The 72,089-nt window shown below is 41.8% G+C and overlaps 1 protein-coding gene across 1 annotated transcript; it reads left to right on the top strand.

The window, feature by feature from the left end:
• The first annotated feature begins 16,184 nt into the window (after nt 1-16,184).
• LOC147424165 (actin-101-like) lies at nt 16,185-20,875 on the top strand. Its single transcript, XM_086502159.1, has 6 exons — nt 16,185-16,394; nt 17,027-17,420; nt 17,584-17,638; nt 17,768-18,031; nt 19,423-19,717; nt 20,552-20,875. The coding sequence occupies exons 1-6, from the start codon at nt 16,332-16,334 to the stop codon at nt 20,615-20,617; spliced, it is 1,137 nt and encodes a 378-aa protein (XP_086358285.1). The 5' UTR covers nt 16,185-16,331; the 3' UTR covers nt 20,618-20,875.
• Nucleotides 20,876-72,089: the final 51,214 nt, after the last annotated feature.

Below are 72,089 nucleotides of genomic sequence, written 5' to 3'. Positions count from 1 at the left end.
GTACTCCACTCACATGTATCGCCTATGGTACTAGAGTCCTAGAGGTTCCCAGTGTGGGCACTTTTCCTTGAAAAGCAAAAAACCCAAGGCATACAAAATAAGCACACACATCAAAATTGAATCACTGTGAAAAGACTTTCGGGGGTCAAAGAAAAGGTAATTAGTCAGGCGATGATTTCATGAGTAATTCCTTTTATCATAGCTAAACTACAAGGTCTTCTAGGTATAGCCTCTAGTCAACCCTCGGACATGAAGTACTTGGCTCTCGCAATTAAACAACTTAATTGACCGGAGAAAATTAAGAAGCTTACCCATGGTATTAACAGTCGATCTTTAGTGCCTTTCGACCGCTGAATTAGCGACCCCGAACTTGTTTAGTTTTTTTACCTTCCCAACTGTTTATGCGTTTGATTATATTGCAATTTACTGTTTATTGCTGACAAATGGTTTAGAATTATGCTACCAATCAACTTGTCTGCCTAAAACTGCATATGCTTTTTAATTGTATATGAGAATGCAATTACTGTGCCAATGTTGTTTGATTTTGCAGTGACTGAAGAAGGCTAAGGACATTCATCTCAAATGCTCTTCCACCTCGACGAACGAGCTTCAACTCAGTAGCTTCCGAGGACGGAATCTACATCAGAAAGGGGGGCATGTTAACCGTCATGGCTCATGGACACCCTATCACCTGCAAGGGACGTTGTATTATTTACTTGGTAGAGTCAGGTACCGGGCTTGTCGGTCCAATAGGAAAAGGGTAAGAGTGATCTCCAATGAGAGGCGCACTCTAACTGGAACATTCAAGGGATTAGTTGGCTAAGCATGGGCGCCCAAGTGTGAATAGGGCGAGCTCATATAAAAGTCAACTAAACCTAAAATTCACTCATTCTCTCATTTGTGCAATTGAAAAGTGCTCTTGCTCCATCTCCTTCTTCTTCTTCTTCATCTCCTTGTGTGTGTGTATGCGTAGAGAGAGGGAGAGTGCGATCGAGCATTGCGGCGGCACGACGGCGGTGAGGCGGTTGAGCGCGGCGTAGCAACATCTCCCTCTTCTTTGCGGTGAGGAATTCTCCACGACAGCAAGCGTAGAGCAATGAGTGACACACCATCGCCATCTTTGAGCTTACTAGTTTAGTCTTGTTGTGTGCTTGGAGCCAATTGTGGCTCGCACACAGTGTCACCCTATCACCTACGACGGACGTTGTATTAATTACTTGGTAGAGTCAGGTACCGGGCTTGTCGGTCCAATAGGAAAAGGGTAAGAGTGATCGCCGATGAGAGGCGCACTCTAACTGGAACATTCAAGGGATTAGTTGGCTAAGCATGGGTGCCCAAGTGTGAATGGGGCGAGCTCATATAAAAATCAACTAAACCTAAAATTCACTTATTCTCTCATTTGTGCAATTGAAGAGTGCTCTTGCTCCATCTCCATCTTCTTCTTCTTCATCTCCTTGTGTGTGTGTGTATGCGTGAGAGAGAGAGAGAGAGAGAGAGAGAGAGAGAGAGAGAGAGAGAGAGAGAGAGAGAGAGAGAGAGAGAGAGAGAGAGAGAGTGTGATCGAGCATTGCGGAGGCACAACGGCGGCGAGGCGGTTGAGCGCGGCGTAGCGGCATCTCCCTCTTCTTCGCGGTGAGGAATCCTCCACGACAGCAAGCATAGAGCGGTGAGTGACACACCGTCACCATCTTTGAGCTTACTAGTTTTGGCTTGTTGTGTGCTTGGAGCCAATTGTGGCTCGCACACAGTGTATCTGCAAGTTCCTTGCATTTACACGTGCAACAGACGCACACATACATCAGCAAACAAGTGAAGAAGGAAATGCTTAAGACAATATGTCCATGTGAACATGTAGAGATCAACAAAGGTCGGTGGAAAGTTTCAAAGTATCAGCACCAAGAAATCAGAGAAAACATGAAGAGAATCTACTTGGAAGTTTTGGACATCCATTACACAATGCAGATTGTGCAATGTATTTTTTGAAAATGTTATACATAACATTTATTCAGCAATTGCCAATAGAGTTCTCCTCAAAGGAGACACCTATGGCCACACATGACATAAGGGAGAATTGTGTGAAATTCACACGAGAGGAGTTGGCACTAATAGGTGAAGGTGCATATCTAAATTTGAAAAAGAAAAAAAGATATTTTGCCAAGAGGTTCAAAACATGATGCAACGAGTGAATCTCCCACCTATTCAATGGACGCATATAAGTCACATGGTTTTACATTCAGAGTTAGTCCCTGCATCACAATTAGATGCATCTTCATCAAATCAATGTCTAGTATGCTACAAGACTTTGATGAATGGAGTGGATACTACACATTGGTCAATTGCAAATTTGCAACTCCAGATCAGTCCACGGCCTCTCTTCTTCTATACTTTATAATGATAGGACATATTGCTCAAGGAAGTTGGCATTGCAATTGGTCATGTCTAAGGGCTTCTTAAGACCATTGATGAGGTGTCAAGTCCGAAGCATTGCAGATAAGAAGTGGCAGTGGGAGCTAGGAAGTTCCTTTTCCAAAGGGAATACATTGATAAAGTGTTCATAATTAGTGTAGGGAGATCGTTTTTGAGTCAAGAAGGCTTTCATGTTTCAACAACAATTTTTGCAAAAGTTATACTCTATGCTACAAGTATGTGCTCGATCTCTCCACTAGTTCCGAGGTTCTGGTTTCACACCTACACTTGAGAAAAGTGCAGCAGTACGCCAATGCACTAAGTTTCCACTAACTAATTTTGTTTCACCAAGAACGAGAAGCATGTGTACATCCAATTAATTTCACTAGGCCTAGGTTTGGAAGTGGCTATCAAATCCAACAACGCTAAATCGTAGCGTAATTGCATCTAGATTGTACTTAGAGGTGTAGCTACAGCGGAGGTGCAGCCCGGGTGCACTATACCTCTATGCATCACACAAAATGCAAGCACAAGGGGTTGAGATATATGATGATATATGGCTAGATGATTGGAGCATCTTAGGTTGGGACCAAATGAGCTGGCAAAAGAGTGATGCCTCATTGCCTTAAGACCCACACAAAAATGGGCAAGTGATGTTGAAAGAGATGTTTCAGATCACCTCTAAAGTCAAGACTTGAGAGCTAAGTTGTTTCAATTTTCACCAGCTAATGCATTAGGAAGCTTATTGGTATATTGCACAATGGAAATTCACATTGATGAAATCAAGAGGCTTGACACTTGAAAGTAGTAGTGAGTTGAATGTGTTGCAAGTACGTAAGTATATAAGATAAAATGTTTGAGGACAATCATTTGTTTGACCAGACACAGTCTTTTCAATTCTTTTATAAAGAGAAAATTTGAAAACTAGCATGTGACGCCCCATTTTGCAACATGAGCCTAGGACGATGTGGTGCACTAGAGTGAGGGTGTCAAGCTGGTTAGTGGAGTGAGGGTTGTTATTCTTGTGCATGAATCATCAAACTAAAGAAGAACCAAGCATGCCGATAAAGGCACACTTCTAGCTTCCCAAACGTGTTAATAATTTCCTCCACTTATTGCTTGCAAAGAGCGTGCACATATGTAGTAGTGTGTGTCGATGTGATTGCCCCCCAATTCTCTCAAATGAGAGATGATAAATCGATACTTGAATAATCAAGAGGGTAAATCACTTTCCTATTTTCACATGTGGTTGCCATACTAGTCAACACGGTTGTAGGCTATTAGAGTTGTATCCATTTAGTTGGGTACAAATTTGGAAGAAGGTATAGCCATGCATTCATCAAGTTCAAGAAGCATTCCATGTGATGATCTGGTTTGGGATTTTGGGTAGTGGGCATGCTTTGGCCTCTGCAAACGCTACCCAAGCTTGGTGGAGTTAGCACATGGTGTGCTAAATTGGATTTATACACCTGCATAATAAAACATATATGTATAATATGTCATTATACCTTGTATACCCGCATTATATGTGTATATCCGTATAAACTACATTTTGATAGAACTATATTTTGATTGAAATGTATTTCGTTCGAAATACATTTTGATCGACGATTGAAATATTATGCTACTAAGAATAGTGCGGAGGCAAAAGTTGCAAAGAATTGTTAGATACACTGTTCACTTTTTTCCTTGCTACCTTTTACCTACTACCTCTCCCCCTAGCACTTTCTCCTCGTACATTGGAAACTCTAGTTAATATGTAGTTTTTTAATCTATCAATATTAAATATATTCTTTATCTAACAGTTTTACTTGCCTGTTGCATTTTTCACTTTATAGGTTTGATTCCCATCCCTAATAGTGTTGACTTCACGTCACACTGCAGGGAGGGTTAGGGCTTAGACAACTAACCTTGGCTATGTCGACCTTTGGGTTACACTGCAAGGTGGTTAGGGCTTAGATCACTGCCCTTGGATATGTCAACCTTCGGGTCACACTGCAAGGGGGTTAGAATTTAAATTCATCGATCCGGCATGTTGTTGAACTTTGTGTCGTACTGTAGGGAGGGTATTAAGAAATACAATTAGATTGCTCATCTCTGGTGAAATGTGATTGTTGCGTCACACTGTAGAGAGAGATTAGGTTTAATATATTCCCCTTCGCTGGTAGTCGCTGACCATTGTGTTGCATTGCAGAGAGGGGTTAGATGTAATAGATTCCTCGCCTTGGCTGTTGATGACCTTGTGTTGTAGTGCAGTGGGTGGCTTAGGAAACATAACTAAATTGCTCACCCTTGGCTTCTGATGACTACCACGACATCACACTACAACGGGGTTAAGCTTAATAGATTCCCCGTCTCTAGTACTTGTTGACAATCATGTCACACTACTGCAAAGATGGGCTAGGTGTAATAGATTCCTTGTTACCCTAGCTATTGTGTTGACCTCGTGTCGTACTTCAAGGAGCGGGAATATAACTAAATTACTCTCCCTTGGCTTATATTGACTACCACATTGCATTGCAAGGGGATTAAGCTTAATAGATTTTGCAGCTCTCATATTTGTTGACCATCATGTCACACTACAAAGAGGGGTTAATGTAATAGATTCCTCACCTTGGATGTTGTTGACCTTGTTTCACTACAGGGAGTGGTTTAGAAAATATAACTAAATTGTTGCCCCTTGGCTATTGATGACCACCACGTCGCATTACCGGGGGTTAGGCTTAATAGATTCCCCATGTCTGGCAGTTGTTGACAATTGTGCCGCACTATAGAGAGGGGTTAGATGTAACAAATTCCTCCCATGGTTGTTGCTGATCTTGTGTGTCACTCTAGGGAGTGGCTTAGGGAATATAACTAAATTTCTCACCCGTGGTTGCTACTAACCACCGCATCGTAGTACAAGGACGGTTAGGCTTAATAAATTCCCCATCTAACCACCGTGTCATATAGGGGTTATAGGTCAAATAATTACTCATCCCGGACAGTCATTGACCCATCCTCAAAACTTCAAAGAGATTTATTGTTGTTTTAGAATTATGAATGAGCATGTTCCATTATTGGATGTTCTTTTCTTTATGTGCTTGTAGACATATTATCACATCTATATATTGTTTACAATGGATTTATCTAGTTCTTGTTTTGTACCTTTTCATCCATGGTAGAGATGAAGATATTAGGATAGCATTGTAAGATCATTTATGATGCTCTTATTCTCTATTTATATCTTGCTTCGGGGGATCATATATGTTATGCCTTTGATCCACTTCAGTCAAGGTTCAATGACTTTGTGATTGAGCTTGTGGAGCATTGTTTTGCAAGATTGTGTGATGCATTTTCCTCAACATTTGACCTAGCTATTCACACAAACTTTGTTATGCACAACATGGTGAAGAAACTCTTAGTACAAGTCCTAAGAAGTCTTGAGAGTATGGTTGACACAGAAATCAAGTCCAAGCCAAGAATAAAGGAGGGGATGCATCTTATTTCACAACTACATTTAGAGTTGAAGGGTAAAGACAAAGAAGAAGGATCTTCTAAATGCCCTAGGAATGAAGAGGATGTAGCTACTACATCAACCATTGAGACCTCAAAACAACCCTCAAACATTGTGAATTTGGATGAGACTACTGCTGTCTGGTCTTACATTTTCTTGGTGTGCTCTCTATATTTCACCTGTAGGCACCCCAAATTGATGAAGGGCGCTATGAAAATGTAAAACAAGACTCAATGACCCATCCTGATTTCAAAGATCCACTCTATGCAGCAAAGATCTTCAAGGACCAGCCAAGAAACAAACCAACCTTGTAGATAGTGCTAGAAGAAGCAACGGTCATTACATTGCAGCACCATGGCATGATTCTAGCCCGTGCTCTTGTACGACATAGTAGAAATCTGATGCTTTATTTTCAAAATTGAAAATGGAGGACATCTTGAGTAGTGGATCCAAGCCTTCTATCATGATGGAAGCAAACCTGCCATCAAAGAGTTTTAGCGCGTCTTGGATTGTACAACAATTCGTAGACAACATTCTACCAATCTGCAGTGCTCATCTTCAAACCATGAAGTTTGTGCACATCCACAAATTTATTCACAATGGCTTGCACACCAAGAATATTCTATTGCATTTTGGCAAGTAAGGAGTGCATGTCGAAATTGCAGATTGGGGACAAAGTATGGTCTCAAACACTCTGCAAACTTTTCCAAAGCTGCCAAACCTAAATCTTGAAACCACAGCTCAGTTCAAGCGAGATTATCCATGGATGTTTCCAAAAACATCAGCACAAACCCACCTCCTTTTACCAAAGCTTCTCGTGTATATAGACTATCTTATATCCTTAAACGCTTGATTGCGTGTATGCCTGAACCTTTTGAGGCCCCCAAGCGGGAGTTTTTGTGAAATGTAAACAAGCACATTATCCATGGAAAAATGAAAAATCTCTTAGATAGACCTAAAATATGGGATTTGAGCCTTTGTTTGAATGGAACCCATAATGTTGGCTATGATATTGTACCTATGTCTGGCTTGCGACCTGCTGATGATTAAGCAAAGAAGTAGTATTTTGTGTTTTTGGTTTGTGTAATGTTATATCAACTTTGCATTTTAAACTATTTCAAGTCGACTTTTAAACTGTTTCAAAATGGGTCTTCAAACTATTTCAAACTAGACCTTTAAACTATTTCAGGTTAGATCTTTAAGTTATTTCAAGTTAAATCTTTAAACTATTTCAAGTTACATCATTCACTCTTGTTGTGTTGCAATGCAGATATGGAGGATGTTGTCCCAAATGACAATAACCAACCTTAGAATGAAGAGAACATACCTGCCCCTAACCAAAATCCACCTCTCGATTCATTACTCAACCATGAATTAACACAACAGATTTACAAAGAGGAGGAAATCCGGGTTGCAAGTGTCAACCTTAGAGCTTTGGCTTCATCACAAGAGGCCGAATCAAAGCTTTTTGGAGAGCCATTGACCTACAAGCAATGTTGAAAATTGTGTCCCAACTATTTTGTTCGTAATATGTTTTTCAAGGTCAACAATAGTGCTAAGGGATCCCCACCCTTGAAAGTTTCTAACTTGTAGATTCATACAAGTATACATGTCACCTTCGAACAGTCAAGTGGCAATTTAGTTTGTGCAACAATGATATTGTTACTATGCGTTGCGGCTCAAAATAGATTGGAATGATTGTCCTACTACAGAAGGAATTAATAAAGGATGCCTTGTAGAGAATATTAACACTTGGGAGGAAAAGCAAGAGCCTCCTCGCAAAAAAGGATTTACCTATCTCATTGAGGAGACAACAATCCTTGAGCAACTCGCGACTCAAGGAGTGGACATTGCAAGTCCAGGAGAGACCCCGGCTATGTTACACGCTTGAATAAGGGAGCTAGAGAGGATATTGGCATGGTATGAGGCAAAGTATGGACCTACAAACGAATGAGAGATTCCGCCAATGAGTCATGACCTAGATTATATAGACAACCATTGGGCTTTTTTGTAACTTGAGCCTCTTTTTTAACAAACAAATTAATATGACATTTGTTTTTGCAATTCACACCGTCTCTCTCTCTCTCTCTACCTAAAACCCTCTCTCTCTCTCAAGCTCTCTCTCTATACAAAGCAAGAGATTACTAGTTAACCTACTTCAATTGGCTCTAGTGTGACTATTACTCTACACATGGCAGCCAACCATTAGATAAATCTAAATTTACTTCTAGGTGTGAGCATATATAGCTCAACACAAGGCAAGTAGCTACTAACTCTAGCTACAATACATCACTTCCAAGAGTGAGTTTCCTCTACACAAGGAAAGCAATCACAAACTGTTATACCTAAACCCACTTATGTATGTGCAATAAACTCTATCCAAATCAAAATTCCAAACCTCATTAACCTAAAATTTAACCAAGCTACATTTTAATCACCACACTAACTAACTATCCATCTTAGCTATCTATTTGTCTTTTGAATAAATAAATTGAAGATATTTTTTGTGTGCTATAGAGCTCACAGTTATAGGTGAGCTCAAGGCATTGCTTTCAAGAATGAGCTGCCTAAAATAAGCACAAAGTGTGCATTTTTTCTTTATAACAACTAATATTTCGATCAAAATATATTTCCAACATATTTCGATCGAAACATATTACGAGATGCTAAATTTGATGATGTGGCTCTATATAAAATGGTCAAATAATCAAGGATGTTGTATAATACGCCCCGTTTAAACATATTATAGGTACACCGTATAACATATAATGCAACTTAGATCGTGTGGATTCTTTTTTAGTTGTTAACACTAGAATGGTAAGCTAACAGGACATAAAAGTGTCCTTTCAGGGTTTTGGGAAAAAAATCCAAAACCATAGTAGATCCACTCATTTTGAAAAATCCTTTCATGAGCTTATAGTTCAAGAACTACCACATATGGAAAAAATGAGAAACTTGTAAGTTTTCTCATCCCTTGGTCACTACAAGCCTCCAAAGTTGATGGACCACTGCATTTTGCCCAAAACAACAATTTCTTACGGTTGATTGCATATAATAAGAGTGGAGAATTTTGTAGGACATGAGATAAAATGCCCCGTTAACTTCAATGGGTTGGTGATCAAAACATATGGTTGCTTTTACCTCACTATTTTTTTTTGGGCAAAAAAAATAGGTACAAAAAAGTGCATTTTTGCCATTCTGCGGACCTATCATCAAAGTTTCTATAGTCACGCTCAATACAGATACTATATACATGTTTTCTTAGTTCCCTTTGGGCCTTTGGATTCAAAAGGAGCCATGGAGCATGTCAAAAGGATAATGGATCTCATACTAAGTGGAACCTTGGGGGCAATGATAAAGTGCTAAATACAACAAACATGAAAAAACTGGGTTTAGCATTATGACCTCTAGAAACCCATAGAAACTACTCAATATCTAGCCAAGTTTGTAGTATATGATTAGATATGGTTACTACCTACAAAATACACACAATTGGCCTAAGAAACTAGCAATATTGAGAAAGTTATACTTGCTACTCTAAAATGTATCGTATTCTTCAGCAATTAAAAAACTCAACCATCATCATCTACTATGCTATATAGCATATTAGGTCCCCCAAAACTCAAGGAAGATTAGATTTATGTTATACATTACACTTACACAATCAAAATTGAATTTGGATATCAAGAAAGCCACCAAAAAAATCATAAAAGTGCTAATTTTGGGAAAAAAACAGGATTATGTAATTCTTGTAAGTTGGTCATAACTTTCAATTTTAACACTTAGCTCTCCCTACAAACATCAAAACATTTTGAGAACTATGAAGACCTAACCTCTAGCCATTTAAATCTCACAAACATGAAGTTTAGAGTGGTATAGTTGCCAAAAATTGAAAAAAAGCAAAAAACAGAACTCGTTTTTTCACATAGTTTAGGTTCAAAAATGTTCTGCAAGAATAAGGTTAATGGTGAGATCAATACTCCAAAAAAAATGTCAAGTTTTTTTCAGCTCATAAGGCAACTTTGTGGATATATAGCACCTAGAAATTCATTTTCATACTCTTCAAATAATTCAAGCAAAATGGTCACTTAACAGGACACAAAAGTGTCCAAGCACATAAAAGTGTCCTGTTACCATTCTAATGTTAATGCTTACTCCATAAGTATGCAAAGATTATGCACACCAAATCAATAGTAGTATAAATCATCTTCTATTCCCTCTTGCTTAGCTCTACCATTCAATGTCACTCCATTTATTGGCTTTTTTTTTTTGGGAGAGAGAGAGAGAGAGGAGAGAAAGAGGAAGAAGAAGAGTAGAAGTATTGTACTTATGTTTTTCTTTTTTTCTATTGTATTTTTTTAGAGGCCACACACCCACACTTGCATGTTGCAAAGGTTTGAACCATAGCATGCGCACTTAAAGTTCCTCACCTTTAACGTTATGCCAACACCCCTGTTACCATATACATGTCGTAGTGATGTGTGTGAACACACTAGGACCACTGGGGCATTTTTTCCCTCTTTAGGAGGTTTTTCCCCCGTGCATTGTATATACTCCCATCACTCTAGGGCTATCTATCTTTCAATTGCACACTAAGTAATACACTCTCTATTGTGTGCCTTGAGCTTCCTTCGTCTTCTCCAAGATGTGTGCATTTTCTTGCAACCCTAATTCCAACAATTGGTATCAGAGCAGGTTGCATCCTATAAGGCTCAGTCGCCAGCAACTCAAGCACACGCCTGCTCACTTTCTTTGATTTTTGTGAGCTTTGGCGAGCGTTTGTAGGTCGACAATTTTTTTGGGAATGCTCATAGAGCTCAGTCTGCTCAGATTCTTGATTCGGGCTCATTTCGGCCTCCGTTTCCACTACAGGCAAAACTGCACAAGCTATTTCGTCATTTTGTGCAAAATTTTGTCAGTGCCGTTTTCTGCATAACAGGTGCCTTACAATCTTCTACGGTTTGTGCTAGATGGTACGTGTTTTTCCCGTTTTGTTTCTCCTATTTTTGGGCAGTTTTCACATCAGGTGTAGCATTTACCATGCCTGACAACAACACAAATGTGTTCAAGATATTTGCTGCTGAGGACAGGTTGGATGGGGATAATTACCCTATGTGGGCTTATATGATGCAACATGTTCTTGTGTCAAAGGGCGTCTCGAATATTGTGCAGGGCATTGATGTACGTCCCGGTTCTGAGGATGCAGGCGATGTTGAGGATATTGCAGGTCTTGCTGCAAGGATTGCTTCTATTAGAGTTGTTTTTCCTGCGGCGGCAAAACAATCTCATTGGGACTAGTCGTGCGATAAAACACCAATGTACAGTGCCTTACACACCTTAGCAAAATGGTGTTGCTAAGAGGAAAAATAGGTCACTTATGGAAATGGCACGATGTATGGTCAAAAGTCAAGCTTTCCCGCATTCTTTTTGGCTTGAGGCCATCATGTGTGCCACTTATGTACTAAACAGGTGTCCTACGAAAGCTTTGCAGTCTATTACTTCGTATGAAGCATGGCATGATAGAAAGCCTTCTATTGAGCACATGCTTGTTTTTGGCTGTTTGGCATATGCTTTGGTGCCACAAACACAACGCAGAAAATTGGATGATAAGGTTGTCAAATGTATTTTTGTTGGTTATATTCCTGAAAGCAAAGGTTACAGGTTGTATCCTCTGCAAACAAAGTGTATTTTGGTTTCACAGGATGTAGTGTTTGTGGAAGATTTTGTTCAGCCCTTGCTGTCATGTACTAGCGATAATAATGTAAGCTCACATGACATTTATGACACTTTGCTGCCTCTTTTCAATGGTGGAAGTTTGAATGTAAATTCCAATGAGGCAAATTCCAATGAGGCCTATGGGGGTTTCTAAAAATGTTATAGACCAACCTATTACTGATGCAGATGTACATGATGTACTTGATGAGGAAAAGGCTGAAAATGAGCAGGCTAGAGGTATGCCAAAATGGCTCGTGCATACATTCCATGATAGTAAATTGGATGCACTTTTTCTAGTTGTACTCGTTCAGGCTCTCGCCATGCATCTTATGCATCAGATTGTTATGCTTTGGCTGTGTCTAGCTTACATGATGTTGACGAACCTCTATCTTTTGATGAAGCGCAAAATTCAGAAAATTGGATGGCTGCCATGCAATCAAAATATGATGTACTTATAGAAAATGACATATGGACTTTATGTGATTTGCCTCCTGGCAAAAAAGCCATTGGTACAAAGTGGGTTTACAAGTTGAAACGCAAGTCGGATGGTGAGATTGATCGCCATAAAGCTCGACTTGTTGCAAAGGGCTATGCACAGCAAATAGGCATAGATTATGACGAGACTTTTGCTCCCACTTGTCGTATGACTACTGTGCGTTTTCTATGTGCATTGGCAACTCATTTTGGTTGGGATACACATCAATCAGACATTGTTACTGCTTTCTTGAATGGTGACATATTTGAGGAAGTTTATGTAACACAGCCTCACGGTTTTGTCAAGAAAGGACAAGAGGACAAAGTGCTTGTATGGGTTGAAGCAATCTCCTCGTGCTTGGTATGAGAAAGCTGACACTCATTTGGTCAAACAAGGATTTCGTAACAATCCAATAGAAAGCACATTGTATGTAAAGCGTGAGGGTGATATACTTCTCATTGTGGTTCTTTATGTAGATGATTTGCTGATCACTGGACCAAATGAGAGACATATTGATGAATTTAAGGCTCATTTGAATGCTACTTTCAAGATGAAAGATTTCGCGTTGTTGCATCATTACTTGGGCATACAGTTTAAGCAGTGTGATGGTGGTATTGCCTTGTGTCAGAAAAGCTACATAGAGACATTAGTATGTAAGTTTGGACTTGAGGATTGCAAACCTATTGCCACTCTCCCATGGAAACAGGTTTGAAATTGAGTCTTCATGACACTGGTGATCCCGTTGATGTCACTCTTTACCAAAGTGCTGTTGGATGCCTCATTTATGTATGCAACATGAGGCCAGATATTGAGTTTGCAGTCTCACAGGTCAGCAGATTTATGCATAGCCCAGGGTCTAAGCATTGGCAGGCTGTCAAGAGGGATTTCCGCTACCTTAGTGGCACATTACATCTTGGCTTGTTTTATCCCAAGGCGGGATCATTGCTTCCAGACTTACATGATTTTTCAGACTCAGATTGGGCTGGTTGTTTCGACACGAGAGTGTCCACAAGTGGTTTTTGTTTCATTCTTAGCAGTTCATGTATATCACGGTTGAGCAAGAAGCAACCTACGATGGCCACTTCTAGTTGTGAGGGTGAGTACAGGGCAGTCTTCACAGCTACGGTTGAGTGTGTATGGCTCAGACCCCTTATGGATGATTTGGGTGTTGGACAGGACACTGTCAACACTATACTGACAGTCAGAGCGCATTGGCAGTTGCGAGGAACCCAATTTTTCATGCTTGCATAAAGCACATTGAGGAGCATTACCACTATGTCAGGGAGAGGCTCTCAGTAGGAGAGATCAGCTTGGCTTATGTGCCAACACAGGACAACCTTGCAGATCTTTTCACAAAGGCATTGTCTCGTGAGAAGCTCGAAGCTTTCCGCAAAGCTTTGGGCTTACTCCCCTTTGTGGACTGATCATGTCTCAGGGCATGGCACTTCCCTTTACTCATGTGCCAGCTCTCATTCACCGCATCACTCCAAGGGGGATTTGTTACCATATACATGTGGTAGTGATGTGTGTGAATACACTAGGACCGTCGGGGCATTTTTTCCCTTTTTAGGAGGTTTTTTCCCCGTGCATTGTATATACGCCCATCACTCTAGGGCTATCTATCTTTCCATTGCACACTAAGTAATACACTCTCTATTGTGTGTCTTGAGCTTCCTTCGTCTTCTCCAAGCTGTGTGCATTTCCTTGCAACCCTAATTCCAACAGCCCCTTGACTTTATACCACGAAAATTTTAAGCAATAGGGGGACTCGGCTCTAAGTGTCCATGGTCCTCTGTGTGTGTGTATGCGCATGCACGTGCATGTGCACATGTGAGTTCTTGGTACCCTTAACACTCTTTGGATTTTAGGTTAAATTTAGAAGCATTTATTGGCATATTCGAGCTTATTATCTAGTCACGATCTTCCAAATTTAGATGGTTAATAATTACAATAACCTCCCATTTATTGGAAACATTGGTGTGTGTGTATGTGTGTGCGCGCGCACACACATTTTATTCTTCATTTTCTTTTTCTTTTTCGGAGGAACGTTGGGGACCCTCATCCATATGTAACATGACATCGATTGAAGACATCAATGACGTAGACACGCCTTACACAAATCTCGAGGTGCAATGGGTTTGACAAACATGACTTGCTCGCGAGTTAGAGATCCAACCAACAGACCCTTTCTCACAGCTCGGATCGACAACTTACACAGTCAAGACTAACGGCATAGCCAAGACACCCATGCACCTTAGTTGAAAAACTATTGTGCAACTATCCACAACACTAAATCACATGAGAGATGGGATCCACAGTTAATAAGGATTTGCACGGGTCTTGAGGGGGGATAAACGGCCCACAAAGTATGAACGGCGCTAAATTTCTCGTTCTTCGCTTGGGTGTCAAACCTATGACCTCCTCGTTGGCAGGCTAATGTGCTAACCACATGCCCGCATGGGTCTGGTTGTCCAACACTCCACTTCCCAAACGGGCGCGTTTGTGGTGGGGGGGCCTCGTTTATATATAACACGGGGTCCAACTCGAGGGATCGACGGCGAGGGCTCATTTTCGGCGTGACGGGCGTTTTAGACCATTGGATCAACACAGAAGGGGGGGCTAGAATTATATAGCGCCTGGCGCGCACTGCTTTCAATCGAACGCGCTAGGCGACCTGGATAGGGAGCGCGAGTGTGAAGGGGCAGGTCGCGGGTTCAAGGCTGGACGGGAGCACCTTTTTTTAATCCACCGTAGATTCCGTCAACGGTGGATGAATCCGTGACCATAGATCCCTCGAGTTGGGGCGTGTCAATTATAAACAAGGGTTTGGGGGGTGGGGGCGGGGGGGGGGGGGGGGGGGGGTCCCCCCGGTCTTATGCATATTGACATTTGGAAATACGAGGGTAGGTGAATTGTCTTGTTTTCCTTTCGCAGAGAGAAAGTCCTCCTTCTTGGGCATTTGCCTCACTATCTTTTGATAATGGATGGGTACTGGCCTCTCTCTCTCTCTCTCTCTCTCGCTCGCGCGCGGACACAGACACACCTACGCACCCATAGCCAGATGTCCATATCGTTGTTGTCTGCATGGATCCACCAAACACTATTCAATGACGTGTAACGATTTTATGAACTCACAGATTTGGTAGGAGAGCCAGGTTTTCTTCTCAAAAAACGTTATACAAAGATGTTGTAATCGTCTGAAAACAGAAACAAAGTGTAGAGCTTAATCAAGGTGAGTGAAGTGTCTTATACACTCTGTTACTGCATACAAGTGCATGCATACTTTGACTTTGGATTGGTAGGAAAGGAAAGGAAAGGGGGAGGGTGAAGTGTCCACTACTTCATGTAGCATGCACTCCACTATCACTATACAACATTTTACATGTTACCTTAGCTAGGTAAGATTGGAGGCACCGTACACCTAGCTTGGAACGATTGGGGGCAAGGGCCTGCCAGCCCGGTGGGAGGGCCCGCGGTCCCCTGCCCCCAATCGTACCTAGCGAGGTATGCAGTTCATCTAGAGTGAAAGCTCATGATGTTATGCATTGTATGAAAACATTGAAAAAGAAAAACGTACATGAGGAAATTTCTAAATCTTCTTGTGAATTGGTTACCTAAAGGCGCGAAATTTGTCTGTCGAGGTTCTGGGTTCAACCCTCACCTCAATCCCTATTATTATTATTATACCTTCTAAATTTATTAGAGCGAAATGTATCCATGCTTGAAGGAGACAGTGCACATTGCAAAATCCAAGCAGGGACGAATAGAAGGGGCTCTCATGATAAGACGGGCACGTGTGTGTGTGTGTGTGTGTGTGTGTGTGTGTGTGTGTGTGAGAGAGAGAGAGAGAGAGAGAGAGAGAGAGAGAGTGCTCTTCTTTGGGAAGACAAAAGTGATGATAGCAGGTCTAAGGTGGGGTGTATGTGTGTGTGTACTGGATTGAAAGGCACGCATGAAAAGCAAGGAAGGTGTCTCAACAAGCGAGAAAGCCTGCGCTCATCTCCTCCTGCCTGGCCTTGTCCCAAAAAGTTATATTCCGTTGGCTCTCACACAGTTTTTGCGTGTGTGTGTGTGTGTGTGTGTGTGAGAGAGAGAGAGAGAGAGAGGTTGGTCTTCCAGCTTCTTAAGGATGTCCAGAAGAGAGTGTTTTTGCTTGCCGCATTCTCTCTCTCTCTCTCTCAAACACACACACACACACACACAATTAAACACTTGTAATTAGTCTTGGAGAGCTGGGCGATGGCCGATCAAATAGACGAAGTTACTCCTCTCGTGTGCGATAATGGATCCGGCATGGTGAAGGCAAGTTTTTTGCTCTCTCTTTCCACACACGATTGCACCCAAAAAAAAAAAAACAAAGAACCTGGACCTTCACCAAACAAGGTTGTGAGCTCAATTCCCATGATATCCCATTTAGTTTTTGAATCAGGGGAACACGCCAACCACAAACTTTTTTTCACCAGGCTCTAGAGAGTACACCACGTCCCACGTCCAGCTGATCGAAAATTAGCTGAGATTATATATGGATAATGGCTAGATACATGGCCAGACAATGGTAGATACATGGTTATATTGGCACCACCTTTTGTTACACAGAATTGCAGAGAATCCCACCGATCTTGGCGTGCAAGAAATTATTTGCGCCAAGCCTTATGCTACAACTCGATCTTGATGAAGGCTATGGATTGTGCCCCTCCATGCCCAAAATGGAGCAACACAGAGAAAAATCCGCCTTAAGGATCCATAATATGGCCCCTTAAAATGTGTGAGATGGTTAAAGACTACCTTTTAGGAGCCAAAACCTTGTCCTCATCTCTACAAATATATAATCCCCCCTCCACTAGAACTTGACAATTGAACAAATAAAACATCTTCACACCCAGAAAAACAGGATTCAAAAGAATTAATGTTGTGGATGACATGTGCGTGTGCAGGCTGGATTTGCGGGGGATGATGCACCGAGAGCAGTGTTTCCGAGCATTGTGGGGCGGCCAAGACATGCCGGTGTAATGGTTGGCATGGGGCAGAAGGATGCTTATGTGGGGGATGAAGCACAATCCAAGAGAGGTATTCTGACACTCAAGTACCCAATTGACCATGGCATCGTCACAAACTGGGATGATATGCAAAAAGTGTGGCACCACACTTTCTTTAATGAGCTAAGAGTAGCACCAGAGGAGCACCCTGTCCTCCTCACAGAAGCTCCCCTTAATCCAAAGGCGAATCGTGAGAAGATGACACAGATCATGTTCGACACGTTCTATGTTCCAGCCATGTATGTTGCAATCCAGGCAGTCCTTTCGCTCTACGCGAGTGGACGTACTACAGGTAATCCCTCTCTCCCAATTTCCTCCATGGTTTTAGCATACAAACATGAATCAGATGTTAATTTCAAAAATGAAGATTGTTGCACTAAAAGCTTCTAATGCATAAGGCATTACCATTTACTGAATATACTATATGAGCTGTCTAATGGTATGTAATTAACCAGGTATTGTGCTGGACTCTGGAGACGGGGTGACCCACACGGTGCCCATCTATGAAGGGTATGCCTCTACACACTTTCTTCTGAAATGCATGTCTCCATACACACACACACACACACACACACACACACACACACACACACACACATACACACAATGATCTATGTAAATGCATGTCCATCCATGCAGCTATGCCCTTCCGCATGCAATCCTGCGGCTGGACTTGGCGGGAAGGGACCTAACAGACGCGCTGATGAAGATTTTGACAGAGAGAGGCTACTCCTTTACAACGACAGCCGAACGGGAGATCGTGCGGGACATGAAGGAGAAGCTGGCGTATGTAGCCCTCGACTACGAGCAGGAGTTGAGCAAGGCCTCCTCCACCTCCGCCCTTGACAAGAGCTTCGAGCTTCCAGATGGCCAAGTTATTACTGTCGGTGCCGAGCGCTTCAGGTATTATCAATCTCCTCAGCTTTGCATGCTTAGGACCAATTCAAGCCCTTCTCACCAATGCCTCAATGCCAAAAACATTGCATCAATACACAGAGGGTGAAGGTTCCCCTTGGCATTCTCTTCAGGCTACCCATTGGCTCAGTGCACACTGGTCGGACGTTGTAGAGGATGGCAAGTTTGTGTGTGTGTGTGTGTGTGTGTGTTGGGGGCAAATTCTCACAATCATTCCCACATTGTGACTTACCTGAGCATCATGAGCTTCTGTGAGGGAGGCACCACATACCTAGCTAGTAATGATAAAATGAAATGGAAGTCAATTAATGGAATGTTGTGAATTGAAGGAAGGAACTCAAAGATGCACTAAAAACAAAAGAAGATTTCAAATATTCACATGGGAACATGTAGGTCCAATCAATGTAGGAAATAATAAAATCTCAAATGTTTGCCTGCAGCCTAAGTCTCTTATGCTCTAATCCTTTAAGGCTTGTTTTAGAAAGCTATAAAGGACAACAAGAATGAATCAATTCCTTGACGTCTTTGTCTTGGTAAGATTTATAGGAGTTGTCTTGCTATTGTGTGGGCGCCACAGCGTGCGAGGGTGAGCTTGTGGTGGCACCCATTCACGGTTTGTTTGTATTGCGGGTTATGGCTTCCCTTAAAAAACAGTAGGATTTGAACTGGTTAGTACTGCACACAAGAAGTTTTGGACAAATTCTCACAATAATTCCCACATTGTGACTTAGCTCAACATCATGAGCTTCTGTAAGGGAGGCACCGCGTACCTAGATTGGGGGCAGGGGACCAGTGGCCCGGTGGGGTAGGTGGTGCCTCTCGAGCATAAGCTCATGATGGTATGCATTGTATGGAAAAACATTGAAAAAGACTCGTTTTCCTACATGAGAATATTTCTAAATCTTCTTGTGAGCTGTTTGCTTTCCCTCTTGCTCCTAATGGCAATGTGTATACATGAGACTTGTTGTAGGCCTAATTATGGTTGTGTTTACAATTAGTATCATCCCTACTCTGAATTGCTAAAAGACAAAAAAAGAAAAAAAAAAAAGGATTTATAGGAGTTACAATACACACAAGCTTGTATTTAGAACCCCGGACGATCGACCTTGCATAGGCTCTATGGAAGTGATGACGAGAAGATCTAAGCAGCTTTTAGTATCTCTTGGCTCCTCAAGGCAAAGAAAGACTATGCTTCAATTTTTGAAGTGAAGTACATTCTTTGCTATAATAATACAACTCTACCACTCACAATTGTGAGTATGGCCAAAAAAAAAAGAAAATCTAAGTCTTAGAAAAATGTTAATTTTTAGTACTTGTGTGCACCTTCTACTACTATTGATGTGTTTCTAAATTCTCCTGCAAACATTTTGATCCTGCAGGTGTCCAGAGGTGTTGTTTCAGCCATCCTTGATAGGAATGGAAGGGGCTGGCATACACGAGACTACATATAATTCGATTATGAGATGTGATGTAGACATTAGAAAAGACCTGTACTCAAACATTGTGCTGAGTGGAGGATCAACAATGTTTCCAGGCATTGCAGAGCGTATGAATCGCGAGATAACCGCCCTTGCTCCATCGTCCATGAAGGTTAAGGTTGTTGCACCTCCTGAACGCAAGTATAGTGTCTGGATTGGAGGCTCCATCCTAGCTTCCTTGAGCACATTCCAACAGGTCTCTCTCTCTCTCTCTCTCTCTCTCTCTCAACCCTCCTCCTTAGGAAGGAAAATTTTTGAATTTGAAGATAAGAAAACTTTAAAAATTTAGAGAAATTTATTGTAAAAACCTTCAAATATAGACAATTTATCTCAAAAAAAATTGGTTGTAGGTTTTTCACCTTTCTATTTGTTTTTTAAATCTAGAGCAGTGCTCTAACCACCCCCCCACCCCCCCCAACACACACACACACCCTCCTCTCCACATACACAAGAAGATTCATAAATTTACTCATGTAGGAAAACGGAGTCTTTCTCAGTGTTTTTCATACAATGCATAACATCATGAGCTTCTATTCGAGAGGCACCGCATACCTAGCTAGGTACGATTGGGGGCAGGGGACCGCCGGCCCCCCCACCAGGCCGGCGGTCCCCTGCCCCCAATCGTACCTACCAAGGTATGCGGCACCTCCCTCACAGAAGCTCATGATGTTGAGGTAAGTCACAATGTGGGAAATATCGTGAGAATTTGTCCAAAACTTCTTGTGATACCATTTGTGTTGGGGGAAAATGTGTCTCAGCTTAATATTGTGCCGTTTTCGATTTCAAAAATGCCAATGTAAAAGGAGAAATTCCGCCCCAAAATAGAGAAAAATAGTCTAAAATTTTTGAAAACATAATCTTATTTTCGAAAAAATTCTCTTGACAAATTCAAGAAAAGGAATTTTGTATGTTTGCGAAAATGGTTTTTCCCAAACACTGCATACCATACTCCCCCTCCTCCTCCTCCTCCTCTGCACATACCATATTACTAACCTTGAGAATGACATGTTTTTATGTCCTTCCATTTCAGATGTGGATATCCAAGGATGAGTACGATGAAACCGGACCCTCTATTGTCCACAGAAAATGCTTTTAACTTCACATTCCCACGTCGCCTATTCTTAAATTTTTTGCCTTAAAGCTAATGAGCATAAATTTTTACAATCTTGAGCCTCATGAAGCCGCATTTGAACTTGAAAAAGCAGGCTAGTATGCGTTTCTTAGTCAATTTTTGGCATCCACTTTGCATTAGAGAATGCTTACTCTCATGATTGAGCCTCTTCATTTGGGCAAATATTTTTCATTGCATATATGCAATAGATTTAGCACTAATTAAAACCAAATCTTTTACATACAGATTATTTACTGAATGAATTTGTGCACAGAGAAGATAGTTTGCTACCATCTATGTTGTATCCACAGTCTCTTATACTATTTTCATTGGAAGGTTTGATTTGTTTAATAGTGGAAGCCCCTTTCATGTTAGGAATCCACATTTGTGTTAAAAAGTATATATGTACACATGTGCGCGCGTGCGCACGCGCGCGCGCACACACACACACACACACACACACACACAAACACACACACACACACACACACACAACACTAAATATTGCTCATCTCATAATCTACATGTATTAGCCCGACATGGAAGAGAGAGAGAGAGAGAGAGTGTGTGTGTGAGAGAGCGAGTAAGAGTATCAACGCTATCAATACAAGAGAAAAGAGAGAGTCTTCTCAATATTTGCAAGCTGAAAATGAGCCAGTTACAGTAGTCCATGAGAGCCAAGTTTTGGTTGCAATCAGAAAAGAAGGTTCAGGGAAAAGAACACATGCTACAGAATATTTAGTAGGAGGGTATAAGTGAAAAGGAAAGATTGGTTGCACACAACCTCGAGGAATGGCTGTAATTTTTGTAGCTAGCCTATGAAAGTTGCTAAAGAATTTGGTTGTAGACTTGGTGAAGAGGTTGATTATGCGAGTAGGTTTAAGGATTGCACGGGGCGTAGCATAGTACTAACTAATCAAGTATATGACAGATGGAATGCTTCTGAGAAAAGTGCTTGTGGATAGCCAGTTTTAGCTTATTCTGTCATCATGCTTGATGAAGCACATGAAAAAAACACACACACTGATCTCCTCTTTGGGCTGTTGAAAGACCTACTAACGCGGCAAAAACATTGTGTCTTATAGTCACCTCAATGACACTTGAAATTGAGAAGTTTTTTGGGTTCTTTTTCGAGTGTTAACATTTTCACCATTTGACAAAGGATGCATCCTTTCGGGAATCTATATGCAAAGCAACTAGAGAGTATTTAAATAAAGTTTTATGAACCTAAATAAAGTTATGCTTAAAGAGGAGGTCATTCATTTCATGTTAGCTATTTCAGTAAGAAAGTTTAGGTGTGATAATGTGAGGCACCCCAAACATGATTGCGCCCTACACCAGCCTGCTATGTATGGTGTGTTAAAGGCCATGGAAGTCGACAAGGCTATTGCTTATACCGACAGATACTATAACCAACACTAGCTTGTTGGATGGCATGTGGAAGGCCAATGAAGTTGATATGGCCCTTGCCACCCCAACGTAGACGGAGAAGAGTGGAAGCACTCCAAATAAGGTCACCTAGAGCTGGACACTTTCAACAGATAGGTATTCCAGGTTGGTAAATAGAGTTAACTCAAACTACAAAAGAGATTTAAGCTCAAACTAGGCATAAAATGGAAAACAAGACTGAAACTGGAAATGAAATTAAGTACTAGAACTAAATATGACAGTGAGACTGGAAATGGAAACTGGAACTGGAATTGTGTATTCAGAACAGTAGGTAACTACAATGATGAGTAAACTCAGTACGAGACAGATTACATGAGCATAACAACTCCAAGTTACAAAGGTTTGGGTTCCACAAAAAGTACAAGGTAAGCCAAGATAAGATCCACACAAGAACAGTCCCTCAAATGAAGTAATGGCCCCTATTTGTAGGCCTCCGATTGACTATGCATTGTATTAGTTACTATGGTAACTGTGCATAGTTACTATCTTTGGAAGCTTCTAGCCTACAATGATGAGTAAACTCAGTACGAGACAGATTACATGAGCATAACAACTCCAAGTTACAAAGGTTTGGGTTCCACAAAAAGTACAGGGTAAGCCAAGATAAGATCCACACAAGAACAGTCCCTGAAATGAAGTAATGGCCCCTATTTGTAGGCCTCCGATTGACTATGCATTGTATTAGTTACTATGGTAACTGTGCATAGTTACTATCTTTGGAAGCTTCTAGCCCATTCGTCCGACATCCACCTTCTAAGGGTTGTTCTTGCCATCCACATTCCTCCTCCTCTTTCTTGAGTTTTATTGTATACCAAAGTTTTGGTAGTCTGCAACAGTTATTGTCATTCAGCCTCACCCACTTCTTCTCTGGCGCCTTCTTCTGGGGAGGTTTGTGTAAGACCGTGAAAGGCTCTCAGTTGCTTTGACCAATGTTCTCCTTCTGAATAAGTCGGTATAGAGCCTCTTGCTCCAATTCATCTTTTTTGGGATGTCTTCATTTCCACTTCATATGGTGTCAATGAGTACCAGGTTTTAGTATCGGGGTCATAAAGTGTGCACATACCCCTTGTTAGTATGGCCCTAGCTCACTTGTGACAATAGGATGTTGTGTGCATCCATCCATGAGGCGATGGCTTATTGCATTTGATTCTGGTGCAGCCCCCCATCTTTTTGAATTGGGGTTCTAAACATGCTTTGTTGGCCAGTTTCTTCTAGGGAATCTTAGAAGCTTCCACATTTCACTGTAGGAGTTGTTTTGTAGTCTTGATCGGCCGTCAGAGCTGCACGGTCCACGGTCCATCTTCAACTAAACGTTATGAAGGTCATTGATCAACTCATTAACTTGGTTTTTCTTCAGAGTGTCTTGTAGAATTTGATTCTAGGCGCGCCATTTCGTAGTAGAATCTTCATACCACTCTCTAAGCCCGTCCACTATCCTAATATAACATTGTTGATCTGCTGGCTCAATGTGTGTGCGGTAGAGTACTAGGAAAATTTGTGGAAGCTCTACCCTCTTAGTTGGGATGGCATATATAGTAGCACTAGAATTTTGGAATTAGGGTTGCATGGAAATACACACGTCTTAGAGAAGATGAAGAAAACTCAATGCACACAACAGAGAGTGTATTACTTAGTGTGCAATGGAAAGATAACATATCCCTAGAGTGACGGGCATATATACAATGCACGGGAGAAAAAACCTCCTAGTGAGGGAACAAGTGCCCCAACGGTCCTAAGTGTGTTCACACATATCAACATCACATGTATATGGTAACAAATCCCCCCTAGGATTGATGTGGTGAACAAGAGTTGGCACATAGAGTATAGGGAAGTGCAAATTGGGTTCCTCACAACTGCCAATGTGCTCTAACTGTCAGTGTAGATACTGTTGGTAGTGTCCTGTCCAACACCCAAATCAGCCATAAGGCGTCTGAGCCATACCCGTTCAACCGTAGCTGAAAATATTGCCCTGTACTCAGCCTCACAATTGGAAGTGGCCATAGTAGGTTGCTTCTTGTTTAACATGATATGTATGAGCTACCGAGCATGAAACAAAAACCACTTGTGGACATTCGTGTGTCAAAACAACCAGCCCAATCTGAGTCTGAAAAAGCATGCAAATCTGGTGGCAATGATCCTTGGGATAAAACAAGCCAAGATGCAAAGTGTCACTCAAGTAGCAAAATATCCTCTTGCTGCTTGCCAATGCTTAGACCCTGGGCTATGCATGAATCTATTGACCTGTGAGACTACAAACTGAATATGGCTTCTGTTGTATACATTAGTAAGGCATCCAACAACATTTTGGTAAAGAGTGACATCGCCAGGATCACCAGCATCATGAAGACTCATTTTCAAATGTGTTTCCAAGAAAGTGAAAATAGGTTTGCAATTCTCAAGTTCACACTTACATAGCAATGTCTCTATGTAACTTGTCTGACACAAGGCAATACCACCATCACACTGCTTAAACTATATACCCAAGTATTGATGCAACAACCCCAAAAATTTCATCTTGAAAGTAGCATTCAAATCAACATTAAATTAAGCAATATGTTTCTCATTTGGTTCAGTGATCAGCAAATCATCTGCATAGATAATGACAATGAGAAGTACATCACCCTCACGCTTTACATACAATGTGCTTTCTGTTTTGGATTGTTACAAAAGCCTTGTTTGACCAAATGAGTGTTAACCTTCTCATACCAAGCACGAGGAGATTGCTTCAACCCATACAAATCGTTCTTAAATTTGCACACTTTATCCTCTTTTCCTTTCTTGAAAAAACCACAAGGCTGTGTTACATAAACTTCCTCAAAACGCACAATAGCCATATGACAAGTGGGAGCAAAATTCTCTTCATAATCTATGCCGTTTTGTTGCGCATAACCCTTTGCAACAAGTTGATTCTTATAGCGATCATTTTCACCATCTGGCTTGCGTTTCAACTTGTAAACTCACTTTGTAGGAATGGCCTTTTTGCCAAGAGGAAAATCACATAAAGTTCATGTGTCATTTTCTATAAGTGCATCATATTTTGATTGCATGGCAGCCATCCAATTTTTTGAATTTTTTGTTTCATCAAAAGACAAAGGTTCCTCAATATCACATAAGCTAGACACAACCAAAGCATAACAATTTGATACATAAGATGAATCGCAAGAACCTGAACGAGTATGACTAGACAAAGATGCATCCAATTTACTGTCACGAAAAGTATGCACCAACCATTTTTGCATACCTCTAGCCTGCTCATTCTCAGCCCTTTCCTCATCAAGTACGTCATGTACATTTGCATCTGTAATAGGTGGATCTGTAACATTTTCTGAAACCCCCAAAGGCTGTATATTTTCCTTATTTGAATTTACATTCAAACTTCCACCACTAGAAAGAAGAAATAAACTATTATAAATGTCCTGTGAGCTGCCATTACTATCTCTAGTACATGATAGCATGGATTGAACAGAATCTTCCAAAAACACAACATCCTGTGAAACCAAGATACGCTTTGTTTGTGGATGGTACAACTTGTAACCTTTGCTTTCATCACTATAGTCAACAAAAATACATTTAACAGCCTTATCATCCAATTTTTTGCGCTGCATTTGTGGCACCAAAGCATATGCCAAACAATAAAAAACATGCATGTGCTCGATCAGTAGAAGGCTTTCTATCATGCCATGCTTCAGATGGCTTTGTAGACTACAATGATATCATAGGACAACTGTTAAGTACATAAGTGGAACACGTGATGGACTCAAGCCAAAGCGAATGCGAAAAAGCTTGACTTTTGAGCATACATCATGCCATTTCCGTAAGTGACCCGTTTTTCCTCTCATCAACACCATTTTGTTGAGGCATATACGACACTATACATTGGTGTTTTTTCTCATTACTAGCCATTAAATGCATGAGACATATACTCCCTCCTCAATGTGAACGGAGGGTTCCCATAGTACATTTCAAGACATTTTTAGCCATAGCCAAAAATTGTTTGCAGCACATAAACACTTTGGAATTTTCTTTAAGCAGATACACCCATGCATGCTTGGAATAATCATTAATAAAAGTCACAAAGTAAAGGTAATTTCCCAAGGATGTAGTTTGCATGGGCCCACAAATATCACTATTCACAAGCTGCAACCTGCAACCAGCCTGTGGCCCTTATAACTGAACCATCCTTTGAAAACTTTGAACGCTATATCTTACCCAAAATATAGCATTCACAAGCATGTTTGGCAAGTGCTTCAAGAGGCGGAAAAGAAGCAACCATATCAGATTATGCTTGGTGAAGAGGTGATTATCCAATTAGGTTTGAGGATTGCACGGGGAGGATAGTACTAATCAAGTATATGATAGATAGAATTCTTATGAGAAAAGTGCTTGTGGATAGAGAGTTCTCATCTTATACATCGTCGCTTTAGACGCATGAGCTAGCGTCGCAGAAGTATGTGTGATGTAGAGATGGTTTTCTAAAGAGGTGGCTTCATATGCTAATGACAACAATGCAAAATTTACCTCTAGTGTTCCGTTTTATTTTATGTCTAATAGAGATTCCACTTTATTAGATAAGTATGCAGCATTCCATGTCACATCATATTGTGAGTGGTTTAGCACTTTTGTTAGTGAGAGCCTTGGTCATGTGCATCTAGGTGACGGACCAACATATGACATAGAGGGTGCAAGAAATATATGCTTATCAATACCATGGATGCATCTTATATGCTACGACATGTACATTATGTTCTTGGTATTGCACTAAGTGTGATCTTGGTGAGATAGTTGAGAGACAGTGGATGTTAGATACTGGTTAGAGAGCACTTCTTCTAGATGCATTGCGGTTTTCTAGTCATTGTACAATGAGCTTGGAGTTGATTGGTCTATCATATGCATGTATCTGAGGTGTAAGATGGCATAATATGTAACATTTAATGGCCTAATAACTTGTGTGTAGCGGAAATGAGCATGAACATAGTGGGCATTTCATTAGAATAGATTCCTAATGAGAATTACAAGAGTGCTTAATGGAGAGAGCAACAAAAAGCATAACACCTAGTTAGATAGCATCGACAATACTTTCAAAAGAGAGAGAAATTAAGCTAATGACAACAGTTGAGGACCGGATTTGCATGGAGCCGGTCCCCCCTCCAAAGGGCTTTGTATTATGGTTTCTCCCATCAAGAGAGACATTGTACAATACAATTCTTTGTGTTCCTTCAAGACTAGCTAGTGCAATGAAGATGAAAGCTTCATGCACTAAGCAAAACACTTAGCAAACACAACTTGAATTATCCCCGTTCTCCGACCCAAGACCTCACACACCTTCGAAGATGGTGAGAGCTAGCAAGGTATGAGAGTAGATTGAGAGGAAGAAGGAGTATCTTACGAGAAAGATGTACATCTCCTCACATAATCACTCATATTAGCATAGCTTAGCTTAGTAATTAGCTTGGTAGAGGAGATGAGCATGCATTGAAGCTTGGCTCTTGGTTGGATTTGCATCCACATGCCAAGAGTGTGTTGATGTAGGCTTCTATCTCACAAGCTTGGAGTAGGTGATGAGCTCTCCATTAAAGCTTGGGAAGAGATAGTCTTCTCTTTCTTCACACATGAGATTGTGTGAGTGTGTGTGTGATAATGCCTTGCAAAAATCAGCCCCCTCTCTCTCTTGGGCGAGCCCTCTTGCTATTTGCTCTTGCTGAGCCCTCATTGGCTCTCCCCAAGTCAAGCCAATGACTATTAAGCAGCATAAGTGATAGCCTTCTGACATGTGTCCCCCTTTCCCCTTTTGTGAGAACTTTAGGTAATTAAATAATCAAACTAAACTCTCATTGGACCCCTTTGCCTCCTGGCCAATAGGAATCAGGCAAGCCATTTGGCTCCTGAATGCTCATTGGACCCCTTGTGGGACTGCCCAATAGTCTTCTAGGAGACTTAATTCTCATTGGTTTCTTTTATTAAATGTTTTTCAATTAATTAAACTAGATTTACTGTAGCTTAATTCTCATTGGTTCACTTCAAGGGTCATCCAATAGAAACTGGGCACACCTTGTGGGCATCTGACCTAGGGAGCTGACATGTGTCCCTCATTCCCTTTATGTAAAGGGAGCCTGTGTGTGTGTGTGTGTGTGTGTGTGTGTGTGTGTGTGTGTGTGTGTGTGTGGATTTCTCTCTCATCCCCTAGAAGAAGGGCTCACCCCCTCCCATGTAGGGATATGTGTTGACTTTGGAGAGCACACAAAGCATCCAATTCCCCCTAAGCTTTAACCCTTTGGACACGACCTTTGAATTTTGGAACCTTAGCATTTTGGAAGTCTTAATGGGCTGAACCTTAGGGTCTTTATAGCCCATTGTTGCACATGGCTCTTTTGCAGATGGCCCCCCCTTTGGATCCCTATTTTCCCTCCTTTGGATCCCTACTATGGCTGGTCTGTTAGCTTAACCAATATTCTAGCCTTTTCTCCCCTGGCACTTCCCCACATTAAATGATCAGTTTAATATGAGAAAATCATTTAGGAGAATTAGATATTGATTATTATGAAATTACCTCTCTCTTGAAATCATAGTCGTCCTCGACTATGGTGTAGAGAAGATAAAGCATATTCATGAGTCCTTTTCTTAGCGGGTAGAGGATCCCTATGTTACCCTACATCATCATTCCACAATGGATGACTAGTCCATTTGGCGCTTGAGAGCCTTAGGTTGCCACAAGAATGTCTGCACATTAGTCCTATCAGTCTTTCATAATAGAGTGACAAGCTCTACTTGGTGTTTGGGAGACGTCATCTCCGCAAACTTGATCTAAGCATGCATACTACTTCATTTTTGTGCACAATAAAGAAAAAGAAAGTCTTATAAGACAAAAACTTTGTTCATTTTTAACATTTTGTACATTTGCTTACTCTTGGGAAGCATTGTAAGCATTGACAAGGTTTAGGTTATCCTTTAATTGTATGCCTTGCATCCATCTAGCATCTTCAAAAGGATAATTCTTAAACTTAATAAGATATCGTCGGATAGTCTTACCGCCTCTTAGTACCTTGTCTTCATGTCGGAGAATGGACTCGGGCTGTAGCACCTCCTCTTGGTCCTCGATCTCCGGCGGGTCTTCAATAGTTGGTTCTTGAGGTGGCTCTCCTTTGTAAGGCTTTAATAGGCTCACATGGAAAGCATTGTGTATGAGCCAATGATTGGGCAACTTGAGTTGATAGGCCATCTCATTGATTGGCCTAAGAATCTAAAAGATACCACAGTACCTTTTTGCTAGTTTAGCATAGTACTTTTGGTGGCCCGTAGGATTCTTGCCCGTCGTGTGCCTTAATCGAGCCTTGGGAAACTTTAACAAGACCCAATCGTTTTCTTTAAAGGCTTGGGCTCTTCTGTGCTTGTCAGCAGCAGCCTTTTGCCTTTGCTGTGAGATAGAGATAGCATCCTTAATATTTTGGAAAGATTCTTGTAGGTCTCGGTTATACTCATCTGCAGTGAAGATCTTCCCATGTACCTTAAGTAGCAAGGGACTTTTTGATCTTCCCTCAATTACCTCGAAAGGTGCTTTTCCCGTGGAAGTATGTACATTGTTATTGTAAGCATACTCCACTAAGGGTAAGTACTTCTCCCATTGGGATCTTTGATCTACTTCCGTTACATAGGCTTTTAGTAGATCGAGAATGGTTAGGTTAGCTATTTCACTTTGGCCATCCGTTTGTGGATGATAGGCCGAAGAGAAGTTTAGCCTTGTCCCTAAATTCTCAAAGAGACCCTTCCAGAAATTACTGGTCATTCTAGGATCTCTATCCGACACTATGGACATTGGCAAGCCATGGTACTTGAAAATTTGTGAAATGAAGAGGGTTGCCATTTGATGGGCTTTGATAGTCTTTTTGACAGGTATAAAATGAGCTTGTTTACTGAACCTGTCTACTATCGTCCATATTACCGTATTCCCATGGATAGACTTAGGCAATCCAAAGATAAAATCCATGGATATGCTCTCCCATGGTGAATTAGGGATTGTGAAGGGTTGAAGCAATCCAAGTTGCTTCTCTCTATCAAATTTTGTCTTTTGGCATACCACACATTTAGAAACATACTCTTGTATGTTCACTTTCATGGTAGGCCAATAGAAATATGTTTCAATTCCCTTTAAGGTAGACTGAATCCCTCTATGCCCCGCATAAGGTGGAGCATGAGATTCATACATTACTTTCTCATGTAGTGAGTTAGTAATGCATAGTCTATTGCCATAGAGAAGATAACCATCTTGTAAGGTAAATGGTTCTTCTTTCTTCCCTAATGCAAGGGCTGAAATCACATCTCTAAAATCGGGATCAATAGCGTACTCATCTATCATTGAAGATAGATCATTGTGAGTTGCTATGGAAACCGCATTCACTCCCGGCCGTCTTGAGAGTGCATCAGCTACTTGATTATGCTTGCCAGCAATGTGACCAATATGAAAATGAAATTGCGAAAGGAAATTTGCCCACCTCATTTGTTTGTCGGAGAGCTTGGTCTGCATCATGAAGTACTTAAGACTTTGGTGATCCGTTCGCACAATGAAAGGAGTCCCCAATAAATAGTGCTTCCATGAGTCTAAGGCATGTAGAACTGCAAGGAGGTCCTTTTCATATATGCCTAGCGCTTGCTCAACAGGGTGGAGCCTTCGACTCTCATAGCCTATGGCATGCCCTTCTTGGAGTAAAACAGCTCCAAGGCAATCACCACAAGCATCACATTGGACCTCAAATGGTTTTGAGAGATCCGGTAGTGTAAGCACAGGTTGAGAGATAAGCTTTTCTTTAAGCTTTTTGAAAGCATTGTTCTCCTTAGCAGACCATGTATACCTAACGCTTTTCTTTGTTAGGTCATGTAATGGTCCCGCAATTTGTGAGAACTTTTCTATGAAGCGTCTATAGTATGCACACATACCTATAAAGCTTCTTAGTTCATGAAGATTCCTTGGTTTAGGCCATTCTTTTATTACCTCTAACTAAGATGGATCCATTTGGATGCCATCTTGAGAGATAATATGACCTAAATACTGAATCTCTTGCAAGAAAAATTCACTTTTCTTTCGATTAACATAAAGTTTACTCTCTCTTAAAACTTGAAATATTACCTGGAGGTGTTGCTTGTGTTCCTCCAATGAATTAGAGTAGATGATAATATCATCAAAGAACACTCCAGTGAAGGTTCGATGAGGCCTGAACAACTTCTCCATCAAGCGGTTGAATGTGGCTGGTGCATTGGTCAAGCCAAAAGGCATGACAATGTATTCGTAAAGACCAAATGTGGTGCAAAATGCGGTCTTTACAATGTCTTGATCAACTATCCTTATTTGATGATAGCCACTTTTTAGGTCAATCCTACTGAAGTAGGTCGATCCTTGTAGCTTATCAAATAGGTCTTCTACCCGTGGAATGGGAAACCTATTCTTGATAGTGATCCTATTTAGTGCTCTATAGTCGACACACATACGATATGTGCCGTCTTTCTTTTGCACAAATAGCACAGGTGAGCAAAATGGAGATGAGCTTGGCCTAACCATACCCTTCTCAACTAACTCATGCACTTGCCGCATAATCTCCTCTTGTTGAGCTTGAGAAACTCTATAAGGAGGTTTGTTAGGCAGTGAACTTCCTGGAAGAAGTTCAATTGCATGGTCATCATTACCTCGTTTAGGAGGTAGCTCACAAGGGATGTCGTCAATAAAAACATCTTGAAACCCCTTGAGAAAATTGGATAACTCTAGTTCCTTTTGGTTTCTTTTATTTTCTTTTGCTAAAGCATTAGGTTCATTTTGAGAGTCTTTAAAAAAAATCATGTACACGGAAATAGAGCTCTTTATTGACTTGTTGAAAGCTAGTGTATGTACAATGGGGATAGTGTTACCCATTTCCTTAGCATCTATATACATGTCTTTTTCCCTGAACTTACAATGGGGATAGTTATACCCATTTCCTTAGCATCTATATACATGTCTTTTTCCCTGAACTTAAAGGAGATTCTCCTTTCAGGAAATTTAACATTGGCAACCAGGCGGTCAAACCATGGTGCCCCTAGGATTACATCCTCATGCTTGAGAGGAGAGATAAAGAAGTCCTCTTTGTCCACATAGCCTTGGACATGAAGCCTCAATTTCCCAATTAAGGGAGTGACTGAAGCTTCTCGCCCCTTGAAGGCACTGTCTGCGGGTAGGACATCTCCCATCTCGTAGGATTGTATGCCTAGCTTGGTGGCTAACTCCATAGATATAAAATTGTGAGTAGAACCAGGGTCAAAGAGAATAAAAGCATCATGTTCTCTTACCTTTCCCCAAGCATGGCATAGAGGAGATCCTTTGTGGTGAGTTTGGTGAGTCTCCTCCTCTTGGATTTCAACCAAGGAAGCTCTAGGAGGATCTTGGCAGTTGTTCTTTTGGGGATAAGCGCGGTACGCATGCGCTTGTTCGCCGCACTTGAAACACCGGTTATCCTTACGATAACGCTCAAGCTATTCAAGAGAGAGTTTATTCTTACCTTTGTAAACTCCCTTCTCTTTAGCTTTGTTGGAGTTGCCCTTAGGAGACTTTTGGACATTGTCCTTCCCCTTAGGCTCATTGGAACCCTTGTTTTCCGGGGGCTTATTATTTCTTTTAGCCCCCATTTGGAAATTGATTCGAGAGGCCACCATAGTATGGTGTATTACCTCCGATATGGTACGTGGCCTTTGGGAGTTGACATACTCCGCCATTTCTTCGGTTAAGCCCGCACAAAATTGTTGCTTTTGCTCTCCAAAATCCAACTTTTTGAAGACGGTGGCTTTGAGTTGTAGGTCCCAAAACTTGTCTACATATTTGTGGATGGATTCATTGGGAGAGAGCTTTAAGCTTCGCCATTCGGTGAGTACCTTGTCTTTGGCATCGGTGGCCAAAAAATGCTTCATAATGGAAGCTCTTAAAGCTTTCCATGTTCGTGGAGCCTCACCGTTGGCTCGTAGGCTAGACCACCATTGTGTGGCAGAATTTTGAAAGTGCATAGCTACATGGCATAGCTTAGAGGACTTCGTGAAGCCCTCATCTCCAAACGCCACATCGAATTGCTGGATAAAGGCCAAGACTTTGTCCGTAGCACCAAAGGTACCATCATAGGTAAGGAAAGAGATGCTCTTCCCTCCCTTTTTGAATTTCTTTAGCTTGGACAACCTCTTCCATGCGGCATAGGATTTCCTATGGCCTCTTCTTTTTTATGGTTCAAAGGTTGCACCATCACTTTCTTCAGGAGGTGAAGAATTTGAAGAAGGTGGAGAAGAGGGTGACCTCTTTCTCGCCTTTTTCTTGTCTTGATCTTTGTCATCTTCACCATAGCTTTCATAAGAGGAAGAGGATGAAGAAGATGGAGAAGAGGGTGTCCTCTTTCTCGCCTTTTTCTTCTCTTGCTTTTTATCATCCCTCTTTGAATTATGGCGTGGAGAAGAGTATGATGGTCTTCTCCACTTTGGTGGTGATGGAGAGCGTTTAGCCCGCCGTCTTCGTGGAGCCATCTCCGTCGAGGTGGCGGGAGAGTCACTTCTTTCTGGTTCCTTCGGTGGGGGCTCTTGAGTTCTCCTTTGGGAAGGAGAGGCATCATCAAGAAGTAAATTCTTGAGCCCTTCGTATGGATTCTCTTCTTCTTCCTGAATCGGAGAGAGACCTCTTTTGGTAGTCTCACAAGGAGGCTTCCTAGGTGTTCTCTCATCATGGTGATGAGCTTGCAGAATCCCGTGAGCATGGAGCTGCCGTTGCACTTCACTTTGGAGAGACGGATTGCCCATGGCTTGTTGAAGCCTAGAAACAAGATAGTTAACAAGCATTGAAGCATCATTAGTAGCTTGCTCATAAGCAAAATCAAAGTTATCAACATTATTTTCACTCTCTTTACTATTGTCAGCCGTTCTAACAACTTTTAGGTGTAAACTTTTTAGGTGTACTTTGGCACTTCAAGCCCTAGTTGCTACTCCTCTTTACCCCTTTAGAAAAAGCACTCAAGCTACTGTACCCGCGGCTCGAATACCATTAATTGCAAGAAATAGAAGAGAGGGTCTTTCGACACCAAAATAGCACCGGCTCCTGTCAAGCTTCTAATAGCTCAATAGTGGTTAAGCCGTAGGCAAGCCCTGTAGGACTCCACTATTAAGACCATAGCTCTCGACAGTGATGCCCCGTTAACTGCACAAAGGCAGGCGCACTGCAAGGCTGAAAAATCCCTATTCTACCTACTCACACGCAATTAATAATACCAACCATTTGTAGCCAGCTGGAGGACCTCCCTTCTTGAGCAAGAAAAGAGAAACCTTGAGCTCTGATACCAATGTAACATTTAATGGCCTAATAACTTGTGTGTAGCGGAAATGAGCATGAACATAGTGGGCATTTCATTAGAATAGATTCCTAATGAGAATTACAAGAGTGCTTAATGGAGAGAGCAACAAAAAGCATAACACCTAGTTAGATAGCATCGACAATACTTTCAAAAGAGAGAGAAATTAAGCTAATGACAACAGCTGAGGACCGGATTTGCATGGAGCCGGTCCCCCCTCCAAAAGGCTTTGTATTATGGTTTCTCCCATCAAGAGAGACATTGTACAATACAATTCTTTGTGTTCCTTCAAGACTAGCTAGTGCAATGAAGATGAAAGCTTCATGCACTAAGCAAAACACTTAGCAAACACAACTTGAATTATCCCCGTTTTCAGACCCAAGACCTCACACACCTTCGAAGATGGTGAGAGCTAGCAGGGTATGAGAGTAGATTGAGAGGAAGAAGGAGTATCTTACGAGAAAGATGTACATCTCCTCACATAATCACTCATATTAGCATAGCTTAGCTTAGTAATTAGCTTGGTAGAGGAGATGAGTATGCATTGAAGCTTGGCTCTTGGTTGGATTTGCATCCACATGCCAAGAGTGTGTTGATGTAGGCTTCTATCTCACAAGCTTGGAGTAGGTGATGAGCTCTCCATTAAAGCTTGGGAAGAGATAGTCTTCTCTTTCTTCACACATGAGATTGTGTGAGTGTGTGTGTGATAATGCCTTGCAAAAATCAGCCCCCTCTCTCTCTTGGGCGAGCCCTCTTGCTATTTGCTCTTGCTGAGCCCTCATTGGCTCTCCCCAAGTCAAGCCAATGACTATTAAGCAGCATAAGTGATAGCCTTCTGACATGTGTCCCCCTTTCCCCTTTTGTGAGAGATTTAGGTAATTAAATAATTAAACTAAACTCTCATTGGACCCCTTTGCCTCCTGGCCAATAGGAATCAGGCAAGCCATTCGGCTCCTGAATGCCCATTGGACCCGTTGTGGGACTGCCCAATAGTCTTCTAAGAGACTTAATTCTCATTGGTTTCTTTTATTAAATTTTTTTCAATTAATTAAACTAGATTTACTCTAGCTTAATTCTCATTGGTCCACTTCAAGGGTCATCCAATAGAAACTGGGCACACCTTGTGGGCATCTGACCTAGGGAGCTGACATGTGTCCCTCATTCCCTTTATGTAAAGGGAGCCTGTGTGTTAGTGTGTGTGTGGCTTTCTCTCTCATCCCCTAGAAGAAGGGCTCACCCCCTCCCATGTAGGGATATGTGTTGACTTTGGAGAGCACACAAAGCATCCAATTCCCCCTAAGCTTTAACCCTTTGGACACAACCTTTGAATTTTGGAACCTTAGCATTTTGGAAGTCTTAATGGGCTGAACCTTAGGGTCTTTTTAGCCCATTGTTGCACATGGCTCTTTTGCAGATGGCCCCCCCGTTGGATCCCTATTTTCCCTCCTTTGGATCCCTACTATGGTCGGTCTGCTAGCTTAACCAATATTCTAGCCTTTTCTCCCCTGGCACTTCCCCACATTAAATGATCAGTTTAATATGAGAAAATCATTTAGGAGAATTAGATATTGATTATTATGACATAATCTCAATAACATTACAGTCATGTTAGTGAGAGACTAGACACATGTCTTTTGTGAATGAGATCGAGAGTGTTGTGCACGACATGTCTGTAGGTGAAAATTTAGAGTGGCCATTCTCTAGCGAGACACAACAAATTAATCCTCTTAGGATAGAGATGCCTCCTACCACAAAGATGAGCAATATGGAGCTCTTTACCATGCTCATGCTAGAGACTGATATGGTGATGCCAGGGGACATGCCTATGGAAAATGAGAGATTAATTCCTATGGATAATGAGAGAGTTATGCCTATGGAAAATGAGGGAGTAATGACTACCTTGAAATCAAGATTAATGCGTCCATGCATGAGTAGTTCTGGTGGTGATGCAGTCAGTGTTGAGAAACTATTGTGGATTGCTTGGTAGAGGTCACTGCACATGGTATTGATGCGATTGGCATGGATATGTTGACAAAGATTACGCATTTGTCATCAACCTTTGAGACTCTAATTTACAATCTCTTAGTGTCAAGATCCAATATAGCAGCTATAATGGGAGAATTTGTAGTTGGGATTTCTAGTCGTGCAATGAATGATACTAGCATGATGCATCATGGAGCAATGCAAGTCATTACAAGATACTTGCAGGATATTACAGGATACTTGCAGGGTATGCATGATGATTCTAGTAGGGACACATGCTTCTACACACTACTAGAGCCTATATGACGGCATGCATTGACTACAAGGGAACCAATGGATATAAATTGACACAAGATTCCTCCCTTGACCTCTTGTACATACTACTAGGTCCTATAGTAGTACCACTAATTGATACATTTTCCTTTAAGGGGGAAATCTTTGGGGTAAAGGTGGTGTGCCTCTTACCCTGGTTGGATGCACCAAAGGCATCCAAACACCCGTCTACTTGCACACACCTTGTTCTTTACTAGATAGAAGAATAAGGGGATCTTTCTCACACATTGTGGTGAGATGATCCACCCACATCCTTTGTTCTCTCTCTCTCTCTCTCTCTCTCTCTCTCTCTCTCTCTCTCTCTCTCTCTCTCTCTCTCTCTCTCTCTCTCTCTCTGTGCACACGCACTGCATTCATGCACTCACAATAAATCTCAATGAGGATAAAATGGGCTTCTTAAAAGGGCAAACAAGGTACTCCATTGATGTGTCACATGTGAAAACTGTAAAAAACCTAGATGGTTCACTTCTGAGAGCTACAATGACACAATTTGGTTTAGCCAAAGAGAGGAAATATTTGCAAGAATAATAGCAAAGGACATGCTTGATTCTATCTGAAAATATTTGAATAGTCCTTGGGAAGATCCCATGCTGGAAACAGAAGAGAAGCATCTCACTTGAGAACTATAGCATATGATTCTCTAAGTATGATATGCTGAAGTGGAATAAGGATGCATTTGGTAATGCAACCATATTTGGCCAATGGTTAAAGCTATCAATTCAGAAGCAAAGGCATAATCTTCCCATTTACAAGCTGGAAATGACTTGGTTAGATCATTCTATGAGAACTAGATTTTAGTTGAAGCAAGACACAATAAGATTAGCTCAATAATTGACATTAGCTTTATAGTAGAGGAGAAGAGATACAATGATAGACAACTGGCCAGGTGGCCAGGTGGTGTAATACTGAATGGAAGGTTTATTACTCAACACATCCAAGTTTGTGCTTTGATGGAGAACATTGTTCAAGCACATACTAGTAAGGTGTAAGAGTCAATCCATCCAAGATTGTACTTTAATGCATACTACCAATACCAAAGATACATATACTTTGTATTTGATTTCATCTATATGATATCAGATGTACTTACTTTAAATTCCACCATGTAAGAATTAAAGCAAAGATACATATACTTTGTATTTGATTTCCTCGATGTGATATCAGATGTACTTACTTTAAATTCCACCATGTAAGAATTAAAGCATTGATTTTACATCTTATTTATTGAAAGATTGTAGATGAAGGTGACTAAGATTAAGGAACTATTGTGATGTCCACCCGAGAGACATATAGAGAGTGCACCATGGCATGGCAATCTAACATATCACAAGCCTATATAGAATCAGTGGCAATGAATTCTTTTTGATGCAACTATTTCCACAATTGAAAAGTCTCTCCAACATTGGAGAAGAAGCGTACATCTAGATGCCTTCAACACTGGAGGGGATAAAAATGGTAGATGAAGGGCACATTCCCCACTGTATTATTATAAATATGGAGAATGGTGCCATCTCCAAACCATACCTGAACACCATATGAATGCATGGTATGTGATTTTTTTGATGGGCACAAGCATCCCAATGCATGTGCAAAATGCATCTCCCTCCATCTTAAAAAACCAAAATGTGCAAATTTTCTCCTCCACACATCCATTAATGCCAAGTTTCATTTGTGTTGCAAGGTCGTAGAGCTTCTGGTAAAATATTTGAAGAGAGATGTTATGAAGCCTTGAGAACAAGTGATGATATGATGTTAAAGGTACAAGACCACTTCACTTTTTTAGTTCACACCATTTCAAAGGTGAATTAATCTCAAGGAAGCAATCAAGGCAAACCAGATTTTCATTTTACAATGAGCCTCTTTTCAAGTTTCACTCTAATCCTCCATTTTCCTAGTTTATTAATTAATGTGCAATATTTTGCCCTCTTACCAAAAGAACTGCGAAAAATCTTAAGGAAGAAATGAAGTTTAAACAAGTTTTTCATTTAACAATGAGTCTTCTTTCAAGTTTCATTCCAATGCTCCATTTTCCTAGTTTATTAGTTAGTGTGCGATATTCTCCCCTCCTATCAAAAAAAAAAATTTGCCCCCTTGGATGTTACTCCCCCTCCTTGCCATCCTGTCCTATTTACATCCTGTCATGCAACGATGTGCCTTGCACCGTCAAGCACATAACTGAACCTTGCATTTTGGTCATTGATGCACTCCTGTGAACCTCCCTACTAGGTCCTTGTGCCAGTGTGTTATTTCCATCTATTGTGGGGCGTTTTTGTATTTCAAAAGAAAAATAGAACCCCTACGCCCTAGCACACACACTTTCAGCTCTCCCATGTCCAAAGAAAACCTACACACACCCATACATATGTGTCCAAAGAACACACACACACACACACACACACACACACACACACACACACACACACACCAACAAACATTTACTCATAGGCAGTCATAGTTGAACATAGAGAGAATGGGAGTACCATTGCATTGGGGGGGGGGAGAGAGAGAGAGAGAGAGAGAGAGAGAGAGAGAGAGAGAGAGAGAATTATCGTCCATGGAGGTCATATATGACCCATGGGACCAAAACATAACATCACATCAGTTCCATCTCAATGATGGTTGATACATATCAGTTAAAGACTTAGGGTCCATCAAAAGGGAAAATAAAGAAAGAGATAGAGAAAAACCTAAGGGGGTTCAGCTAAGGGGGTAGCTGGTTTGGGATTTCAAAACTTCTGGATGATCGCTTTGCCACCTCGGCAGACTGCCCATTTGTAATGCCTATGGCTCCGCAGTGGAGCAGTAAGCACTACGCGAATGGATACCCTCACACTTTCTTACATTAGATGAAACGACAATGTATAAGAAGACAGAATAGACAACACACAGGGACAGAACACCATCTTCTTCATTGATACACAATAGAGCACACGATTGATTGATTGATATCCCCCATAATGACTGGTATGCCCCCCAAATACACCCGCGGCTCCATCGCAGATCGGGAAAGGTGAAAACCCGTCCTGTCCCATGGTATCCTGCGAAGAACTATGCGTAGCCGCATGAAGTCCTAGTCCATAGAGTCCGCACATTCGCAGGACCCGCAGTGGGCAACTTATGCCATAACAGCTAGCATGCACGGTGGACTGCGTGAACCCACAACTTTAGCTTCTTTGTGTCGAAGGCTCCGGTTGCTGCTCCTCCTCCCGCTCTGGTGATGAAGAAATATCGATGTAGCCGAAAACCCAAAAGTCTTGCCGTTGGGCCTTGTAAATCTCCACCATCAACTGCGGATTTATCTCAGGCTGCTCTGGCTAGGGTTCCCATGGAATGAATTGTGTTGGCAGGGAGACAAACTGAGGAGCCTGGGGTAAAGGACCAAGATGTGTATGTATATGGTAATACCGAGACAGATATCGATTTAGAGCGGGCCAAAATGGCCAGCAAGGCGGGAGACTTAGTGAAAAAGAATGAGCAAGTGTCCCCACCCAAAAACAGATCCTGCATTGCTCCTTACAAAGACGATGAATCACTCCCTACAAACGAGAGACATAGGCTTTGTCTTCAACACATTCTTCGGTAGCTTTCACCCAATCACCTTCTTCCACAATGCCCTTACCTCTGTCATTGGAAGGCGGCTCACATTGGCGCACCACGAGCTGTTGTGCTTGTTTGCTGAGTTACCGCTGCATTGGTCAACAACGATCTCCAATTTTTCATTTGGCCCTCCCAAAAATTGTAGATCCTGTTGCATTTCCACTACTTGGCCATCGAGATCATTAAGATTGATCAACATATCTCTCGGATGTGACTCTAAATAGTTGGCCAAGCCATTCTACGCGTGCAAGCAAAGAAGCTCATCTTGAATAGAAGAGACAAGGGTAGAGTTAGCCTCTCTCACAGCTTGCATCACACCAACATGCTGTTGGGCTGTATTTTGCAGTGCTGTGCTTTGGCCCTCCAGTTCCACATGGCGGGCCTGCAAGACTGCCACCTGCGATTCGAGCTCGGTGACCCGTGCCTTAGTAGCTGGTGTTGGCCAAACTTCCGGCAAAGATTTTTCCATACGCTGCAAAAATGTTCCGTACTTCTGGAGTTGTTGAGAAGGTTTTGCAGCTTGGACTTCCCAAGGCAAAGGGGCTAGAGTCGCCCCCACCACATCTGCTGCTACTTGGGCAGCTTCAGGATTTTCTAGCTGCACAGATGTGTCCACACTTGCAGAGCCAGTCCCCTTAGGGTTTGAAAGTGCAGTCTGCTCTTGCATTCTTCATCGCCATCGTGCAACTGCGGAATCCTCAGGCAACCTACCTTGCTCCAAAGACGGTGTCAACACAGGAGGTGGTGTGGAAAGTGGGACTTCCTCCCGTCCTCTCTTCCTACTAGAAGTCCCCGCAGCGGCTATCTCAAGCAAAGCAGGGGCTACCATTGACGTACAAGCAGTCACTAAAGCCGTCACATGGGTAGGCATATGAGGAAACGCCTCAGTCGGTACAGATCTCTGAGCCTTTGCTGCCGGATCAGTGCTGCGGGCCATGAATCGATCATCCTCAAAATGACACAAAGGTTGAAGGGCAAGATGAAAAAATTCTATTAAGGGGAACACCAATGTCAAAAGCTGCCCCACCTTTGTATTAGTTGGGGTACTGCACCCCATCTGCCCTACTACTCTTTGATACTCAGCCTATATAGGTCTTGCCTGTGTAAATTTAGGGATCCCCTTGACAGCATGTCCATCCTAGCCCTTGGCCTGACATTACTCCCCCCTTGGAGAAGCGTTTTCTTCCTCGAAAACACACGTGGTAGTATCTTTGAAAGAACACTGATGTTTTCCTTATTGGCATCCCATATGCGTGCCAATTGTCCATATGACTGATACCTGGTGGAGTGAGGAGGTTCAATGAAACCAAGAGCAACGTCTTAATTTTCAACATTGTTGTCCTTTTGCAACCACTTGTATCTAAATGGTAACTCATGATAACTCAAGTGAGCATCTTGAAAAGCTCATAGCTATTGAGGGATAGAATAGGGAGTATCGTCATGTCAGACTTCTGAATATTTTGGAACACACAGAACTACATGTTCACCCCTAATGAAGGTTACATGCCAACATACTTTGTCAGCACACCTACTAAGTCCTTGACTTATGAAACTATTGAATCTGTATCCAACCCCACCATAACAGGTGTTCAAAGCTGAAAACCTAACATAAGAAAATTCTTGAAAAAGGAAGAGAATCGTCCATTCAGAATGCCTTGTGCTCATGTATGCTCTTAGCCGATCCTTTAACAAAAAGTACTTGTAAGCTGCCCATCCAACGTGGGATGAATAGCAGCAGTAAGGGTGAGGTACTTTCCCCCAACCACTTACAAACAGTCTTCCACGACTGACGATAAACTATGACTCAACCATTGAGTATCCAGCCATGGACTTGATATGGAATGAAGGCAACCAACCAGGTCAAAAGCAGATTGGAGTTTAGACCAACCAATCACAAACACCCATACTAAGCCATGACCTTGTATGGTAGGGTGTAAACTCATAACAAATCTGCTTAAAAAGTTGCACTTGAAGTGCAAAAAATTGCAGAAACAATAATGTCCAATCTTCATGCCGCTCCGAATAAATTTGTGTTAAACACTAGGGCCCATAACACCTAGTGTGCATGCATTTAACACAAACTTATTCTAATTGCAATTCCATGATGAGACTTTCCACGATATGTACGTGAAAGTCTTGCAACAAAAGTTGGACCGTAATAGAATGTGACAACCCAGTCACACCTAGGTACCAACCATGAGACATTCTCATGAACGTAGTATACTTAATACCCAACAAGTCTGTACTTAATACCCAACAATTTTTGGCCACTGAAATTGTGCCTGATACTATGTGATTCAAATGGTCTAAGGAACGGATGCGACCAACACCTAGGGACTTCATCGCAACACATCATTAGGAGTTGGGTGCCAGTGTCAGTCCCAGAGACTCATATTCGCCACATGTGGAATATGTCTCAAATAAGGATGTCAGGAAAAGGGACATCCATTAAGTACGAGTTGTACTTGTGTGTGGAGGTAACTACAAGCACTCTGCGATGCGAGTGAGAGGGACCTTCATTATCATGCTCCACACTGGCTAAACTGAACTCCTTAAGTTTCTAGACCATGTTGTATCCCATGTGACAACATGTGCCAAATCTAACCCGACAAGTGAGTTCATAACAGCGTAATGTATACTGGACACTACGGCCCAAAATACTTTGTTCCGACATGCACTTGGCATGGGCCTTGGGATTGAACTAAAAGTTCAATTACCCGTATTCAAATGCACAGGAGCACATCTCCCACCTGTGAAAAAACCAAGAAACATTGCATTGGAAACCCTGGGTGTTGCCTTCACAATCCAAACCCGTTGGGTAGAATCTACATAGTCAAACCCCTTGGTAAGACTCTTTGTAGAAACTGCTCAACTAGCAGGTAACGGTAACCAACATAGTTAACCGTATACAGAATATTGAGAATCAACTTGAAAAGTTGAATTTTGTTCACTGCTGCATGGTGGATTGCGGAATTCTTTTCTTGAAAGTATAACGGGAATATATCAAATTGTGATTCTCAATGCCTATGGGGTGATTTAGTAAGCACCCGCTGGGTCTTACCCCAATACTATGCGTCCATAGACACTTGTAGTGCTATAGAGAGAGCAGGAGATCCACACAAGTGAAATGCATCTAGAATCCATGGTAGAGATCAACTGTTGTGAGTTTATGGTTACCAAAAATTCAACTCGAGCATCGCACTGAAAACATGTAGTGCAAAAATGACACCCTAAACATCCGTAATGACAAGAGTCTTGCTTGTCCATTAACGTCAATGTGTACTCCACTGGGTAGATTTGTTCGATCTTAAGAACAATCACCCAAGGAATGCCAACAGTTGGGTCGTACCCGAGATCTGACAATGACTCTTAGCTAGTGTGGGTGGCTCATAGCCCTTATGGCAATTATTGTTCAGTCGACGAGACGATGAAGATTAATGTAGAGGGCGTCTTGCCCAATTTCTAGTTGAGAGTTAGGGCACCTTGGCTCAGGCTGACTCCCGAACAAAACATGTATCAAAAGATTCTTAAAAAGTTTTCATTATTCTTTAAGAGAAATAAGAATGAGAGAGAGAGAGAGAGAGAGAGAGAGAGAGAGAGAGAGAGAGAGAGAGAGAGAGAGAATGCTAGGCTGAGGAACTTTCCTTAAGTTACTACCTTGTATATACTGCACCCATGCTCGTGTGTATCTTATGCAAAGCGTGCAGCTTATCCTATAAGCTGCAACAATCTGGCTGTATAACGCTCTCATCGAGAGCGGTAACAGAAAAAAAAAGTCACATCTTGCCCCACCTACCGTGTAGGGGATCATGACTGTACGAAAATGACTTAAATATGGCACTTTGCCAGTGAATTAAGTCTTAGATTTAGGTTCCTTTTAGTGTTGTTTTGCGTTGACAGCAACCAAAAAATCATGTTAAACAATCCAGAACTTATCTTGTCCGTGATAAAGTGTCTAGTTTTATAGCGGAAGCATATTGCACGAGGCGGTAGAATTGAATCTACCTAGCTAGCATGCCATGCATGCAAAATTTTAAGCCCTTGGCAAAAGTGATGGTCTCAAACATGAGAGCCAAAACCATAAGTGCCTTGCACAGATGTACTAGTAGGGATTCTGTGAGTGATATTCCCTATTTTTCCAGTTCCCCAAACGTGTGTGCCACTGCCCTTGATGCCAAGTCATTGGGTAGTACCTTGGCACAAGGGAGAAGCCTTGCTTCATGTAAAATTGTCAAAGCACTTTGCTTTGCACAAAAGCAGTAGTTTCTTATGTAAATGTATAAACATGGAAAAATAAACAATACTGAACATGGTCTAACCTAGTCATCTTGCTGTAACCAGTTGTTTGGAGATGTCGAAGGAAAATCTCGCTCAAATGTAGATCATAACCATCTCTTTTGCGCGAGAGAAAGTTGGCATATGGATCATATACACGCCCTAAAATATCCTGTAGACATATGGAGAAATTCCCCAAGGGTGTGTGCTCATAGCATACCCCAAACGGGAAAAATATCAATGCAAGATTCCTAAATTTAAGCCTTGCTTCACATAAATATTTTTATGCTGAGAGCCAACGGATGTGTCTATAGATATCATGACAATAGAATCGACCGTGTTGAGCAATTTCAATTGAAATTAACCAGTACTGTGTGGTAAGCATCCTTTGTCAGCTTGTATAAATAATGACAAGGAGTCGGCCATGCCGAGCAACTTACTGCCTTCAACAAGTCTAGTAATAGGCTATGCCTGTCTCCTTGAGATACTAAAAAATTGGCCCTTGGCCTTGCCTTTGAAGAAAAATGTAACCTTTGACAAGCGTGCTCTAGCAAGGTACTCAAGAGAAGCCATGCTGCTGGTCAAGACTGTGTGTACTCAAGTCGTGCTTGATTCAGGTCTGCAACTAATCACTGGCCCTTGCCATCAATGTGTGTAACAAAATTTGAGTGCTTATGATAACTGTCACAAGCCATGCTTATGCTTCGAGTGCTTAAATTGCACTCACCTTTGTTGCTTGATAGTAATATACAACATGGTTTGAAACATTTTGCCAAACAAACTGAAAAAAACTATGCACACCTTATTAAGCACATGCCTTGACCTACCGTAGGTTGTATCCTTGTCGATTGCAGCCTTGCTTGGTTTTTTATATCTGTAATAAGCCTTGCTCACACAAAATTTTGATAACAACACTCTTAATTTACCTCAATCAATGTGTCTCGAATCAATGAGTAACATCATACTTGGTGCAATCTCTTTGTCGGGATTGCTCCATGCTGGAAGACATGGCCTTGACATTGGCTTCCCAATTGCGAATATCCAGCTGTGACTTTGCATAGTAATTATGCCTCCATTCATCCCATGGCAAAGTTGCAAATGCATGCAATCCTAAGCTTTGTAGCTGCACCACATTAGGCTCTATTGTTAGGTCTAGGGATACCTTAAAATTAGTAAAGGGATCCATCAGGGATTGCTGCCGCTTTACTATGCTGAGAGGAGTCTCTGCAATCCTAAGCTTTGCAGCCACACCACATTAGGCTCTATTGTTAGGTCTAGGGATACCTTAAAATTAGTAAAGGGATCCATCAGGGACTGCTGCCGCTTTACTCTGCTGAGAGGAGTCTCTGCAGCAACCTCGTCTTCATCCAAAGCCTCTTCTTCCTCCGTGCTGTTGATGTTGACAGTCATCACTTGTCCCTTGCGGCGTAATCTTCTTGGCGTTTCATCATTCTCCAGTTCGGGCTGCACTGATCGACTTCCCTCTCACCATGGTTGAAGGTAAGTGTAGGGTGGGTGTGTACTTGAAGAAGTTGGGTGACAACGTATGGTAATGTAGAGTGCAACAGAGGTGATGGTTTGCACCTTGAAACAACACACCCTGATTTACACTAACGACTAATGGTGCCCGCTGCACGATGATTTCACCTAATGGGGAATCAACCCACATTTCAAAGTTTATCTTTAAATATCCCTTAGTAGAAATCCGACCCAAAAAAATCCAATTAGCAAAATTTTGATTTCAGGTAATTCAAAAATTTGACTTGACCGCTATGAACTCTAATCCCTGTGTCCTGCTATTGAACTAATGTGCATTTTACAATTAGCTTCAACATCATTGTTGGTCATAACCTTCTAAAATTGGTGAGCTTTAAACCTGCTACCAAGACCACTTTCTGTAAACTTTTCTGGTTGAATCAATCCTACTAAAGGCCATTCCAAATGGGGTGGTTTCACTTGGAATTTCTTCAACCTAAAACCATTAACAGGTTTCTCAACTCTACTACCAAAAACATCAGCAACTATGAATGTTCCCTGTCCCAAATCCAGGACACAAAGGTATTATACCCTTAATAGATCTCCCGCTTGCTTAACTCACACCACCTCACACCCACCTTGTTGCATCCACTTCACAATACAAAATGTTTGTAGAAAATGCCTCCTTAGAGCTTCCCTCTCTCATGAGAGGCAACCCCTTGTAGCCACCCTTGTGCAGACAAGTCCAAGTTGGAATCTCCAATGCACCGATGTGTGGCCACCCTTGGGAAGACACGTATATCTTGAATTGTCATTGATATCCATCCACTAGCCATTCACTTTCGGCCATCGACCAACCGGCCAACTGAGCTCGGTTGTTTTTCAACCATTTTCCGACCACCCTCCGGCCATTATATTCCTGTAGAAAGGAATATTTGGGCAAAAAGCTTGAGACTGACCGTGAATTTTTGGATTTTTGACGAGTGATTTCACGCATGATGGCTTCTTCTGATAATGAGGGCCTTACAAATGTGTGTTTTCAATAGTAAAAATTAAAACGGGTAGATCAGGCTCCATACTTAACAATTTCCCAATTGGAGACTGATATCCACACCAAACGTGTGACTGATTTCTATCCTAAATTCTTATCCTTGAATTATAATTGAAGATGAGAGAAATCCTAGTTTCTTCTTGTTGACTACCTTTGTAAAGATGTCTGGAGGATTTTAACTTGTGTGCATCTTTCCTAGCTTTAGCTGTTCCTCTTCCAAAAGAGTGCATATAAAGTGATATTTCACTCAATGTGCTTTTTTCCTTGAGTGAAAGGCTGAATTCTTTGCAAGATGAATGGCGCTTTGACTCTCAGTATACAAGACACAATTTTCTTGCTTGTATCCAAGCTCCTCCAAGAATCTGTGAAGCCACAAATTTTTTTGCTTGCCTTCGTCATTGCTACATCTTCTGCTTCTGTGGCAGAAAGTGAGACCACTTTCTACATCTTTGAAGCCCAACTTATTGGCATGCCTCCAATTGTGAAGATGTAGCCATTAGTGCTCCTTTGAGTGTCTTTGTCACACATTCCATATCTCCATTAGCATACCCTTGCAAGAAAATGTCAGTGCCTCCAAAATACAAAGCATTCATGGTTGTCCCCTTTAGATACCTAAGTATCCACTTCATAGCTTGCCAATTCTCTTACCTGGATTATCCATGAATAGATATATAGGCTATCTCCTCTTGTGTTTTGGTTATTTCAAAGTGACTAGCCAAAGGTGTAGAAATCAATTTTGCATCTTGCATTGCAAACCTTTCTAGTACCTTCTTGATGTAATCCTCTTGAGATAGCTTTATTGTCTTTTTTTTCATGTCCCTTGATATCTTCGTACCAAGTATCCATTTTGCAGCACCTAAATCTTATATTGAAGAAGATTTAGATAGTCCTCTTTTAGATCTTTGATATCCTGCATGCTAGGACTTGAAATCAGCATGCCATCAACATACAACATTAGGATGGTGAACTTCCCATCTCCCTCATTCTTTGTGGAGACACAATGATTTGAGTTGCATCTTTTGAACCATAATCCAATATCCATTGATCAAAATTCAAGTTGATAAGTACCACTATCTTGATGCCTGCTTTAAACCATAAAATCTCTTCTTTAATATGAAAACCATGTTCTCCTTACATTTTACTTCATATCCTTTTGGATGAAGCATGTAAATTTCCTGTAATGGAAATGGCCTATGAAGTTTGAGAATAGCGGAATTAAGAGAATTAGAGTGAGCATTTTTGTGAGACTACTTTGAGAGCATAGAGGGTGAAATTAATTAGAGGTAGCAACATATCCATAATACTAGATTAACTTGGCATGAACAATACTTTTGCAAGAGAGAGGTTAGAGAACTTGACAACATTGAGGACTGGATTTATGTGAAGCTAGTCCCCCTTCCAATAGGCTTTTGTATTATAGATTCTCCAATCAAGACGTACTTGGTACAATAAAATATTTGTGTTCCTTGTGACCTAGTTGATGCAATGAAGATGGATAGATTCATGCATCACGAGCATAACATAGACTTTGTAGAAAGCATTAACCATCCCCGGTCTCAGTCCCAATGCCTCAAACACCTTCAAAGGTGGAGAGAGCTAGGTGGGAATGAGGGTAGGGAAGAGAGAGAAGAAAAATTCATAGGAGAAAGAAATAGTTCCTCACTTATCATCAATCTTCTTGCTTAGCATACAAAATAGCATAGTAATGAAGATGGAGAAGATGGAAAGCTTAAGCATTGGAGCATGGCTCTTGGTTGGAATTGCATTCCATATCCAAGAGTGTTGGTGTTATGCAATTGATATTTTATTGTTTAGTTCAGTAGATAGGTGGAAAAGGCTAAGAGTTATCTGAAAGGATCTCAAAAGTATATTATATTTTATGCATAATTTATTTTTCAAGTGCTCTTTTATGAGCTTTGGTCATTTATGTTTACCCAGCCAGTTTGTACTCACTTTGACCATTCAAGAAATCTATAAATCAAATACGTGTAAGAGGGAAATGGTCACTCTTGCACGGGGGAGATTGCACCCAATGGTCATGTCTTATCTCCTCTACTTTGCTCTCTTCTTTCTTGCGGTGTCGGTCTAGAACTCCAATGTAGGAGGTGCATCTACACGTACTCTCTCGCTCTCTCCCGCTCTCTATATCTCTCTATTTGTGTTGAGGTCGATTATGGATTTGTGTGAGTCATCAGGTATGTAGTGAGGCGGTCCGGGGCGGGCAACAAGAATAGTGGCCTCTAAGCACTTTTCTAGGCTCCCGTGCTGCTCAATTGGGTTGGGGTTGGAAAAAACAGCAAACACACACACAAACCCGCAACCTGACCCTACACAAATTTGGGGCACCACCTAGTTTTGGATGCGAACTAGGACGCGTAGAGAGAGAGAGAGAGAGAGAGAGAGAGAGAGAGAGAGAGAGAGAGAGAGAGAGAGAGAGAGAGAGAGAGAGTATGCTCGGGCTGCTTTGAAATGTTCGACAGTGATCAAGCAAACACAATTATATATGTAAGAAAAAGAGGGAAGGGGGAGGGGGTGATTGTTGCACTAATACCTTCTTACAAATCTGTCATGACCAATGAAAGTGAGATTAGTATTTGTTCAACATAGCTTGAGTAAATTACACCACAACACATCACAAGAAAAGCCACCCCAATCACTATCTTAAAGCCAAGAGAGTCCTCTCCACCGTGTCGCCCTCTTACAGTATGTGGGATTTATCGCTAAATTGATGACAACACCCAGAGACAAGTTATCAAGAACTTTAAAACAAAAACACCAAAACACTTACACATCATTGTTGTCCATTAATTCACGTTGGAAGAGAGACAAATTATCCAAACTTACTCCAAATCCACCCTCCTTGATTCAGCAAATGTTGGGCTTACACTAGTAGGAGAAATGATAGATTTCCTACTCTCAATTGAATGATCACTCTCTCTTACAATTGCATAGAGTTCCCTTGCTAATCACACCTAATACAACACATGCATATGCATAAGACAATGAGCTTCCACTCAAGAGCTCCTTCTACAGAGGTTGAGCTCTTGCTTATGGCTCCCCCCATTTGTGCTAGCTACACCCTCCTTTTATAGCAATTTTGAAGGCTAGGGTTACTCCTCTAACCATGGTTGGGCTAGATTTTCAGCACTTATCTAATTTCTTTTGCTTGGAATTATCAAGAAGTTGGTGTGGATAGATGAAGAAGAGAGAGAGGAGAGAAGTGGAGGTGATAGGACTTTTTATAGTAGGTTAGTGTTAGTAAATTAGTAGAGTTAGTATTTTTATTGATTTACAAATGGAATTGGATATTTACAATGGGAGTATCCATGTAGGATACAAATAAGGAAGAAAAAACTCTTAATAGGTAAGAAAACATGGATTTCTTACAATGTTGATGCTCCAAGTGTCTTGAGTAGGATCAATTTTGACGCTTGTTGACGGTCCACTAGCTTTGACGGTACGTTTTTTCTCCACTCTTGACCTTCCTTGGAAGCCAAGGTAAGTGAACATGAGTAATCAATCACTGTGATGCTGTCTTTCAAGAGAAGAGGCTGAATTTTGTGGTTTTTTTGATAGATATGGGTAATATGGATGAGGAAAAATGAGACTAGGTGGTCAATTTTGGAATGGAAGTGTGTGTAGGAGATATGAGTTCACCATGGTTTCTCTTATTCTTCAAGGTTGAGAAGAAGGTGAGTAGGGTGCAGAGAGGAGTGGTGAGAGAGATGGGGATGATGAGTGGAGGTGTGTGTGAAAGAGGAAAATGATAAAGTGGAAGAGGGAGTGTGGCTGCATAGCATGGGCAAACTAGGGTCCACCAATAAAATCATAGCTCACAGCTCGTAGCTCAAAAAAATATGAAAAAAAATTGAGGTGAAAGTTCAGCCCACGAGCTACAAATTTTGTTTGTATCACCTTTTAAAATTCGGGGAGCATGTGATCTTTAAAAATTCAGCAAAACCGACTGTTTTTTCCACTGCCCAAAGTCCTTGTGAGGTCCTTCTTTGGATGATTCTTTTGAATACCTCCAAGAGTGAGCCCCCCATAGTGCATGCATGCATGCCACATATCCTTGACCTTATTTGGTAGGTCTATAATTGAAGATATTGTTGAGATCATGATATAAGTGAATAGTACAACTAAGAAAATCAAATATTGAGGGGTCAAAAAAATATATGTACATGTCAAATATAAATAATATAGGTGGAAAAAATATAAAGGAGTCAAAATAAATCTCTCTCATTATAAGTCTACCATAAAAAGATGAATATTTTTGGTGGTCTAATTTATGAAAGTAATAGAGAATAGATGTAGGAAGGAAAACATAACAATAGTGAAAAAATATACACATAAATAGAACTAGCTTTTTTGGATTTTTGTTGGGATGGAGTTACACCAAAAATAAGAGAAGCTTGCATGAAATTATTTTTATATGGAATAAAGAGTATGTAAAATGGTAAGAAAAAATATGGTAATGTTGAGTCAATGTACATAGCATAAATAACACACCATAGGTAGAAATATTTAAATAAATACCAAAATAATTATGAAAAATCCTTTTATTTAGGCCCTATATACAATGAAATATTTACACACAAATGGGCTATAATATACTTATATTTTTTATATTTTTTATTTTTTTGGCTCAACTAGCCCAATGACTAGCTAATTAAGGGTTTTTAAGAAGATATGGGAAAAGTCCCCTAACTCACACACACCTATATACAGTGAAATGGTAGGGATAGCCACAGTGTTTGGATGATTTTGGTAGGGTGGGTTAACTCACTATGGCAATTACGGAGAGCCGAAAAACGGCTATCAGTAGATTTGCCCCAGGATGATGGTATATTCATGTACCATCATAGAGCATCTTTTCCAAAGAGAGTGCTTAAGAGTCCTTGACGAGATCCTCATTATTTGGCCCCTCAGAATTTTGGCTGGAGTTACACTCATGCTTCATGTAACAATACTTACATGAGACAACTGCCCTTTGATAGATCTTTGGTAGATCCTTGGGTAGAAGGTGACTCAAATAGGGCTTCAAGTGATAACCATTTACCTTCCTAGAGTGCTCTTTCCCATTCAAGTCCAGAAGTTGATAGTAACTTGAATTGAAATCCTTCTTAACTATGTATGGCCCCTGCCATCTAGTTTCAAATTTGGCATCAAAATGATTATCGAGTCGATTGTCATACCTTAGCACAAGATTTCCTTCATTGATGCCTTTGTCCTTTAGTTTCTTGTCAAGCTTCTCCTTCGCCTGCGTAGCTTTCCTCTTGTTGCACTCATATGCTGCTTCTCTTTTCCACTCAAGCTCAGCTAAGGTAAGAAGTCGATCCATCCATGCTTCTTGATCATCTTGTGCTGCTTTGCCATGAAGTCGCATTGTTGGAATGTTGAGCTCAATTGGTTGTAAAGCCTCTTGACCATAGACCAAGTGAAATGGTGTGAACTCCGTGGCTTCCCTATATGTGGTTCGATACGCCCACAAGGCACCATCCAAGAAGTCATCCCACAACTTTGTCTTGTTTTTCACCATCTTTCTAATGATGCCTGTAATGACACCATTAGCTTTTTCTACCAAACCATTTGATTGGGGATAGTAGGGTGTACTATGATGATGTAGAATGTGAAGTTCTTCACAGACTTCTGTGAGCAAGCCCTTTCTAAACCCTGGACCATTATCAAAAACAATCTCCAAAGGTGTGCCAAATCTACAAAAAATGTGAGTGTAGACAAATTTGTTCACTGTCCTCTCATTTACCTTTGCCACACTTTGTGCTTCCACCCACCTAGTCATATAGTCTATAGCCACTAGAATGTAGAGTTTACCATTTTTTGTCCTAGGGAGAGGACCCATAGTATCAATGCCCCACTTTTCAAAGGGTCCATTTGCAAGCACGATTTGCCTTGGACCATAAACCAATCTTCTATTCCCATTTACTTGACAATTGTGACAACTTTTACACCAATGTCGGACATCCACATGCAGACTTGGCCAAACATACCCCGCAAGCAAAATCTTCTTCACAGTTAACTCTTGGGCAAAATGACCACCACATGCCTCTTCATGCAAACCTTTTAGAATGGCTGGAATTTCCTTGATAGTTGGTACTCTTCTGCACACTTGATCCTTCCCTCTTTGATAGAGGTATCCTTCTAGAAAGAGATACGCGCTTGCCTTTTTCATGAGTCTCCTCTTCTGAGCCTTTGTGAAATCTTGTGGAAACTCACCCTCCAAAATGTAGCTAATAATGGGAGTCAATGACTCCAATCCTTGGTATCTCGGTTGCTTAACAGTTGTTGCTACCATGATGACCTGCACTTCTTTCTCAACACATGTAACTGCTTGTTGTGCAAGTAAATCGGCATCTTCATTTTGTTTCCTAGGAATATGATATAGTTGCTGTTAACCCTCACGGCACACGGACACCCTATGATCTATAAACGTTGTATTATTTAGAGTCAAGTACTGGGCTTGTCGGACCAATAGAAACAGGGTAAGGGTGATCGCCGATGACAGGCGCACTCTAACTGGAATATTCAAGGAGTTAGTTGGCTAAGTATGGGCGCCCAAGTGTGAATGGGGTGAGCTCATATAAAAGCCACTAAACCTAATTTTTACTCATTCTCTCATTGTGCAATAGAAGCCGCTCTTGCTCCATCTCCACCTTCTCCTTCACCATCTCCTTGTGTGTGTGTGTGTGTACGTGTGAGAGAGAGTGTGAGAGTGTGTGTGTGATCGAGCGTTGCGGCGGCACGACGGCGGCGAGGCGGTTGAGCGCAGCGTAGCGGCGTCTCCCTCTTCTTCGCGGCGCAGGAATCCTTCATTCGCAACTACGCAAAAAGGTGAGTGACACACCATTCTTCCTTGTGAGCTTGTCTGTTGTATAACTGTGTGCTAGGAGCCTTTGTGGCTCGCACACGGCACGTAGCAAGTCCCTAGCCGTGACATTTTTGGCGCCGCTACCGGGGAGCTGCTGCGCGTGAAGCTCCAATGGCGACCTGTAAATTTTATTGAAGCTATTTTTTATGTAGGAAAGGCGTGGCTTAAGTTTGATTATTGTTGTTATGCAAAAACAGTAGAGAAAGACACAATGTTGTTGACTGCATTCAAGTTTTCTGTGTTCTGTTAAGCTCTGTTTTGTTAGTTCTATTAAGCTCAGATTTCAGCTTACACAGTTAGCATTTCTTGCGTTTCTGCGTTTTCTGCATTTTTTGGTTTGCACTGCACAGTTCTGTCGAGTTTCAATTTTTTGTGTTTTCTGGTTTGTGCACAGATAGGCGCACAGTTAGTTAATTAAGTAGGTTAGTAATTAGGTGAACCACTGATTAGCAGGTCAGTAGGTAGGTGAGACAGTAAATAGTTAGGTGAGGTCAACGCGCACCAAATAATATCCACCAAAAAATTATATAAAAAAAAAAAAACGTGAGTGAGGGGAAAAAAATCGAAAATATTTAAGCGTGAGTGACTGGGGGGATCACTAAAATTTTGATCGGGATCGGGATCATTTCCCCAAGCCCAAGCCCAAGCCCAGGCCCAGGCCTCAATCCTCAATCCTATGATATATACTAGACTCACTCTTATATATATACCCTACCCCCTCAAGAGGGAATGAGAGCATGTGGGGCAAGTCCTCCACTCTCCTCCCTTCTCTTCCCACTTGCACCCTTAGACTTGCTATTTGGAGCCTAGTTCCCCAGCTAGGAAAAGACTGTTTCGGGCTTTTCTGGAGCAAAATAGAACCAAACGGTGGGCTGTAAAGCACAGCGCGTCCCTCCTAGCGATACGCTCGTTTCAAGCTATCACACGGCCCATTCCACGACACGCTCTAAAAAATCTAGCAAAAAAACAAACAAAAAACACACAAAAAACTAGTCACAAGGCCTCCTAGAGTAGCTTGTTGACACCTTAGGGTATCAAAAGCACATGCACTTACGCTCTGGGCGGGTGCTAGAACACGAGCATATTGAGGGTGCCTCTGTTCATACGGACACCCATTACCCATCCACGATAGGCTCTAGACCCTCAGCGGGGACACAAGGTAGCACCACCCAAGACCCTAAAATAGCCGCTAGTGATTCCTCCTCCGACTCAGAAATCATGGAAGCATACCCTACCCAAAACACTGAGAGAGAAGGCCATGCACCTCCCGAAGCTCCACAGCCTAGTACTAGTATGTTTAGCCGTTTCATGGAAACATTAGGTAGAGCTACTCGCTCGGAACCTGATGCAAATGAAGCACACGAAGGGGGTGGGGAAGTGGACTCTCCTTTCACATCGCACGTGGACCCCACACCACCAAAGAGTGTCCATGTGGATATCCTGCCAACTTCTTACCAAGAAGGCCCTGTTGAGCTGCCTCCTTCAGAAGTTCCCTCTAGAGTACCGTTGGTGACAAGTAAAACCACGGGGAGCAACATTGCTTCTACCTCACAAGAAACCGTTAACACGTCGACTCTAGAAGGATTGTTCATTAATGATCATTGGACATACGACCTCCACACTGAGGTGTTGACGGGTCTACACTCTGGCCACGCCTACCATGTAGGATGGATAGAGATTGTACGATCCACCTCTAGTGCCACGAGCATCGAAGATCAACAGAAAATGATCTGTAATGTTATCCATGGAATTATTCAATCAGAAAGGCAAAACCGAGGGGTAAATATACTCTCAACTGGCCCCATGAGATTTCTGGATACGAGCAAGGATCAACAGCCTACTCTATCACAAATGGAGACTCCTCTAATGAGTCCCATGGACCCATCTTACGTCATTTCACCTGGGTCTCTATGCAATCTGAGCGTCCGAGCGACAACTTTAGCTTCCCTTACTTGGCTCAACCCTCTATTAAGGAAAACGCAGTGCTCACTCCAGGGATAGGCCTGACAGAGAATGTACCGATGACATCTACGGTTAGCGTAGTGCCACTACCTAGTGTCGTAGTACCTAATATGGGGCCTCGACCGTATGTGCCTCTAGCCCCTTATGCACACATGGCCCCCACACCTCCAATTGTACCACTTGTTTATGCTCCTCGAGTTCCGCTCCCTAGCCCTTATCCGAGTGGACCTATGCCCGGTTATGTTCCATATCCTGCATCATCCACACATATGCCAAGACCGGTACCCGTCCCTCTCCCACATATGATTCCAAGAGTACCTCCACCAGTCCTGCCTCCTCACATAGGTGACTTGGCAGCGTTTGCTCAAACCATAGGTCGATCTATCGCGGAAAATATGCGTCATGCATCTGATAGAGAGCCTAGAAGTAAGGCAGTACAAATTGTCAAACTCACGCAAAAATTCAATGGGGACGAAGATGCTAGAAAACACATTGAAGTGTTTGAACAAGTATGTGATTCCTTAGGGGAACGCAACGAACTACATAAGTGCAATGCCTTAAGCTTGACATTAATTGGGAAGGCTGGAGATTGGTATAGAACCCTAAGGGTGGACGAGAAAACAATCTACCCTACCCTTCGAAGGTTGCCTCTAAAGGAGTACATACGAGAAGGTGTGCTTTGGGGTGTAGCATCTCAGCTACAGAAGGCCGAACGTAAGAAAGGAGAGTCATTAAGGGACTTCATCAGTCGTCTAAAGCACTTAAACTCTCGCTGCCATGTAAATGAGTGCTTCAACAATAACCAACTGCTTGATCAATTCATTCGAGGGTTGAGGAATGAAGGAATCTATAATGGACTAGTGATTAGAGGTATCACAACCTGGGAAGATGTCACTGCCAATGCAATCCAATTAGAGGACAACTTGATGATAGTAGGCATGAGGGTGTCTACTGACACGAGATCCACTAGCTCACAAGCCATTGAGTATGAACCCATGACTGCAAAGCCCATTGCCAATGAGCCAAAGGTATTTGAGACATTCTTGACAGACCTCACCAAGGCAATCCAAGAGTCTCTTAAGGATAATCGACCCCCTCAAAATAGTCACATGTATCCAAGAAGGGAGCAACAATGGTGTTCCATTTGCTTAGGTCCACATAGCACTAGTGAGTGCCCTACGTTTAGAGTAAAATTTAATGGAACTTGCAACGCATGTGGTAGGTATGGTCACCAAGCTAAGGATTGTTTAATGATCAAACGTATGATGGAAAATAGACCACCTGTAGCCTGGACGGATGCGCCTCAAGCTCCTGTATTGATGCCTGCTCCACCTGTTGAGCAACTACCGCAACACATGGTCCCTAGATCTCAAAATGTTGTACAAGCTACACCGCTACCACCTCCTGTGCTAGGACCACAGCCCCCGCATCCAAGAGTCGCCCCTATGAACCAAGTGGGTTGCGAGCCATCCAATGCTTATGCAGATGGCTGTGAGGAGGAAATAGACACTAGTATTGCCTACGGACTTGATACATTGGAAGAGTTTCCTATATACTACATGGAAGATTGTTGGGGGCAAGTCAAGCCGGTTTATCAAGCTACTGCTCTCGCATCCAGAGGTCAAAATATCAACACCCAGGCTAGGAGGCCACCTCTTCAATGCTACGAGTGTGGTGGACCACATCGGGCAGCGGAGTGCCCTATTAGGCTGCAAAAGAATGCTGCACAGATGCAAATGAATCAAGGGAGCACGTCTGCAATGCCAATACTCACATGTAATCATTGTGGCATAGATCACTTGATTTCCCAATGCCCCTATAACCCAAATGCGCCTAAAATCACACCCCTAAATTTGGTCGAAATTGCTAGTGTGACATCGCCAATACCACCTGTCGCACCCGCTTATGCGATTACATGGTCCATGCTTCAAGGGCCAGGCCATATCCTCGAAGAGAGAGATACCGCGTCAGTTATCCAAGCAAAGAAAAAGAAGACACGAAGGAAGAGGTCGCAGAATACGGGAAATTCAAAGCCAAGTTCCAAAACAAACATAGGAACAGGAGATGACCCCGTGTATATGAATGACCTCGAGGATGATTCACATTCAATCGAGACAATGGAGACTAGAACCAATACCACAAAGGGAAAGACCGACAAAGAAAACCGTAACATGGAACCAAATGAAAACCGAATAAGAGAAAACCATAAAGAGCCTCTGAAAACACCACAAGTGTTTCCAAATCCAATCCAAGACCCCCAAGATAAACCGCAGGGGCAAAAAGGGAAGAATCGTAAAAAGAAGATTGGGACGTACCCAAACCCAGTAGACGAGATTGAGCAGGTGAAACATCTAAGAGGTTTAGTGGAGGAGACTCAAGGGAAACTAGAACCAGAACCCATGCATGTCAGAATTCATGACACAGTGTTTCCCACACAAGTTCATCCACCCCACATGAACCATAGACCGTTAGCCATATCTAGTATCATCCAAGAAGGGAGTGAGGACGGGACATCAGAAAGTGAGCATACACGTTTCTTGTTGGAAAGGATGTTTAACGAAGGAATACCTGATCCCATTGAGGAATATGAGATTCCATCCTCACCAGTTCCTAGTCAAGGACCTACACCCTGCAAAATGCCAATGAATGTTGCCAAACTAGTGGACTTCATGTCTTCTGAAATCCGAACCACGATCATAGCAAAGCTGTATGGAGATCCTGAGTTATTCCTTGCACTTCGAGCATTCCTTAACGAAGAGCTACGAACGGGATTACCGCAGTTTGCGCAACCAAATACTCCTGACTCGATTATGATTGATAAGGAAAATCATGTGCAATCACTTGACTTAGATGGACACGAGTCTGTGATCGAGGTACCCATTAACAAATTAGGGCAGCATTTTGAATGCGACGAGTCTAATGCGACCCTACCCATCACTACCAAGGGATTAACTATAAAGGGAATTCTTGATGGTGGTGCGGGAGTTAGCATCGTTACAAAAGATTGTTGGGAATCCATGGGAAAACCCCGCCTCAGTGTTACTAACATTGTGGTAAAGATGGCAATTGGTACCATAGCCAAACCTATGGGGATGCTCAAGGATCTTAAGATCAAAGTTCTAGGACACAAGGTACGACATACGTTCATTGTAATGGATTTCTCTAAACACCTTATGTCATATGAAATGATTTTAGGACGACCATTCATGAGGGAAGCACAAATGGTTCATGATTGGTCTAAAAATCATGTCTATTTGCAATTCCAAGACTCTGTCCTTAGAGTGGATTTGGTGACTGGTAAGGTACACCCCTTAGGGAGTAAAACCATTATTGATCATCGCTCTGACACCACAGTTCACTCGGCCCCACTACAATATTGTTACACTTGTAAGAAGGATACAGACATTGGCCAAGATTCTCCTTACATGGATGTGTTACCGGGTATGACGAAATCAGACAACGTGGACTGGGTACACCTAGCTGCAACCATAGATACCTGGGGAAATAGAGGAACCACTTGGGTCACACCAGAGGGGAAAGAGGTACCACAAATTGCACCTTTGAACATGATAAGTGCCATACATGCATCTTCTAAGGGCAAGGCAATTGTAGACCAATCTGACAGTGACACCGATAGCTCAATAGAAGACTTTGACCAACACGACTAAGACACGGACTCCCAGAGTGAAACGGATTTTGAATCTCATGAATTAGAGAGTGGAGCAAGTTCAGAGTCAAAACATTTGGAAGGATCGAGCACATCAACCGATGATAGCTCCTCCGAGAGTGAAGAGGACACCAACGAGGACTCCTTTAGTGAGCCAGATCTAAATGCAAATCAAAAGCAGGTCTCAAATAAGAAAAAGAAAAACTTTAAGAGGCGTCGATATCGAGCCAATGTACGTGCTAGGATAAAAAAGAAGAGATCCTCAGCAGAATGGCTCAGTTATATAGGAGCATGTGATGCTCATCAAAAATTGGTAGACGATTGGGGTGAATATCTCCAAAATGTTATGTGGTGTAGACCACGACCCCATGACATAGCCCAATTAGAGATCATAGACAAGCCAAAGTTGAGCCGCAAAGCAAGGAGGCATCAAAACCAAGAGTTAGCTCGACAACACAAGAAAGCAGAAATGGAAGCACATACCAAAGCACAACCAGAATCCACAGACTTGCATCCTGCACCAGAACATTTCAAATCTTACACCACAGGGGAAGCAAAGGTTGTGTACACAAAAGCCCAAAGAATACCTATCGATGGGAATAATGGAATCTATGATGGTCCGGCAATAGTTAAAGAAATAAAATTAGCCGACCCCGATGAAGAATCAAAACCTGTTTTTATTGCCCAAGACCTCACAGAAGTTGAAGAGGTGGTCCTCAAAGAGCTTCTCAAGGAATTAAAGGACATATTCACTTGGACATACCATGATATGAAAGGTGTTCCACCTTCTGTGGTCCAACATACGATCCCTATGATTAGCACTGCGAAGCTCGTACAACAAAGACCCTACCCGATGAATCCTAAGTACGCAAAGATCATTCAAGAAGAACTAGAAAAGCTTATCAAATGTGGGTTCATATATCCTATTGAACACTCTAAATGGGTGTCTCCAATAGTTATCGTGCCAAAAAAGAATGGGAAACTCAGGGTGTGCGTGGACCTCAAAAAAGTTAATGCAGCTACTAGAAGAGACCATTACCCCCTACCATATTCCAAACATGTACTCGAAAGAGTTGCAGGCAAGGAAGCTTATAGCTTTCTAGATGGGTACTCAGGCTACAACCAAATCACAATAGCGCTAGAGGACCAATCTAAAACTGCCTTCATCACAGAATTTGGCGTGTTTGCATTTCGTGTGATGGCTTTTGGCTTAATAAATGCCCCTGCTACATTCCAACGATTAATAAACACTGCTTTTAAAGAATATTTGAGAGAGTTTTGTGAAGCTTTCTTAGACGACCTTTGTGTTTACTCTTCTTGGAAAGAACATCTATCATGTTTGCGGAAGGTGTTTGAAAAGTGTAGGTTATATCATATCTCATTGAACCCGTTCAAATGCCAATTTTGGGTCAAGCATGGAGTTATTTTAGGGCATATAGTATCTAAGAATGGTATCTCAACCGATGAGAGCAAAATTAAAGTGATTCTAGAGTTACCACCACCAACCAATTACAAGGGAGTTCAAAGGTTCATGGGACACGTGGGTTATTATCGAAGGTTTATTTTATTTTTCGCTGAGATAGCACATCCTTTGTACAAGCTTCTCATTGAATTTAAATGGACTGAAGAGTGTGACCAGGCCTATGACAATTGAAGAAAACACTAGCAAGTGCTCCGATTTTAAGGACACCCAACTGGGATGTCATTTTCCATGTGCATATTGATGCATCAAACTTTGCTATTGGGTGTGTTCTCACTCAACCAAGAGAACATAAATTGGACTATCCCATTAGCTTTGCAAGCCGTCAATTGAACGATGCTGAAAGGAACTACACCACTATAGAGAGAGAAGGTTTAGCAATGGTTTATGAAGTAAAGAAATTTTGCTACTACCTTCTGGCAAACAAGTTTGTATTTTATGTGGATCATCAAGCGTTGCTGTATCTGGTAAACAAGCCATGCTCCACAGGAAGAATCACACGATGGTTGTTAATTCTTCTAGAGTTTGATTTCACGATTGTAGTGAGACCCGGTAAAAGGCACGTCATGGCTGATCATTTGTCTCGCATACCCAATGGTGAAGCCCCTACAGGAGTTGATGATGAATTACCCGATACTTCCCTATTCATAGTTGAGACTATGCCTGAATGGAGTGAGAACATTGTTAACTTTTTAGTTAATGGTTTTCCACCCAAGGAACTTCGTAAGGATATCGCTCGAAGGCTAGTAAAAGAATGTGAACCCTATTGTTTGATTGCCGGAACTCTGTATAGACTAGGCAAGGACGATATTCTTAGGCGTTGTGCCTGCGAGGATGAATATTTGAATATCTTGCAAGAAGCACATATGGGCATAGCAGGAGGACATTTTTCAGGAGACCTGACTGCTAGAAAGGTGCTGCAATCAGGCTATTGGTGGCCAACTTTATTTAAGGATGCATCACTTTTTACAAAAGGGTGTGATGAGTGCCAACGTTACAAGACCACACAGCGCAAAGACAGAATGCCCTTACATCCTATTAAAGTAACCCAACCATTTGAAAAATGGGGCTTAGACTTTGTAGGTCCAATTAGTCCCGTAGCTCGTAACACTCAATCTCGATATATTCTAGTTGCTACGGACTATGTAACAAAGTGGGTTGAAGCTAAGGCTTCACAAAAAGCTGACGCGAGGACAACAGCTAAGTTTCTTTTTGAGAACATTATCACAAGATTTGGTTGCCCTTTTGAAATTGTTAGTGATAATGGTACCCATTTTATACATGAGGTAATAAGAGAGCTTACCACAACGTTTATGATATCCCACCATAAGTCTACACCTTATTACCCGCAAGCTAATGGACAAGCCGAGAGCACCAACAAGACTCTAATCTCTATTTTAACCAAGACGGTAGAAGCTCATCGCACTGATTGGGATTTGAAGTTGACATATGCTCTATGGGCTTATCGTACTGCTTATAAAGTGGCTATTAATTGTACGCCATTCAAAATGGTATACGGCCAGGAAGCGGTTATGCCTTGGGAGTTTGTCATTCCTAGTCTTAGGGTAGCTTCGCAAGAAGGATGGAATGGTAACCCCTTAACCGAGCGTTTGTATATCTTAGAAAAACTAGACGAAGAGAGATAGTTGGTTGTGCAAAATGCTCTTGTGGAAAAGGATAGGAGAAAGAAGTGGTTTGATCGCCATGTGAAGGACAAGGACATCAAGGTTGGTGATAAATTCCTTATGTATGGAGTACGTAAAGAGAAGAAAAAGTTGAAATATGCTGGTAAAGGACCATATAGAGTATGTGAAATTACCCCACAAGGTACCCTTCGTGTGGAAACTCTTGATGGAGTTGAAACCATTGGATTCCTCAATGGGAGTAAATTCAAAAGATATTATGATCCTTTAATCCAAGAATAACTACGGGCCATTCATCAAAAGAAGGCCGCCAAAGCACAAACCGAGTTAAAGAAGATACAAGCTCAAGCTGAGGCTAAGGAGCGACAACAACGTATAAGACAAAAACGAGAGGCTAACCTTGGAGTCACAAATGCATTCCACGTGGAAATCGAAGAGGATTGGTTGGACTCTGACACACCTCTACGATACCCTATTGAGTTAAATAGTGCCTATGAAAAAGTGCTATATAACGCCTTATTGGACACGGGTGCTAAATATAATCTGCTATCCTATGGGGTGTGGTGTCAGTTAGGGAAGCCACCTCTATCTGAGAGTATTATCCAAGTCAAGGGTGTCAACAAGAAAAAAACTACGGTTTTTGGAATCTGGCACACTTCTGTCAGTTATGACAATGGAATTGTAGCTCAAGACTTTTTGGTCATGCCTACTGGAACTATGGAGGGTAATATAAACCTAGGACGCATGTGGATGATAGCCACCAAATGCACTATTGATTGGGGGACTGGGGGTGTCACAACGCAAAAACCAACTCTTATCCCTACCACTCAAGCCATAGTCCCTGAGATATTGCCTAAGGAAATAAAACCCAAGACATTGCATGTCCAAGAGGTTGAACCATACGTCCCCATAGCCCAACTCTCTAGATCTTCAACTGATGTAGTTGAAAGAAAGCTTGAGACACACATGAACCATCCTAATATAACAAAGAAAGCATACAAGTGGGTCCCTACAGCTTCTTTAGTAACCATGACTGATGCTAAAAAACGGAAGCCTCGTAAGAAACGTCCCACTCGCTCCAAGAAATGTAAGAAAACGTGGCGCTGGATTCCTAAACGACTATTAAAAGCCCAAGGATACTATGATGGAAATGAGCAAATTTGGGTACCTAAACGTAAAATGTGTCCTTCCCTATCGACAACAAACCCATATGAGTCAAACAGTGTAACGCTAAAGCCAATGGCAGACCGTGGGAAGGGAAAGATCACAGAATGCTACACACCTAGTCCAGAGCTAGTTTGGGCTCCAAGGCAAACCCAATTTATTCCACCTAGCTCAAGAAGGGGGGAGTTCCATGAAGCTTCTAGCTCCTCATGTACTACATCCATAGAGGTAAAAGCTTCTACACAGCCTCCATCTATAGTAATGGACCTCAATGAAGCTACAAAAGAATCCACACCTCCCAGTGTTCAAGAATCACCTGATGAACCACTTCAAGTTCGATCCTAGGAGAGTACCTTACCACCCTTGCAACTTGACGAGGCACCTAGGGTAATAGAAAACTACTGGCAAAAATCCTCACCTATTACCAACTGGAACAATTCAATTTCAAAGGGTGACAAGCTCATTTCAAACGGTATGATCTACCCAAGGAAGGGGGGAGTGTTTGTGGACATCCATCATTCACTTGCTTCCCTCTCAACCTTTCTCCCTGACCTCTTAATCTCCGATCTTAGGGAATGTATATATAAAGCCTTATACTCACAAAAACAAGATAAAAAAGTAAAAGAGCAAGAGCCATCACACAAATCATAAAAACAAATTATGCACAAGAACACGACCCTTGTAATATTTGCACTCTAACCATCATCTATTTGCGTGTACAGATATGGCTAGTACGCTAGAGTCATCCACTCCTGCCTTGGGTGAGAGGTACCCTCGTTACTTTTCACAAATATTTCACATGGTCTTTCCAGTGCTTGAATGTGAATGGGATTTGATAGGTACGCTAGCATGTGAGAGGAATTTTGAGGAGTTAGAATGGCTGATACGTCTCTTGACCACTTCTGATCCATACTTAGTAGAGAGCGTTTCTCCCATTGCACAAGCCTACCCTTTTGACCAAGATGACTATAGGCGTCTAGTGACCTTCTTAGTAAACATGGACACCTATGATGAAAAAGAAAATTTACATGACTACACGGATGGCACATATGGTCTCATGGATGATGACTTTGTTTATCTCGACGACGAGGATAGGGGTTTAGCCTTAGGGTTTCCCCCCAACCTCTACAATATCCTATTCCCTTGACTCTTTAGGGGGAGTGCAAATAATTAGGTTAGGGTTCCTTATGTTTTTTGTTGTGTTCAATAAGTGTTGGTACCTTTTCCCACTAATGTGCCTCCTGGAGGTATTCCTTATGTTTCCTAGTGTGTACAGGAGCGTGTTGCTATTGATAGGATTTGGACCTTCATGGAACCTTTCTCTCGTTCACACTTCAAATCAAGCGCGACCATCAACACAAACAGGTGTTTTATGTCCATTAGCATTGCCCTTATCTTTTTGCATCCATGTTTGTCTGCTTTTATTGTGATTGGTAGCATAATATTCAACGCATTTGCTTAGTATCAAACATTTAATTCAATGTAATATTTTGTCATAATCACTTGTCTAGGTTTAAAAATCAAGCAGTCCGACTAAGCTAGTTTGACCAAGCTAGGTATTAGAAATCTTCTCTTAATACCATGTGGAATGCCTTCCTAATACGCAATGGTTACTTAGGTTCTTAATCCGATTTAGGCAGCATTGTGTGAAATGTATTAGGGCTTTCTAGTGGGCTTAACCCTATTGACCTTTAGCTTAAGTATTATAAAGGGAGTTTACTAATGTGATGAGCCTGGGGAGGGTAACAGTGTTATATGACCCCCCAAAGTTACGAAATTAAAATGCTGAAAATGAACAAACAAAAAATCAAAGTGCCACAATGTAAAATTTTAAGTTGGAAGAGAAATCCCTGCTTAAATTGATACTTCACTCACATGTATCGCCTATGGTACTAGAGCCCTAGAGGTTCCCAGTGTGGCCGCTTTTCCTTGAAAAGCAAAAAACCCAAGGCATACAAAATAAGCACACACATCAAAATTGAATCAATGTGAAAAGACTTTGGGGGGTCAAAGAAAAGGTAATCAGTCAGGCGATGATTTCATGACAAATTCCTTTTATCGTAGCTTAACTACAAGGTCTTCTAGGTATAGCCTCTAGTCAGCCCTCGAACATCAAATACTTGGCTCTCACGATTAAACAACTTAATTGACCAAAGAAAATTGAGAAGTTACCCATGGTATTAATAGTCGAGCTCTAGTGCCTTTTGACCGTTAAATTAGCGACCCCGGACTTGTTTAATTTTTTACCTTTACATCTGTTTATGCATTTGATTATATTGCAATTTAATGTTTATTGCTGACAAATTGTCTAAAATTCTGTTACCAATCAATTTGTCTGTCTATTGCATATGCTTTTTAATTGTATATGAGAATGCAATTACTGTGGCAATGTTGTTTGATTTTGCAGTGATTGAAGAAGGCTACGCACATCCATGTCGACTGCTCTTCCATCTCGACGAACGAGCTTCAACTGGATAGCTTCCGAGGACGTAATCTACATCAGGAAGGGGGGCATGTTAACCCTCACGGCACACGGACACCCTATGATCTATAAACGTTGTATTATTTAGAGTCAGGTACCGGGCTTGTCGGACCAATAGGAACAGGGTAAGGGTGATCGCCGATGACAGGCGCACTCTAACTGGAATATTCAAGGAGTTAGTTGGCTAAGTATGAGCGCCCAAGTGTGAATGGGGTGAGCTCATATAAAAGCCACTAAACCTAATTTTTACTCATTCTCTCATTGTGCAATAGAAGCCGCTCTTGCTCCATCTCCACCTTCTCCTTCACCATCTCCTTGTGTGTGTGTGTGTACGTGTGAGAGAGAGTGTGAGAGTGTGTGTGTGATTGAGCGTTGCGGCGGCACGACGGCGGCAAGGCGGTTGAGCGCGGCATAGCGGCGTCTCCCTCTTCTTCGCGGCGCGGGAATCCTTCATTCGCAACTACGCAGGAAGGTGAGTGACACACCATTCTTCCTTGTGAGCTTGTCTGTTGTATGACTGTGTGCTAGGAGCCTTTGTGGCTCGCACACGGCGCGTAGCAAGTCCCTAGCCGTGACAGTTGCACTTCTTCAAACTGATTAAACATCCTACGAATGGCATGAACTTTTGTCCTTAAGCTTTCATTCTTGCATGCCCAAATGCCTAAAACTTGCTTCACAATGAGAAGTGCATCCCCTTTTACCATGAGACGTTGTATACCTTGGCCAATGCATATCTTTAAACCATGAAGTAATGTGTCGTATTCTGCTTCATTGTTTCTATTTGAACATGGTAGATTGACCTTCCGCATTAGGAATACTTTTAGGTGGTGGCAATGGTAGGGTCTTTACTTCAGGCACCTTAATCTCCTTCTCATGTACCCTATAAGTAAGGATCCCTGCCAATTGTGCACGCACACTATCTTCTACCTTGAAAGAGTATTTGAAATCTTGCAATTCTATAATCCACTTTGAGATCCTAGTGCTAAGATTCATTTGAGATGACACCCAAGGAAACAAATTTTCTGCAGTGAGAATCACAAAAGGTTTTGGTAGCAAGTAGGATCTAAACTTTCTCACCGCAAACATGAGAGAAAGCATCATGAGTTCTGCCTCTGTGTAGCCTCTCTCCAAAGCATTCATGACCCTACTAGCAAAGTAGATGGGTCGCATCCGGGTACTATGGGGATCTTGTTGTAGCAAAACCGCTCCAATTGTTTCTTTCCCAACACTAGAGCTAACAAAGAATGTGTACTCCCAACAAGGAGGCATGAGTGTTGGTAGCTCTGACAGGATGACTTTAATGTTACAAAAGTACTCCTCAAGCTCATAAGACCATGCAAATTCTATTTGTTGTGTCAAATTTTGCGAAGGATGAAGCAACTCCAAAGCTAAGTGAATAAAGCGTGACATATACTTCACCTTTTGAATGAATGAGATGATCTCTTTGAGATTCTTGGGTGATGGGAGCTCAATAAGAGCCTTTGCCTTTGAAGGATCCACCTCAATGCCTTTATAGGAAACCTTGTGACCAAGCAAGATCACTTCATCCTCACCTATGTGACACTTGTCGGGGTTGAGTTGACCTCCCATGTCGTAGAGCTTCTTTAAACATTCTTCTACCCTTTGTAGATGCAATGATTTTGAGCTATAAATGCAAAAATCATCAATAAAAACCCTAATGGACTTTCCAAAGAATGCTTGAAATACCATGTTCATGAAGCGTTGGAAAGTTGCAGGAGCATTTGTCAGTCCAAATGGCATGACTCTAAAAGCATAACAACCCCAAGGAGTGATGAAGGTTGTTTTCAACCGATCTTCCAATGCGATACCTTGAAAGTAACCCGAGTAGCCATCACACACAGTGTACTTTTCATGACCAGCTACCTCATTTAGTATCTCATCCTGAAATGGGAGGGGAAAGTGATCTCTTTTTGTTGCTTCATTGAGTGGACGATAATCCACACACACCCTCCACCTGTCGTTCTTCTTGGGAGTGACAACAACAGGAGAGACCCACTCTGAATTCTCCACTGGATAAATGAAACTTGCTGCTAGAAGCTTTCTTACCTCCTTGAGTAAAGCCTGCTCCTTGACGACTCCTAGCCTTCGTAGCTTTTGAGCCTTAGGTTTGGCCTCTAGCTTCAACTCAATTTTGTGTTGAACAGTATCTACTCCACGCACATCGGTGTAGTCTTTAGCAAAAAGCCTAGGAAATTTCCTTAGCACACATTTGAACTTCTCTCTTTCGTCCTTTGTAAGTGTTGTAGACAACATACCTTCTAACATTCCTTCATCTTGTACATTTTGGTTCTCTTGGGAACCTACCTCTTCCAAACCTAGGCAAGAGGTCTCTTGGTTGTTTGGCTTAAACCTTACCCCCATGACTTCGATGGAAGACTCCTCTTCAGTAATTTTGCCGCTACTTTCTCCTTCTGAAGTGCTATCAGTCCCGCCTTCCTCCGTCTCACTTTGAGATGATTCTTCATGGAGCTCCTCTTGGCGTTGCTCCTTCATGTCAAAGACAACCTTCTTATGATTGTCATTCCTGCAAATTATCTTTCCACTCTCCCAATCTTGCAAAGCTTGCATTTTCATTAGCCATGGTCTCCCTAGGATAAATGGGTAACCATTTTCTTTGGTAGACATAACATAAAAATCCACCGCCTTCTTAATGCCAAAGGCCTCTACAAAAACATTTTTACAAATGCCTACACACCTAGCTTTGCTATTGTTTGCCATCTTGACTTTAATTTCAGGTGTCTCATGGATGTGCATGACTATTTTTTGCATGAGTCCCTCTGTCATGATGCAAATTTGTGCACCCCCATCGACTAGACCTTTCCTAACCAATCTTCCTTTCATGTACCAATCAGCACAGGTGTAATATCCTCATTCATTTCAGCATGTGCAATTTTTACAACAGGCACACTCTCTTTTACCTTTCTCCTAGTGCTAACTGCCTTTGTTAAATCCCTCCTAACTTGTGGGCATAATGCAAGAAACTGAGGCCATGAGATATCAGGACCCTTACCTCTCATGTCTTCCAATAGGTTGTATGGAGCCATATCATGTCCAAGAGGGAAGTCTTCGAGATTGATATGACGTCGAGTACTCTTAGTTTCCTTGGTCTCCTTTGCCTTCTTTTCTCGTCCATGATCACTTTGTGACGTGACTCCTTCTTTCTCCTTCCCTTTTCCACGGCCACGCTTAATGCCATTTGCTTCCATGTCAACCTCTTTTGAGTTTGTCACCTCTACCACATGCACATTTGGGTCTGGCAAAGGTGGAACTCCTTCCACTCCTTGTGGAGGGGGTCTTGATCCATTTGGCCTTTGTAGAAGCCGTGGTTACTGACTAGTTCCTTCACCTACATTCATCACTGGGTAATTCAAGTTAGGTCTCCCTGGCTCCCCACGGGGCCAAGGACAATTATACATCTCATGTCCAGACTCTCTGCAATTCCAGCATTGTAAGTCTCTCCTAGGTCGTGGATCTCGCTCTTCAGACTTCCTTGCTTGTCCTTTTGGACCTACATCTTGTGCAAGGTGAATTGACAGGCTACTTAAAGATTCATTTCACTTCTCGATTACTTCAGTTGTTACCTTAGGAAGATCCCTAGATGTCAATGCTTGTGACTTACCTTTGGGTCTAAGACCTTCTATTGGAACCTCCTCCCTTAAGCACTTGAGTTTCCTATATTTCTCAGCAGCCCTAGTTTCAGCTGCATCAAAGGTAGCAGGTGCACCGAACTCAACTTTTACCTTAAGGTCAGGAAAGAGTCGGGATATGAACCTCTTCTTCTTTAGAAATTCTGCACCATCACCAGGGTTAGCAACATTTCGTATCCATAGAGCCCAAAGACATAGAAACTCTTGCTTGTACAAGTAGTAGTCATCTAAGTCTTTTTGCTTATGAGAAACAATGTCTTGCTATAGTTTTTGAGTGTTTTGGGGATCAAAGAAGTATTTCTTGAAACGATTCAAAACTTCTGTGTAATTCCCCTTAACTTCCTCAGGCAAAGAGTCAAACCAAGTGCTAGTATCTTTCCTAAGGACCACCTCAAACATTTCTACATGTTCTTGAACAGTTACTATCCTCTTGATACGGCAAGACATCTTGAAATTCGCTAAAAATAATTCTGCATCCTCTCCAGGCTCTCCAAAGAAAAGAGGATATCCAGACATTTGGCGTTTGCTCTCCATTGAATTGATTTCAAAGTGACGCGTTTTTGTTTTTTCTTTCTTTAAAAGATTTACACAATAATATTTTCTAAATTGCAATCTATTCTACAACAAAATAAAAATATTCACATCAAATGACCTATGATAATCAATAAGAGGTAGAATGACAGGGTTTGGTGACGCGAGAATTTCTCCTACTCTTTGGGCACCAAACATGAACACCATACGTTGTTGAAAATGGATTTTTGTACTAATTACAATGTTTACTCTAATGTGTGGAGTGAAATGAAAGGGGAAAACCTCTATTCCTGCACCATTATCCATGGTCTATGCATGACCTTATTCTTAAAACAAAACAAAAATATAGACGTCCAAACTAAGGTCGTACCTAATGAGAGGAAAAATAAAAGGATTTACTGATGCGTTTATCTCTGCCAAATAAGAGGACCTAAAATTCTACGAATTACACGTTGAAATTGCAACTTAGTACTAACAATTATCTGTACCTTTTGCCTTGCAATGGGAATGAAGGGATCATACAAATTCTCGTGATTCATGCAAGCTACTTGATTATGCTACACGTTGAGCCTACACAAAACATACACAAGCCGTGCCTCAGCGAGGGCACCAATTTGAGGCGGTCCGGGGCGGGCAACAAGAAGAGTGGCCTCTAAGCACTTTTCTAGGCTCCCGTGCTGCTCAATTGGATTGGGGTTGGAAAAAACAGCAAACACACACAAACCCGCAACCTAACCCTACCCAAATTTGGGGCACCACCTAGTTTTGGATGCGAACTAGGACGTGTAGAGAGAGAGAGAGAGAGAGAGAGAGAGAGAGAGAGAGAGAGAGATAGTGCTCGGGCTGCTTTGAAATGTTCAACAGTGATCAAGCAAACACAATTATATATGTAAGAAAAAGAGGGAAGGGGGAGGGGGTGATTGTTACACTAATACCTTCTCACAAATCTGTCATGACCAATGAAAGTGAGATTAGTACTTGTTCAACATAGCTTGAGTAAATTACACCACAACACATCACAAGAAAAGCCACCCCAATCACTGTCTTAAAGCCAGGGGAGTCCTCTCCACCCTGTCACCCTCTTACAGTATGTGGGATTTATGGCTAAATTGATGACAACACCTAGAGACAAGCTATCAAGAACTTAAAAAAAAAACACCAAAACACTTACACATCATTGTTGTCCATTACTTCACGTTGGAAGAGAGACAAAGTATCCAAGCTTACTCCAAATCCACCCTCCTTGATTCAGCAAATGTTGGGCTTACACAAGTAGGAGAAATGATATATTTCCTACTCTCAATTGAATGATCACTCTCTCTTACAATGGCATAGAGTTCCCTTGCTAATCACCCCTAATACAACACATGCATATGCATAAGACAATGAGCTTCCACTCAAGAGCTCCTTCTAGAGAGGTTGAGCTTGGATTCTCCAGCTATAGCATAGTGCTCTTGCTTATGGCTCCCCCCATT

This window comes from Adiantum capillus-veneris, chromosome 26, assembly GCF_014529385.1.
Source record: "Adiantum capillus-veneris isolate H3 chromosome 26, ASM1452938v2, whole genome shotgun sequence".
Taxonomy (NCBI): Eukaryota; Viridiplantae; Streptophyta; class Polypodiopsida; order Polypodiales; family Pteridaceae; genus Adiantum; species Adiantum capillus-veneris.
The sequence above is the reverse complement of the archived record's forward strand: the minus strand, read 5'-3'. Positions and strand labels throughout refer to the sequence as shown.

Excerpts from the sequence above, each read along its gene's own strand:
- LOC147424165 (XM_086502159.1), top strand. The coding sequence starts at position 16,332 with ATGGCCGATCAAATAGACGAAGTTACTCCTCTCGTGTGCGATAATGGA. Across the intron at positions 16,395-17,026 it reads ATGGATCCGGCATGGTGAAG|GCTGGATTTGCGGGGGATGA; the intron begins GCAAGTTTTTTG and ends GTGCGTGTGCAG. Across the intron at positions 18,032-19,422 it reads GTCGGTGCCGAGCGCTTCAG|GTGTCCAGAGGTGTTGTTTC; the intron begins GTATTATCAATC and ends TTGATCCTGCAG.